The sequence below is a fragment of the Apteryx mantelli genome, chromosome 11 (genome assembly GCF_036417845.1).
Source record: "Apteryx mantelli isolate bAptMan1 chromosome 11, bAptMan1.hap1, whole genome shotgun sequence".
NCBI classification, from domain to species: Eukaryota; Metazoa; Chordata; class Aves; order Apterygiformes; family Apterygidae; genus Apteryx; species Apteryx mantelli.
The window spans coordinates 15065509-15130297 of record NC_089988.1 but is presented as its reverse complement, the minus strand read 5'-3'; positions in this window follow the sequence as shown (position 1 = coordinate 15130297).

The window sequence follows — 64789 nt, the reverse complement described above, 5'->3', positions numbered from 1 at the left end:
CTGCTAGGCCAGAGCTAGGTGCGTGGCTGCTCTTTGTGGTTGTGAGGTCAATGGTGGCTCAGTGCCTGCTAGGCCAGTGCTAGGTGCGTGGGTGCTGTTTGTGGTTGTGAGGTCAGTGGTGGCTCAGTGCCTGCTAGTCCAGGGCTAGGTGCGTGGCTGCTGTTTGTGGTTGTAAGGTCAGTGGTGGCTCAGTGCCTGCTAGGCCAGTGCTAGGTGCGTGGCTGCTGTTTGTGGTTGTGAGGTCAGTGGTGGCTCAGTGCCTGCTAGGCCAGTGCTAGGTGCGTGGCTGCTGTTTTCAATGGTGAGGTCAGTGGTGGCTCAGTGCCGCTAGGCCAGTGATGGGTGCGTGGGTGATTTTTCATTTGTGAGGTCACTTGTGGCTCAGTTCCTGCTAGGCCAGTGCTAGGTGCGTGGCTGCTGTTTGTGCTTGTGAGGTCAGTGGTGGCTCAGTGCCTGCTAGGCCAGTGCTAGGTGCGTGGGTGCTGTTTGTGGTTGTGAGGTCAGTGGTGGCTCAGTGCCTGCTAGGCCAGTGCTAGGTGCGTGGCTGCTGTTTTCAGTTGTGAGGTCAGTGGTGGCTCAGTGCCTGCTAGGCCAGTGCTAGGTGCGTGGCTGCTGTTTGTGGTTGTGAGGTCAGTGGTGGCTCAGTGCCTGCTAGGCCAGTAATGGGTATGTGGGTGCTGTTTGTGGTTGTGAGGTCAGTGGTGTCTCAGTGCCTGCTAGGCCAGTGCTAGGTACGTGGCTGCTGTTTTCAGTTGTGAGGTCAGTGGTGGCTCAGTGCCTGCTAGGCCAGTGCTAGGTGGGTGGGAGCTGTTTGTGGTTGTGAGGTCAGTGGTGGCTCAGTGCCTGCTAGGCCAGTGCTAGGTGCGTGGCTGCTGTTTGTGGTTGTGAGGTCAGTGGTGGCTCAGTGCCTGCTAGGCCAGTGCTAGGTGCGTGGCTGCTGTTTGTGGTTGTGAGGTCAGTGGTGGCTCAGTTCCTGCTAGGCCAGTGCTAGGTGCGTGGCTTCTGTTTGTGGTTGTGAGGTCAGTGGTGGCTCAGTGCCTGCTAGGCCAGTGCTAGGTGCGTGGCTGCTGTTTTCAGTTGTGAGGTCAGTGGTGGCTCAGTGCCTGCTAGGCCAGTGCTAGGTGCGTGGGTGCTGTTTGTGGTTGTGAGGTCAGTGGTGGCTCAGTGCCTGCTAGGCCAGTGCTAGGTGCGTGGCTGCTGTTTTCGATTGTGAGGTCAGCGGTGGCTCAGTGCCTGCTAGGCCAGTGATAGGTGCATGGGTGCTGTTTGTGGTTGTGAGGTCAGTGGTGGCTCAGTGCCTGCTAGGCCAGTGCTAGGTGCGTGGGTGCTGTTTGTGGTTGTGAGGTCATTGGTGGCTCAGTTCCTGCTAGGCCAGTGCTAGGTGCGTGGCTGCTGTTTGTGGTTGTGAGGTCACTTGTGGCTCAGTGCCTGCTAGGCCAGTGCTAGGTGCGTGGGTGCTGTTTTGAATTGTGAGGTCACTTGTGGCTCAGTGCCTGCTAGGCCAGTGCTAGGTGCGTGGCTGTTGTTGGTGGTTGTGAGGTCAGTGGTGGCTCAGTGCCTGCTAGGCCAGTGCTGGGTGTGTGGGTGCTGTTTGTGGTTTTGAGGTCAGTGGTGGCTCAGTGCCTGCTAGGCCAGTGCTAGGTGCGTGGCTGCTGTTTTCAATTGTGAGGTCAGTGGTGGCTCAGTGCCTGCTAGGCCAGTGCTAGGTGTGTGGCTGCTGTTTGTGGTTGTGAGGTCAGTGGTGGCTCAGTGCCTGCTAGGCCAGTGCTAGGTGCGTGGGAGCTGTTTGTGGTTTTGAGGTCAGTGGTGGCTCAATGCCTGCTAGGCCAGTGCTAGCTACGCGGCTGCTGTTTGTGGTTGTGAGGTCACTTGTGGCTCAGTGCCTGCTAGGCCAGTGCTAGGTGCGTGGCTGCTGTTTTCAATTGTGAGGTCAGTGGTGGCTCAGTGCCTGCTAGGCCAGTGCTAGGTGCGTGGCTGCTGTTTTCAATGGTGAGGTCAGTGGTGGCTCAGTGCCTGCTAGGCCAGTGCTAGGTGCGTGGGTGCTGTTTTCAATTGTGAGGTCAGTGGTGGCTCAGTGCCTGCTAGGCCAGTGCTAAGTGCGTGGGTGCTGTTTGTGGTTGTGAAGTCAGTGGTGGCTCAGTGCCTGCTAGGCCAGTGCTAGGTGCGTGGTTGCTGTTTGTGGTTGTGAGGTCAGTGGTGGCTCAGTTCCTGCTAGGCCAGTGCTAGGTGCGTGGCTGCTGTTTGTGGTTGTGAGGTCACTTGTGGCTCAGTGCCTGCTAGGCCAGTGCTAGGTGTGTGGCTGCTGTTTGTGGTTGTGAGGTCAGTGGTGGCTCAGTGCCTGCTAGGCCAGTGCTAGGTGCGTGGCTGCTGTTGGTGGTTGTGAGGTCAGTGGTGGCTCAGTGCCTGCTAGGCCAGTGCTAGGTGCATGGGTGCTGTTTGTGGTTGTGAGGTCAGTGGTGGCTCAGTGCCTGCTAGGCCAGTGCTAGGTGTGTGGCTGCTGTTTGTGGTTGTGAGGTCAGTGGTGGCTCAGTGCCTGCTAGGCCAGTGCTAGGTGCGTGGGAGCTGTTTTCAATTGTGAGTTCAGTGGTGGCTCAGTGCCTTCTAGGCCAGTGCTAGGTGCGTGGCTGCTGTTTGTGGTTTTGAGGTCAGTGGTGGCTCAGTGTCTTCCAGGCCAGTGCTAGGTGTGTGGATGCTGTTTGTGGTTGTGAGGTCAGTGGTGGCTCAGTGCCTGCTAGGCCAGTGCTAGCTACGTGGCTGCTGTTTGTGGTTGTGAGGTCACTTGTGGCTCAGTGCCTGCTAGGCCAGTGCTAGGTGCGTGGCTGCTGTTTGTGGTTGTGAGGTCAGTGGTGGCTCAGTGCCTGCTAGGCCAGTGCTAGGTGTGTGGCTGCTGTTTTCAATGGTGAGGTCAGTGGTGGCTCAGTGCCTGCTAGGCCAGTGCTAGGTGCGTGGGTGCTGTTTTCAATTGTGAGGTCACTTGTGGCTCAGTGCCTCCTAGGCCAGTGCTAGGTGCGTGGCTGCTGTTTGTGGTTGTGAAGTCAGTGGTGGCTCAGTGCCTGCTAGGCCAGTGCTAAGTGCGTGGCTGCTGTTTGTGGTTGTGAGGTCAGTGGTGGCTCAGTGCCTGCTAGGCCAGTGCTAGGTGCGTGGGTGCTGTTTTCAATTGTGAGGTCACTTGTGTCTCAGTGCCTGCTAGGCCAGTGCTAGTTGTGTGGCTGCTGTTTGTGGTTGTGAGGTCAGTGGTGGCTCAGTGCCTGCTAGGCCAGTGCTAGGTGCGTGGGTGCTGTTTTCAATTGTGAGGTCACTTGTGGCTCAGGTCCTGCTAGGCCAGTGCTAGGTGCGTGGCTGCTGTTTGTGGTTGTGAGGTCAGTGGTGGCTCAGTGCCTGCTAGGCCAGTAATGGGTATGTGGGTGCTGTTTGTGGTTGTGAGGTCAGTGGTGGCTCAGTGCCTGCTAGGCCAGTGCTAGGTGCGTGGCTGCTGTTTGTGGTTGTGAGGTCAGTGGTGGCTCAGTGCCTGCTAGGCCAGTGCTAGGTGTGTGGCTGCTGTTTGTGGTTGTGAGGTCAGTGGTGGCTCAGTGCCTGCTAGGCCAGTGCTAGGTGCGTGGGTGCTTTTTGTGGTTGTGAGGTCAGTGGTGGCTCAGTGCCTGCTAGGCCAGTAATGGGTATGTGGGTGCTGTTTGTGGTTGTGAGGTCAGTGGTGGCTCAGTGCCTGCTAGGCCAGTGCTAGGTGCGTGGCTGCTGTTTGTGGTTGTGAGGTCAGTGGTGGCTCAGTGCCTGCTAGGCCAGTGCTAGGTGCGTGGCTGCTGTTTGTGGTTGTGAGGTCAGTGGTGGCTCAGTGCCTGCTAGGCCAGTGCTAGGTGCATGGGTGCTGTTTGTGGTTGTGAGGTCAGTGGTGGCTCAGTGCCTGCTAGGCCAGTGCTAGGTGCGTGGCTGCTGTTTGTGGTTGTGAGGTCAGTGGTGGCTCAGTTCCTGCTAGGCCAGTGCTAGGTGCGTGGCTGCTGTTTGTGGTTGTGAGGTCACTTGTGGCTCAGTGCCTGCTAGGCCAGTGCTAGGTGTGTGGCTGCTGTTTGTGGTTGTGAGGTCAGTGGTGGCTCAGTGCCTGCTAGGCCAGTGCTAGGTGCGTGGCTGCTGTTGGTGGTTGTGAGGTCAGTGGTGGCTCAGTGCCTGCTAGGCCAGTGCTAGGTGCATGGGTGCTGTTTGTGGTTGTGAGGTCAGTGGTGGCTCAGTGCCTGCTAGGCCAGTGCTAGGTGTGTGGCTGCTGTTTGTGGTTGTGAGGTCAGTGGTGGCTCAGTGCCTGCTAGGCCAGTGCTAGGTGCGTGGGAGCTGTTTTCAATTGTGAGGTCAGTGGTGGCTCAGTGCCTTCTAGGCCAGTGCTAGGTGCGTGGCTGCTGTTTGTGGTTTTGAGGTCAGTGGTGGCTCAGTGTCTTCCAGGCCAGTGCTAGGTGCGTGGCTGCTGTTTGTGGTTTTGAGGTCAGTGGTGGCTCAGTGTCTTCCAGGCCAGTGCTAGGTGTGTGGATGCTGTTTGTGGTTGTGAGGTCAGTGGTGGCTCAGTGCCTGCTAGGCAAGTGCTAGCTACGTGGCTGCTGTTTGTGGTTGTGAGGTCACTTGTGGCTCAGTGCCTGCTAGGCCAGTGCTAGGTGCGTGGCTGCTGTTTGTGGTTGTGAGGTCAGTGGTGGCTCAGTGCCTGCTAGGCCAGCGCTAGGTGCGTGGGTGCTGTTTGTGGTTGTTGAGGTCACTTGTGGCTCAGTGCCTGCTAGGCCAGTGCTAGGTGTGTGGGTGCTGTTTTGAATTGTGAGGTCACTTGTGGCTCAGTGCCTGCTAGGCCAGTGCTAGGTGCGTGGCTGTTGTTGGTGGTTGTGAGGTCAGTGGTGGCTCAGTGCCTGCTAGGCCAGTGCTAGGTGCATGGGTGCTGTTTGTGGTTGTGAGGTCAGTGGTGGCTCAGTGCCTGCTAGGCCAGTGCTAGGCCCCTGGCTGCTGTTTGTGGTTGTGAGGTCAGTGGTGGCTCAGTGCCTGCTAGGCCAGTGCTGGGTGTGTGGGTGCTGTTTGTGGTTTTGAGGTCAGTGGTGGCTCAGTGCCTGCTAGGCCAGTGCTAGGTGCGTGGCTGCTGTTTTCAATTGTGAGGTCAGTGGTGGCTCAGTGCCTGCTAGGCCAGTGCTAGGTGTGTGGCTGCTGTTTGTGGTTGTGAGGTCAGTGGTGGCTCAGTGCCTGCTAGGCCAGTGCTAGGTGCGTGGGAGCTGTTTGTGGTTTTGAGGTCAGTGGTGGCTCAATGCCTGCTAGGCCAGTGCTAGCTACGCGGCTGCTGTTTGTGGTTGTGAGGTCACTTGTGGCTCAGTGCCTGCTAGGCCAGTGCTAGGTGCGTGGCTGCTGTTTTCAATTGTGAGGTCAGTGGTGGCTCAGTGCCTGCTAGGCCAGTGCTAGGTGCGTGGGTGCTGTTTTCAATGGTGAGGTCAGTGGTGGCTCAGTGCCTGCTAGGCCAGTGCTAGGTGCGTGGGTGCTGTTTTCAATTGTGAGGTCAGTGGTGGCTCAGTGCCTGCTAGGCCAGTGCTAAGTGCGTGGCTGCTGTTTGTGGTTGTGAGGTCAGTGGTGGCTCAGTGCCTGCTAGGCCAGTGCTAGGTGCGTGGGTGCTGTTTTCAATTGTGAGGTCACTTGTGTCTCAGTGCCTGCTAGGCCAGTGCTAGTTGTGTGGCTGCTGTTTGTGGTTGTGAGGTCAGTGGTGGCTCAGTGCCTGCTAGGCCAGTGCTAGGTGCGTGGGTGCTGTTTTCAATTGTGAGGTCAGTGGTGGCTCAGTTCCTGCTAGGCCAGTGCTAGGTGCGTGGCTGCTGTTTGTGGTTGTGAGGTCAGTGGTGGCTCAGTGCCTGCTAGGCCAGTAATGGGTATGTGGGTGCTGTTTGTGGTTGTGAGGTCAGTGGTGGCTCAGTGCCTGCTAGGCCAGTGCTAGGTGCGTGGCTGCTGTTTTCAATTGTGAGGTCAGTGGTGGCTCAGTGCCTGCTAGGCCAGTGCTAGGTGTGTGGCTGCTGTTTGTGGTTGTGAGGTCAGTGGTGGCTCAGTGCCTGCTAGGCCAGTGCTAGGTGCGTGGGTGCTTTTTGTGGTTGTGAGGTCAGTGGTGGCTCAGTGCCTGCTAGGCCAGTAATGGGTATGTGGGTGCTGTTTGTGGTTGTGAGGTCAGTGGTGGCTCAGTGCCTGCTAGGCCAGTGCTAGGTGCGTGGCTGCTGTTTGTGGTTGTGAGGTCAGTGGTGGCTCAGTGCCTGCTAGGCCAGTGCTAGGTGCATGGGTGCTGTTTGTGGTTGTGAGGTCAGTGGTGGCTCAGTGCCTGCTAGGCCAGTGCTAGGTGCGTGGCTGCTGTTTGTGGTTGTGAGGTCAGTGGTGGCTCAGTTCCTGCTAGGCCAGTGCTAGGTGCGTGGCTGCTGTTTGTGGTTGTGAGGTCACTTGTGGCTCAGTGCCTGCTAGGCCAGTGCTAGGTGTGTGGCTGCTGTTTGTGGTTGTGAGGTCAGTGGTGGCTCAGTGCCTGCTAGGCCAGTGCTAGGTGCGTGGCTGCTGTTGGTGGTTGTGAGGTCAGTGGTGGCTCAGTGCCTGCTAGGCCAGTGCTAGGTGCATGGGTGCTGTTTGTGGTTGTGAGGTCAGTGGTGGCTCAGTGCCTGCTAGGCCAGTGCTAGGTGTGTGGCTGCTGTTTGTGGTTGTGAGGTCAGTGGTGGCTCAGTGCCTGCTAGGCCAGTGCTAGGTGCGTGGGAGCTGTTTTCAATTGTGAGGTCAGTGGTGGCTCAGTGCCTTCTAGGCCAGTGCTAGGTGCGTGGCTGCTGTTTGTGGTTTTGAGGTCAGTGGTGGCTCAGTGTCTTCCAGGCCAGTGCTAGGTGTGTGGATGCTGTTTGTGGTTGTGAGGTCAGTGGTGGCTCAGTGCCTGCTAGGCAAGTGCTAGCTACGTGGCTGCTGTTTGTGGTTGTGAGGTCACTTGTGGCTCAGTGCCTGCTAGGCCAGTGCTAGGTGCGTGGGTGCTGTTTGTGGTTGTGAGGTCAGTGGTGGCTCAGTGCCTGCTAGGCCAGTGCTAGGTGTGTGGCTGCTGTTTTCAACGGTGAGGTCAGTGGTGGCTCAGTGCCTGCTAGGCCAGTGCTAGGTGCGTGGGTGCTGTTTTCAATTGTGAGGTCACTTGTGGCTCAGTGCCTCCTAGGCCAGTGCTAGGTGCGTGGCTGCTGTTTGTGGTTGTGAAGTCAGTGGTGGCTCAGTGCCTGCTAGGCCAGTGCTAAGTGCGTGGCTGCTGTTTGTGGTTGTGAGGTCAGTGGTGGCTCACGGCCTGCTAGGCCTGTGCTAGGTGCGTGGGTGCTGTTTTCAGTTGTGAGGTCACTTGTGTCTCAGTGCCTGCGACGCCAGTGCTAGTTGTGTGGCTGCTGTTTGTGGTTGTGAGGTCAGTGGTGGCTCAGTGCCTGCTAGGCCAGTGCTAGGTGCGTGGGTGCTGTTTTCAATTGTGAGGTCACTTGTGGCTCAGTTCCTGCTAGGCCAGTGCTAGGTGCGTGGCTGCTGTTTGTGGTTGTGAGGTCAGTGGTGGCTCAGTGCCTGCTAGGCCAGTAATGGGTATGTGGGTGCTGTTTGTGGTTTTGAGGTCAGTGGTGGCTCAGTGCCTGCTAGGCCAGTGCTAGGTGCGTGGCTGCTGTTTTCAGTTGTGAGGTCAGTGGTGGCTCAGTGCCTGCTAGGCCAGTGCTAGGTGCGTGGGAGCTGTTTGTGGTTGTGAGGTCAGTGGTGGCTCAGTGCCTGCTAGGCCAGTGCTAGGTGCGTGGCTGCTGTTTGTGGTTGTGAGGTCAGTGGTGGCTCAGTGCCTGCTAGGCCAGTGCTAGGTGCGTGGCTGCTGTTTGTGGTTGTGAGGTCAGTGGTGGCTCAGTTCCTGCTAGGCCAGTGCTAGGTGCGTGGCTTCTGTTTGTGGTTGTGAGGTCAGTGGTGGCTCAGTGCCTGCTAGGCCAGTGCTAGGTGCGTGGCTGCTGTTTTCAGTTGTGAGGTCAGTGGTGGCTCAGTGCCTGCTAGGCCAGTGCTAGGTGCGTGGGTGCTGTTTGTGGTTGTGAGGTCAGTGGTGGCTCAGTGCCTGCTAGGCCAGTGCTAGGTGCGTGGCTGCTGTTTTCGATTGTGAGGTCAGCGGTGGCTCAGTGCCTGCTAGGCCAGTGATAGGTGCATGGGTGCTGTTTGTGGTTGTGAGGTCAGTGGTGGCTCAGTGCCTGCTAGGCCAGTGCTAGGTGCGTGGGTGCTGTTTGTGGTTGTGAGGTCATTGGTGGCTCAGTTCCTGCTAGGCCAGTGCTAGGTGCGTGGCTGCTGTTTGTGGTTGTGAGGTCAGTGGTGGCTCATTGCCTGCTAGGCCAGTGCTAGGTGCGTGGGTGCTGTTTTGAATTGTGAGGTCACTTGTGGCTCAGTGCCTGCTAGGCCAGTGCTAGGTGCGTGGCTGTTGTTGGTGGTTGTGAGGTCAGTGGTGGCTCAGTGCCTGCTAGGCCAGTGCTAGGTGCATGGGTGCTGTTTGTGGTTGTGAGGTCAGTGGTGGCTCAGTGCCTGCTAGGCCAGTGCTAGGCCCCTGGCTGCTGTTTGTGGTTGTGAGGTCAGTGGTGGCTCAGTGCCTGCTAGGCCAGTGCTGGGTGTGTGGGTGCTGTTTGTGGTTTTGAGGTCAGTGGTGGCTCAGTGCCTGCTAGGCCAGTGCTAGGTGCGTGGCTGCTGTTTTCAATTGTGAGGTCAGTGGTGGCTCAGTGCCTGCTAGGCCAGTGCTAGGTGTGTGGCTGCTGTTTGTGGTTGTGAGGTCAGTGGTGGCTCAGTGCCTGCTAGGGCAGTGCTGGGTGTGTGGGTGCTGTTTGTGGTTTTGAGGTCAGTGGTGGCTCAGTGCCTGCTAGGCCAGTGCTAGGTGCGTGGCTGCTGTTTTCAATTGTGAGGTCAGTGGTGGCTCAGTGCCTGCTAGGCCAGTGCTAGGTGTGTGGCTGCTGTTTGTGGTTGTGAGGTCAGTGGTGGCTCAGTGCCTGCTAGGCCAGTGCTAGGTGCGTGGGAGCTGTTTGTGGTTTTGAGGTCAGTGGTGGCTCAGTGCCTTCTAGGCCAGTGCTAGGTGCGTGGCTGCTGTTTGTGGTTTTGAGGTCAGTGGTGGCTCAGTGTCTTCCAGGCCAGTGCTAGGTGTGTGGATGCTGTTTTTGGTTGTGAGGTCACTTGTGGCTCAGTGCCTGCTAGGCCAGTGCTAGGTGCGTGGGTGCTGTTTGTGGTTGTGAGGTCAGTGGTGGCTCAGTGCCTGCTAGGCCAGTGCTAGGTGCGTGGGTGCTGTTTGTGGTTGTGAGGTCAGTGGTGGCTCAGTGCCTGCTAGGCCAGTGCTAGGTGCGTGGCTGCTGTTTGTGGTTGTGAGGTCAGTGGTGGCTCAATGCCTGCTAGGCCAGTGCTAGCTACGTGGCTGCTGTTTGTGGTTGTGAGGTCACTTGTGGCTCAGTGCCTGCTAGGCCAGTGCTAGGTGCGTGGCTGCTGTTTGTGGTTGTGAGGTCAGTGGTGGCTCAGTGCCTGCTAGGCCAGTGCTAGGTGCGTGGCTGCTGTTTTCAATGGTGAGGTCAGTGGTGGCTCAGTGCCTGCTAGGCCAGTGCTAGGTGCGTGGGTGCTGTTTTCAATTGTGAGGTCAGTGGTAGCTCAGTGCCTGCTAGGCCAGTGCTAAGTGCGTGGGTGCTGTTTGTGGTTGTGAGGTCAGTGGTGGCTCAGTGCCTGCTAGGCCAGTGCTAGGTGCGTGGCTGCTGTTTGTGGTTGTGAGGTCAGTGGTGGCTCAGTGCCTGCTAGGCCAGTGCTAGGTGCGTGGCTGCTGTTTTCAGTTGTGAGGTCAGTGGTGGCTCAGCGCCTGCTAGGCCAGTGCTAGGTGCGTGGCTGCTGTTTGTGGTTGTGAGGTCAGTGGTGGCTCAGTGCCTGCTAGGCCAGTGCTAGGTGCGTGGCTGCTGTTTTCAATTGTGAGGTCCCTTGTGGCTCAGTGCCTGCTAGGCCAGTGCTAGTTGTGTGGCTGCTGTTTGTGGTTGTGAGGTCAGTGGTGGCTCAGTGCCTGCTAGGCCAGTGCTAGGTGCGTGGCTGCTGTTTGTGGTTGTGAGGTCAGTGGTGGCTCAGTGCCGCTAGGCCAGTGATGGGTGCGTGGGTGATTTTTCATTTGTGAGGTCACTTGTGGCTCAGTTCCTGCTAGGCCAGTGCTAGGTGCGTGGCTGCTGTTTGTGGTTGTGAGGTCAGTGGTGGCTCAGTGCCTGCTAGGCCAGTAATGGGTATGTGGGTGCTGTTTGTGGTTGTGAGGTCGGTGGTGGCTCAGTGCCTGCTAGGCCAGTGCTAGGTACGTGGCTGCTGTTTTCAGTTGTGAGGTCAGTGGTGGCTCAGTGCCTGCTAGGCCAGTGCTAGGTGCGTGGGAGCTGTTTGTGGTTGTGAGGTCAGTGGTGGCTCAGTGCCTGCTAGGCCAGTGCTAGGTGCGTGGCTGCTGTTTTCAATTGTGAGGTCAGTGGTGCTCAGTGCCTGCTAGGCCAGTGCTAGGTGCGTGGGTGCTGTTTGTGGTTGTGAGGTCAGTGGTGGCTCAGTGCCTGCTAGGCCAGTGCTAGGTGCGTGGCTGCTGTTTGTGGTTGTGAGGTCAGTGGTGGCTCAGTGCCTGCTAGGCCAGTGCTAGGTGCATGGGTGCTGTTTGTGGTTGTGAGGTCAGTGGTGGCTCAGTGCCTGCTAGGCCAGTGCTAGGTGCGTGGCTGCTGTTTTCAGTTGTGAGGTCAGTGGTGGCTCAGTTCCTGCTAGGCCAGTGCTAGGTGCGTGGCTGCTGTTTGTGGTTGTGAGGTCACTTGTGGCTCAGTGCCTGCTAGGCCAGTGCTAGGTGTGTGGCTGCTGTTTGTGGTTGTGAGGTCAGTGGTGGCTCAGTGCCTGATAGGCCAGTGCTAGGTGCGTGGCTGCTGTTTGTGGTTGTGAGGTCAGTGGTGGCTCAGTGCCTGCTAGGCCAGTGCTAGGTGTGTGGCTGCTGTTTGTGGTTGTGAGGTCAGTGGTGGCTCAGTGCCTGCTAGGCCAGTGCTAGGTGCGTGGGTGCTGTTTGTGGTTGTGAGGTCAGTGGTGGCTCAGTGCCTGCTAGGCCAGTGCTAGGTGCGTGGCTGCTGTTTTCAATTGTGAGGTCAGCGGTGGCTCAGTGCCTGCTAGGCCAGTGCTGGGTGCGTGGCTGCTGTTTGTGGTTGTGAGGTCAGTGGTGGCTCAGTGCCTGCTAGGCCAGTGCTAGGTGCGTGGGAGCTGTTTGTGGTTTTGAGGTCAGTGGTGGCTCAGTGCCTTCTAGGCCAGTGCTAGGTGCGTGGCTGCTGTTTGTGGTTTTGAGGTCAGTGGTGGCTCAGTGTCTTCTAGGCCAGTGCTAGGTGCGTGGCTGCTGTTTGTGGTTGTGAGGTCACTTGTGGCTCAGTGCCTGCCAGGCCAGTGCTAGGTGCGTGGCTGCTGTTTTCAATTGTAAGGTCCCTTGTGGCTCAGTGCCTGCTAGGCCAGTGCTAGGTGCGTGGGTGCTGTTTGTGGTTGTGAGGTCAGTGGTGGCTCAGTGCCTGCTAGGCCAGTGCTAGGTGCGTGGCTGCTGTTTTCGATTGTGAGGTCAGCGGTGGCTCAGTGCCTGCTAGGCCAGTGATAGGTGCATGGGTGCTGTTTGTGGTTGTGAGGTCAGTGGTGGCTCAGTGCCTGCTAGGCCAGTGCTAGGTGCGTGGGTGCTGTTTGTGGTTGTGAGGTCATTGGTGGCTCAGTTCCTGCTAGGCCAGTGCTAGGTGCGTGGCTGCTGTTTGTGGTTGTGAGGTCACTTGTGGCTCAGTGCCTGCTAGGCCAGTGCTAGGTGCGTGGGTGCTGTTTTGAATTGTGAGGTCACTTGTGGCTCAGTGCCTGCTAGGCCAGTGCTAGGTGCGTGGCTGTTGTTGGTGGTTGTGAGGTCAGTGGTGGCTCAGTGCCTGCTAGGCCAGTGCTAGGTGCATGGGTGCTGTTTGTGGTTGTGAGGTCAGTGGTGGCTCAGTGCCTGCTAGGCCAGTGCTAGGCCCCTGGCTGCTGTTTGTGGTTGTGAGGTCAGTGGTGGCTCAGTGCCTGCTAGGCCAGTGCTGGGTGTGTGGGTGCTGTTTGTGGTTTTGAGGTCAGTGGTGGCTCAGTGCCTGCTAGGCCAGTGCTAGGTGCGTGGCTGCTGTTTTCAATTGTGAGGTCAGTGGTGGCTCAGTGCCTGCTAGGCCAGTGCTAGGTGTGTGGCTGCTGTTTGTGGTTGTGAGGTCAGTGGTGGCTCAGTGCCTGCTAGGCCAGTGCTGGGTGTGTGGGTGCTGTTTGTGGTTTTGAGGTCAGTGGTGGCTCAGTGCCTGCTAGGCCAGTGCTAGGTGCGTGGCTGCTGTTTTCAATTGTGAGGTCAGTGGTGGCTCAGTGCCTGCTAGGCCAGTGCTAGGTGTGTGGCTGCTGTTTGTGGTTGTGAGGTCAGTGGTGGCTCAGTGCCTGCTAGGCCAGTGCTAGGTGCGTGGGAGCTGTTTGTGGTTTTGAGGTCAGTGGTGGCTCAGTGCCTTCTAGGCCAGTGCTAGGTGCGTGGCTGCTGTTTGTGGTTTTGAGGTCAGTGGTGGCTCAGTGTCTTCCAGGCCAGTGCTAGGTGTGTGGATGCTGTTTTTGGTTGTGAGGTCACTTGTGGCTCAGTGCCTGCTAGGCCAGTGCTAGGTGCGTGGGTGCTGTTTGTGGTTGTGAGGTCAGTGGTGGCTCAGTGCCTGCTAGGCCAGTGCTAGGTGCGTGGGTGCTGTTTGTGGTTGTGAGGTCAGTGGTGGCTCAGTGCCTGCTAGGCCAGTGCTAGGTGCGTGGCTGCTGTTTGTGGTTGTGAGGTCAGTGGTGGCTCAATGCCTGCTAGGCCAGTGCTAGCTACGTGGCTGCTGTTTGTGGTTGTGAGGTCACTTGTGGCTCAGTGCCTGCTAGGCCAGTGCTAGGTGCGTGGCTGCTGTTTGTGGTTGTGAGGTCAGTGGTGGCTCAGTGCCTGCTAGGCCAGTGCTAGGTGCGTGGCTGCTGTTTTCAATGGTGAGGTCAGTGGTGGCTCAGTGCCTGCTAGGCCAGTGCTAGGTGCGTGGGTGCTGTTTTCAATTGTGAGGTCAGTGGTAGCTCAGTGCCTGCTAGGCCAGTGCTAAGTGCGTGGGTGCTGTTTGTGGTTGTGAGGTCAGTGGTGGCTCAGTGCCTGCTAGGCCAGTGCTAAGTGCGTGGCTGCTGTTTGTGGTTGTGAGGTCAGTGGTGGCTCAGTGCCTGCTAGGCCAGTGCTAGGTGCGTGGCTGCTGTTTTCAATTGTGAGGTCCCTTGTGGCTCAGTGCCTGCTAGGCCAGTGCTAGTTGTGTGGCTGCTGTTTGTGGTTGTGAGGTCAGTGGTGGCTCAGTGCCTGCTAGGCCAGTGCTAGGTGCGTGGCTGCTGTTTGTGGTTGTGAGGTCAGTGGTGGCTCAGTGCCGCTAGGCCAGTGATGGGTGCGTGGGTGATTTTTCATTTGTGAGGTCACTTGTGGCTCAGTTCCTGCTAGGCCAGTGCTAGGTGCGTGGCTGCTGTTTGTGGTTGTGAGGTCAGTGGTGGCTCAGTGCCTGCTAGGCCAGTAATGGGTATGTGGGTGCTGTTTGTGGTTGTGAGGTCGGTGGTGGCTCAGTGCCTGCTAGGCCAGTGCTAGGTACGTGGCTGCTGTTTTCAGTTGTGAGGTCAGTGGTGGCTCAGTGCCTGCTAGGCCAGTGCTAGGTGCGTGGGAGCTGTTTGTGGTTGTGAGGTCAGTGGTGGCTCAGTGCCTGCTAGGCCAGTGCTAGGTGCGTGGCTGCTGTTTTCAATTGTGAGGTCAGTGGTGCTCAGTGCCTGCTAGGCCAGTGCTAGGTGCGTGGGTGCTGTTTGTGGTTGTGAGGTCAGTGGTGGCTCAGTGCCTGCTAGGCCAGTGCTAGGTGCGTGGGTGCTGTTTGTGGTTGTGAGGTCAGTGGTGGCTCAGTGCCTGCTAGGCCAGTGCTAGGTGCATGGGTGCTGTTTGTGGTTGTGAGGTCAGTGGTGGCTCAGTGCCTGCTAGGCCAGTGCTAGGTGCGTGGCTGCTGTTTTCAGTTGTGAGGTCAGTGGTGGCTCAGTTCCTGCTAGGCCAGTGCTAGGTGCGTGGCTGCTGTTTGTGGTTGTGAGGTCACTTGTGGCTCAGTGCCTGCTAGGCCAGTGCTAGGTGTGTGGCTGCTGTTTGTGGTTGTGAGGTCAGTGGTGGCTCAGTGCCTGATAGGCCAGTGCTAGGTGCGTGGCTGCTGTTTGTGGTTGTGAGGTCAGTGGTGGCTCAGTGCCTGCTAGGCCAGTGCTAGGTGTGTGGCTGCTGTTTGTGGTTGTGAGGTCAGTGGTGGCTCAGTGCCTGCTAGGCCAGTGCTAGGTGCGTGGGTGCTGTTTGTGGTTGTGAGGTCAGTGGTGGCTCAGTGCCTGCTAGGCCAGTGCTAGGTGCGTGGCTGCTGTTTTCAATTGTGAGGTCAGCGGTGGCTCAGTGCCTGCTAGGCCAGTGCTGGGTGCGTGGCTGCTGTTTGTGGTTGTGAGGTCAGTGGTGGCTCAGTGCCTGCTAGGCCAGTGCTAGGTGCGTGGGAGCTGTTTGTGGTTTTGAGGTCAGTGGTGGCTCAGTGCCTTCTAGGCCAGTGCTAGGTGCGTGGCTGCTGTTTGTGGTTTTGAGGTCAGTGGTGGCTCAGTGTCTTCTAGGCCAGTGCTAGGTGCGTGGCTGCTGTTTGTGGTTGTGAGGTCACTTGTGGCTCAGTGCCTGCCAGGCCAGTGCTAGGTGCGTGGCTGCTGTTTTCAATTGTAAGGTCCCTTGTGGCTCAGTGCCTGCTAGGCCAGTGCTAGGTGCGTGGCTGCTGTTTTCAATTGTGAGGTCACTTGTGGCTCAATGCCTGCTAGGCCAGTGCTAGTTGTGTGGCTGCTGTTTGTGGTTGTGAGGTCAGTGGTGGCTCAGTGCCTGCTAGGCCAGTGCTAGGTGCGTGGGTGCTGTTTTCAATTGTGAGGTCACTTGTGGCTCAGTTCCTGCTAGGCCAGTGCTAGGTGCGTGGCTGCTGTTTGTGGTTGTGAGGTCAGTGGTGGCTCAGTGCCTGCTAGGCCAGTAATGGGTATGTGGGTGCTGTTTGTGGTTTTGAGGTCAGTGGTGGCTCAGTGCCTGCTAGGCCAGTGCTAGGTGCGTGGCTGCTGTTTTCAGTTGTGAGGTCAGTGGTGGCTCAGTGCCTGCTAGGCCAGTGCTAGGTGCGTGGGAGCTGTTTGTGGTTGTGAGGTCAGTGGTGGCTCAGTGCCTGCTAGGCCAGTGCTAGGTGCGTGGCTGCTGTTTGTGGTTGTGAGGTCAGTGGTGGCTCAGTGCCTGCTAGGCCAGTGCTAGGTGCGTGGCTGCTGTTTGTGGTTGTGAGGTCAGTGGTGGCTCAGTTCCTGCTAGGCCAGTGCTAGGTGCGTGGCTTCTGTTTGTGGTTGTGAGGTCAGTGGTGGCTCAGTGCCTGCTAGGCCAGTGCTAGGTGCGTGGCTGCTGTTTTCAGTTGTGAGGTCAGTGGTGGCTCAGTGCCTGCTAGGCCAGTGCTAGGTGCGTGGGTGCTGTTTGTGGTTGTGAGGTCAGTGGTGGCTCAGTGCCTGCTAGGCCAGTGCTAGGTGCGTGGCTGCTGTTTTCGATTGTGAGGTCAGCGGTGGCTCAGTGCCTGCTAGGCCAGTGATAGGTGCATGGGTGCTGTTTGTGGTTGTGAGGTCAGTGGTGGCTCAGTGCCTGCTAGGCCAGTGCTAGGTGCGTGGGTGCTGTTTGTGGTTGTGAGGTCATTGGTGGCTCAGTTCCTGCTAGGCCAGTGCTAGGTGCGTGGCTGCTGTTTGTGGTTGTGAGGTCACTTGTGGCTCAGTGCCTGCTAGGCCAGTGCTAGGTGCGTGGGTGCTGTTTTGAATTGTGAGGTCACTTGTGGCTCAGTGCCTGCTAGGCCAGTGCTAGGTGCGTGGCTGTTGTTGGTGGTTGTGAGGTCAGTGGTGGCTCAGTGCCTGCTAGGCCAGTGCTAGGTGCATGGGTGCTGTTTGTGGTTGTGAGGTCAGTGGTGGCTCAGTGCCTGCTAGGCCAGTGCTAGGCCCCTGGCTGCTGTTTGTGGTTGTGAGGTCAGTGGTGGCTCAGTGCCTGCTAGGCCAGTGCTGGGTGTGTGGGTGCTGTTTGTGGTTTTGAGGTCAGTGGTGGCTCAGTGCCTGCTAGGCCAGTGCTAGGTGCGTGGCTGCTGTTTTCAATTGTGAGGTCAGTGGTGGCTCAGTGCCTGCTAGGCCAGTGCTAGGTGTGTGGCTGCTGTTTGTGGTTGTGAGGTCAGTGGTGGCTCAGTGCCTGCTAGGCCAGTGCTGGGTGTGTGGGTGCTGTTTGTGGTTTTGAGGTCAGTGGTGGCTCAGTGCCTGCTAGGCCAGTGCTAGGTGCGTGGCTGCTGTTTTCAATTGTGAGGTCAGTGGTGGCTCAGTGCCTGCTAGGCCAGTGCTAGGTGTGTGGCTGCTGTTTGTGGTTGTGAGGTCAGTGGTGGCTCAGTGCCTGCTAGGCCAGTGCTAGGTGCGTGGGAGCTGTTTGTGGTTTTGAGGTCAGTGGTGGCTCAGTGCCTTCTAGGCCAGTGCTAGGTGCGTGGCTGCTGTTTGTGGTTTTGAGGTCAGTGGTGGCTCAGTGTCTTCCAGGCCAGTGCTAGGTGTGTGGATGCTGTTTTTGGTTGTGAGGTCACTTGTGGCTCAGTGCCTGCTAGGCCAGTGCTAGGTGCGTGGGTGCTGTTTGTGGTTGTGAGGTCAGTGGTGGCTCAGTGCCTGCTAGGCCAGTGCTAGGTGCGTGGCTGCTGTTTGTGGTTGTGAGGTCAGTGGTGGCTCAATGCCTGCTAGGCCAGTGCTAGCTACGTGGCTGCTGTTTGTGGTTGTGAGGTCACTTGTGGCTCAGTGCCTGCTAGGCCAGTGCTAGGTGCGTGGCTGCTGTTTGTGGTTGTGAGGTCAGTGGTGGCTCAGTGCCTGCTAGGCCAGTGCTAGGTGCGTGGCTGCTGTTTTCAACTGTGAGGTCAGTGGTGGCTCAGTGCCTGCTAGGCCAGTGCTAGGTGCGTGGGTGCTGTTTTCAATTGTGAGGTCAGTGGTAGCTCAGTGCCTGCTAGGCCAGTGCTAAGTGCGTGGGTGCTGTTTGTGGTTGTGAGGTCAGTGGTGGCTCAGTGCCTGCTAGGCCAGTGCTAAGTGCGTGGCTGCTGTTTGTGGTTGTGAGGTCAGTGGTGGCTCAGTGCCTGCTAGGCCAGTGCTAGGTGCGTGGCTGCTGTTTTCAATTGTGAGGTCCCTTGTGGCTCAGTGCCTGCTAGGCCAGTGCTAGTTGTGTGGCTGCTGTTTGTGGTTGTGAGGTCAGTGGTGGCTCAGTGCCTGCTAGGCCAGTGCTAGGTGCGTGGCTGCTGTTTGTGGTTGTGAGGTCAGTGGTGGCTCAGTACCGCTAGGCCAGTGATGGGTGCGTGGGTGATTTTTCATTTGTGAGGTCACTTGTGGCTCAGTTCCTGCTAGGCCAGTGCTAGGTGCGTGGCTGCTGTTTGTGGTTGTGAGGTCAGTGGTGGCTCAGTGCCTGCTAGGCCAGTAATGGGTATGTGGGTGCTGTTTGTGGTTGTGAGGTCGGTGGTGGCTCAGTGCCTGCTAGGCCAGTGCTAGGTACGTGGCTGCTGTTTTCAGTTGTGAGGTCAGTGGTGGCTCAGTGCCTGCTAGGCCAGTGCTAGGTGCGTGGGAGCTGTTTGTGGTTGTGAGGTCAGTGGTGGCTCAGTGCCTGCTAGGCCAGTGCTAGGTGCGTGGCTGCTGTTTTCAATTGTGAGGTCAGTGGTGGCTCAGTGCCTGCTAGGCCAGTGCTAGGTGCGTGGGTGCTGTTTGTGGTTGTGAGGTCAGTGGTGGCTCAGTGCCTGCTAGGCCAGTGCTAGGTGCATGGGTGCTGTTTGTGGTTGTGAGGTCAGTGGTGGCTCAGTGCCTGCTAGGCCAGTGCTAGGTGCGTGGCTGCTGTTTTCAGTTGTGAGGTCAGTGGTGGCTCAGTTCCTGCTAGGCCAGTGCTAGGTGCGTGGCTGCTGTTTGTGGTTGTGAGGTCACTTGTGGCTCAGTGCCTGCTAGGCCAGTGCTAGGTGTGTGGCTGCTGTTTGTGGTTGTGAGGTCAGTGGTGGCTCAGTGCCTGATAGGCCAGTGCTAGGTGCGTGGCTGCTGTTTGTGGTTGTGAGGTCAGTGGTGGCTCAGTGCCTGCTAGGCCAGTGCTAGGTGTGTGGCTGCTGTTTGTGGTTGTGAGGTCAGTGGTGGCTCAGTGCCTGCTAGGCCAGTGCTAGGTGCGTGGGTGCTGTTTGTGGTTGTGAGGTCAGTGGTGGCTCAGTGCCTGCTAGGCCAGTGCTAGGTGCGTGGCTGCTGTTTTCAATTGTGAGGTCAGCGGTGGCTCAGTGCCTGCTAGGCCAGTGCTGGGTGCGTGGCTGCTGTTTGTGGTTGTGAGGTCAGTGGTGGCTCAGTGCCTGCTAGGCCAGTGCTAGGTGCGTGGGAGCTGTTTGTGGTTTTGAGGTCAGTGGTGGCTCAGTGCCTTCTAGGCCAGTGCTAGGTGCGTGGCTGCTGTTTGTGGTTTTGAGGTCAGTGGTGGCTCAGTGTCTTCTAGGCCAGTGCTAGGTGCGTGGCTGCTGTTTGTGGTTGTGAGGTCACTTGTGGCTCAGTGCCTGCCAGGCCAGTGCTAGGTGCGTGGCTGCTGTTTTCAATTGTAAGGTCCCTTGTGGCTCAATGCCTGCTAGGCCAGTGCTAGGTGCGTGGGTGCTGTTTGTGGTTGTGAGGTCAGTGGTGGCTCAGTGCCTGCTAAGCCAGTGCTAGGTGCATGGCTGCTGTTTTCAATTGTGAGGTCAGTGGTGGCTCAGTGTCTTCTAGGCCAGTGCTAGGTGCGTGGCTGCTGTTTGTGGTTGTGAAGTCACTTGTGGCTCAGTGCCTGCTAGGCCAGTGCTAGGTGCGTGGATGCTGTTTTCAATTGTGAGGTCACTTGTGTCTCAGTGCCTGCTAGGCCAGTGCTAGGTCCGTGGCTGCTGTTTTCAATTGTGAGGTCAGTGGTGGCGCAGTGCCTGCTAGGCCAGTGCTGGGTGTGTGGCTGCTGTTTGTGCCTGTGAGGTCAGTGGTGGCTCAGTGCCTGCTAGGCCAGTGCTAGGTGCGTGGCTGCTGTTTGTGGTTGTGAGGTCAGTGGTGGCTCAGTGCCTGCTAGGCCAGTGCTAGGTGCGTGGCTGCTGTTTTCAATTGTGAGGTCACTTGTGGCTCAGTGCCTGCTAGGCCAGTGCTAGGTGTGTGGCTGCTGTTTGTGGTTGTGAGGTCAGTGGTGGCTCAGTGCCTGCTAGGCCAGTGCTAGGTGCGTGGCTGCTGTTTGTGGTTGTGAGGTCAGTGGTGGCTCAGTGCCTGCTAGGCCAGTGCTCGGTGCGTGGCTGCTGTTTTCAATTGTGAGGTCAGTGGTGGCTCAGTGCCTGCTAGGCCAGTGCTGGGTGCGTGGCTGCTGTTTGTGGTTGTGAGGTCACTTGTGGCTCAGTGCCTGCTAGGCCAATGCTAGGTGCGTGGCTGCTGTTTTCAATTGTGAGGTCACTTGTGGCTCAGTGCCTGCTAGGCCAGTGCTAGGTGCGTGGCTGCTGTTTGTGGTTGTGAGGTCAGTGGTGGCTCAGTGCCTGCTAGGCCAGTGCTAGGTGCGTGGCTGCTGTTTTCAATTGTGAGGTCAGTGGTGGCTCAGTGCCTGCTAGGCCAGTGCTCGGTGTGTGGCTGCTGTTTTCAGTTGTGAGGTCAGTGGTGGCTCAGTGCCTGCTAGGCCAGTGCTAGGTGCGTGGCTGCTGTTTGTCATTGTGAGGTCAGTGGTGGCTCAGTGCCTGCTAGGCCAGTGCTAGGTGCGTGGCTGCTGTTTTCAATTGTGAGGTCACTTGTGGCTCAGTGCCTGCTAGGCAAGTGCTAGGTGCGTGGCTGCTGTTTTCAATTGTGAGGTCACTTGTGGCTCAGTGCCTCCTAGGCCAGTGCTAGGTGCGTGGCTGCTGTTTGTGGTTTTGAGGTCAGTGGTGGCTCAGTGTCTTCTAGGCCAGTGCTAGGTGCGTGGCTGCTGTTTGTGGTTGTGAGGTCAGTGGTGGCTCAGTGCCTGCTAGGCCAGTGCTAGGTGCGTGGCTGCTGTTTGTGGTTGTGAGGTCAGTGGTGGCTCAGTGCCTGCTAGGCCAGTGCTAGGTGCGTGGCTGCTGTTTGTGGTTGTGAGGTCAGTGGTGGCTCAGTGCCTGCTAGGCCAGTGCTAGGTGCGTGGCTGCTGTTTGTGGTTGTGAGGTCACTTGTGGCTCAGTGCCTGCTAGGCCAGTGCTAGGTGCGTGGCTGCTGTTTTCAATTGTGAGGTCACTTGTGGCTCAATGCCTGCTAGGCCAGTGCTAGCTACGTGGGTGCTGTTAGTGGTTGTGATGTCACTTGTGGCTCAGTGCCTGCCAGGCCAGTGCTAGGTGCGTGGCTGCTGTTTTCAATTGTGAGGTCACTTGTGGCTCAGTGCCTGGTAGGCCAGTGCTAGGTGCGTGGCTGCTGTTTTCAATTGTGAGGTCCCTTGTGGCTCAGTGCCTGCTAGGCCAGTGCTAGGTGCGTGGCTGCTGTTTTCAATTGTGAGGTCAGTGGTGGCTCAGTGCCTGCTAGGCCAGTGCTAGGTGTGTGGCTGCTGTTTGTGGTTGTGAGGTCAGTGGTGGCTCAGTGCCTGCTAGGCCAGTGCTAGGCCCCTGGCTGCTGTTTGTGGTTGTGAGGTCAGTGGTGGCTCAGTGCCTGCTAGGCCAGTGCTAGGTGCGTGGCTGCTGTTTGTGGTTGTGAGGTCAGTGGTGGCTCATTGCCTGCTAGGCCAGTGCTAGGTGCGTGGCTGCTGTTTTCAATTGTGAGGTCACTTGTGGCTCAGTGCCTGCTAGGCCAGTGCTAGGTGCGTGGCTGCTGTTTGTGGTTCTGAGGTCAGTGGTGGCTCAGTGCCTGCTAGGCCAGTGCTAGGTGCGTGGGTGTTGTTTGTGGTTGTGAGGTCAGTGGTGGCTCAGTGCCTGCTAGGCCAGTGCTAGGTGCGTGGCTGTTTTCAATGGTGAGGTCAGTGGTGGCTCAGTGCCTGCTAGGCCAGTGCTAGGTGCGTGGCTGCTGTTTTCAATGGTGAGGTCAGTGGTGGCTCAGTGCCTGCTAGGCCAGTGCTAGGTGCGTGGGTGCTGTTTTCAATTGTGAGGTCAGTGGTGGCTCAGTGCCTGCTAGGCCAGTGCTAAGTGCGTGGGTGCTGTTTGTGGTTGTGAGGTCAGTGGTGGCTCAGTGCCTGCTAGGCCAGTGCTAAGTGCGTGGCTGCTGTTTGTGGTTGTGAGGTCAGTGGTGGCTCAGTGCCTGCTAGGCCAGTGCTAGGTGCGTGGCTGCTGTTTTCAATTGTGAGGTCCCTTGTGGCTCAGTGCCTGCTAGGCCAGTGCTAGTTGTGTGGCTGCTGTTTGTGGTTGTGAGGTCAGTGGTGGCTCAGTGCCTGCTAGGCCAGTGCTAGGTGCGTGGCTGCTGTTTGTGGTTGTGAGGTCAGTGGTGGCTCAGTGCCGCTAGGCCAGTGATGGGTGCGTGGGTGATTTTTCATTTGTGAGGTCACTTGTGGCTCAGTTCCTGCTAGGCCAGTGCTAGGTGCGTGGCTGCTGTTTGTGGTTGTGAGGTCAGTGGTGGCTCAGTGCCTGCTATGCCAGTAATGGGTATGTGGGTGCTGTTTGTGGTTGTGAGGTCGGTGGTGGCTCAGTGCCTGCTAGGCCAGTGCTAGGTACGTGGCTGCTGTTTTCAGTTGTGAGGTCAGTGGTGGCTCAGTGCCTGCTAGGCCAGTGCTAGGTGCGTGGGAGCTGTTTGTGGTTGTGAGGTCAGTGGTGGCTCAGTGCCTGCTAGGCCAGTGCTAGGTGCGTGGCTGCTGTTTTCAATTGTGAGGTCAGTGGTGCTCAGTGCCTGCTAGGCCAGTGCTAGGTGCGTGGGTGCTGTTTGTGGTTGTGAGGTCAGTGGTGGCTCAGTGCCTGCTAGGCCAGTGCTAGGTGCGTGGGTGCTGTTTGTGGTTGTGAGGTCAGTGGTGGCTCAGTGCCTGCTAGGCCAGTGCTAGGTGCATGGGTGCTGTTTGTGGTTGTGAGGTCAGTGGTGGCTCAGTGCCTGCTAGGCCAGTGCTAGGTGCGTGGCTGCTGTTTTCAGTTGTGAGGTCAGTGGTGGCTCAGTGGCTGCTAGGCCAGTGCTAAGTGCGTGGGTGCTGTTTGTGGTTGTGAAGTCAGTGGTGGCTCAGTGCCTGCTAGGCCAGTGCTAAGTGCGTGGGTGCTGTTTGTGGTTGTGAGGTCAGTGGTGGCTCACGGCCTGCTAGGCCTGTGCTAGGTGCGTGGGTGCTGTTTTCAATTGTGAGGTCACTTGTGTCTCAGTGCCTGCTAGGCCAGTGCTAGTTGTGTGGCTGCTGTTTGTGGTTGTGAGGTCAGTGGTGGCTAAGTGCCTGCTAGGCCAGTGCTAGGTGCGTGGCTGCTGTTTTCAATGGTGAGGTCAGTGGTGGCTCAGTGCCGCTAGGCCAGTGATGGGTGCGTGGGTGATTTTTCATTTGTGAGGTCACTTGTGGCTCAGTGCCTGCTAGGCCAGTGCTAGGTGCGTAGGTGCTTTTTTCAATTGTGAGGTCACTTGTGGCTCAGTGCCTGCTAGGCCAGTGCTAGGTGCGTGGCTGCTGTTTTCAATTGTGAGGTCACTTGTGGCTCAGTGCCTGCTAGGCCAGTGCTAGGTGCCTGGCTGCTGTTTTCAATTGTGAGGTCACTTGTGGCTCAGTGCCTGCTATGCCAGTGCTAGGTGCGTGGCTGCTGTTTTCAATTGTGAGGTCACTTGTGGCTCAGTGCCTGCTAGGCCAGTGCTAGGTGTGTGGCTGCTGTTTTCAATTGTGAGGTCACTTGTGGCTCAGTGCCTGCTAGGCCAGTGCTAGGTGCGTGGCTGCTGTTTTCAATTGTGAGGTCAGTGGTGGCTCAGTGCCTGCTAGGCCAGTGCTAGGTGCGTGGGTGCTGTTTGTGGTTGTGAGGTCACTTGTGGCTCAGTGCCTGCTAGGCCAGTGCTGGGTGCGTGGCTGCTGTTTGTGCTTGTGAGGTCAGTGGTGGCTCAGTGCCTGCTAGGCCAGTGCTAGGTGCGTGGCTGCTGTTTGTGGTTGTGAGGCCAGTGGTGGCTCAGTGCCTGCTAGGCCAGTGCTAGGTGCGTGGGTGCTGTTTGTGGTTGTGAAGTCACTTGTGGCTCAGTGCCTGCTAGGCCAGTGCTAGGTGCGTGGCTGCTGTTTGTGGTTGTGAGTTCAGTGGTGGCTCAGTGCCTGCTAGGCCAGTGCTAGGTGTGTGGCTGCTGTTTGTGGTTGTGAGGTCAGTGGTGGCTCAGTGCCTGCTAGGCCAGTGCTAGGTGCGTGGCTGCTGTTTGTGGTTGTGAGGTCAGTGGTGGCTCAGTGCCTGCTAGGCCAGTGCTAGGCGCGTGGGTGCTGTTTTCAATGGTGAGGTCAGTGGTGGCTCAGTGCCGCTAGGCCAGTGATGGGTGCGTGGCTGCTGTTTTCAATTGTGAGGTCACTTGTGGCTCAGTGCCTGCTAGGCCAGTGCTAGTTGCGTAGGTGCTGTTTTCAATTGTGAGGTCACTTGTGGCTCAGTGCCTGCTAGGCCAGTGCTAGGTGCGTGGCTGCTGTTTTCAATTGTGAGGTCACTTGTGGCTCAGTGCCTGCTAGGCCAGTGCTAGGTGCCTGGCTGCTGTTTTCAATTGTGAGGTCACTTGTGGCTCAGTGCCTGCTATGCCAGTGCTAGGTGCGTGGCTGCTGTTTTCAATTGTGAGGTCAGTGGTGGCTCAGTGCCTGCTAGGCCAGTGCTAGGTGCGTGGCTGCTGTTTTCAATTGTGAGGTCAGTGGTGGCTCAGTGCCTGCTAGGCCAGTGCTAGGTGCGCGGGTGCTGTTTGTGGTTGTGAGGTCACTTGTGGCTCAGTGCCTGCTAGGCCAGTGCTGGGAGCGTGTCTGCTGTTTTCAATTGTGAGGTCACTTGTGGCTCAGTGCCTGCTAGGCCAGTGCTGCGTGTGTGGCTGCTGTTTGTGCTTGTGAGGTCAGTGGTGGCTCAGTGCCTGCTAGGGCAGTGCTAGGTGCGTGGCTGCTGTTTGTGGTTGTGAGGCCAGTGGTGGCTCAGTGCCTGCTAGGCCAGTGCTAGGTGCGTGGCTGCTGTTTGTGGTTGTGAGGTCACTTGTGGCTCAGTGCCTGCTAGGCCAGTGCTAGGTGCGTGGCTGCTGTTTTCAATTGTGAGGTCAGTGGTGGCTCAGTGCCTGCTAGGCCAGTGCTAGGTGCGTGGCTGCTGTTTGTGGTTGTGAGGTCACTTGTGGCTCAGTGCCTGCTAGGCCAGTGCTAGATGTTTGGCTGCTGTTTTCAATTGTGAGGTCAGTGGTGGCTCAGTGCCTGCTAGGCCAGTGCTAGGTGCGTGGCTGCTGTTTTCAATTGTGAGGTCACTTGTGGCTCAGTGCCTGCTAGGCCAGTGCTAGGTGCGTGGCTGCTGTTGGTGGTTGTGAGGTCAGTGGTGGCTCAGTGCCTGCTAGGCCAGTGCTAGGTGCGTGGCTGCTGTTTGTGCTTGTGAGGTCACTTGTGGCTCAGTGCCTGCTAGGCCAGTGCTAGGTGCGTGGCTGCTGTTTTCAATTGTGAGGTCAGTGGTGGCTCAGTGCCTGCTAGGCCAGTGCTAGGTGTGTGGCTGCTGTTTGTGGTTGTGAGGTCAGTGGTGGCTCAGTGCCTGCTAGGCCAGTGCTAGGTGCGTGGGTGCTGTTTTCAATTGTGAGGTCAGTGGTGGCTCAGTGCCTGCTAGGCCAGTGCTAGGTGCGTGGCTGCTGTTTTCAATTGTGAGGTCAGTGGTGGCTCAGTGCCTGCTAGGCCAGTGCTCGGTGTGTGGCTGCTGTTTGTGGTTGTGAGGTCAGTGGTGGCTCAGTGCCTGCTAGGCCAGTGCTAGATGCGTGGCTGCTATTTGTGCTTGTGAGGTCAGTGGTGGCTCAGTGCCTGCTAGGCCAGTGCTAGGTGCGTGGCTGCTGTTTTCGATTGTGAGGTCAGCGGTGGCTCAGTGCCTGCTAGGCCAGTGCTGGGTGCGTGGCTGCTGTTTGTGGTTGTGAGGTCAGTGGTGGCTCAGTGCCTGCTAGGCCAGTGCTAGGTGCGTGGGAGCTGTTTGTGGTTTTGCGGTCAGTGGTGGCTCAGTGCCTTCTAGGCCAGTGCTAGGTGCGTGGCTGCTGTTTGTGGTTTTGAGGTCAGTGGTGGCTCAGTGTCTTCTAGGCCAGTGCTAGGTGCGTGGCTGCTGTTTGTGGTTGTGAGGTCAGTGGTGGCTCAGTGCCTGCTAGGCCAGTGCTAGATGTTTGGCTGCTGTTTTCAATTGTGAGGTCACTGGTGGCTCAGTGCCTGCCAGGCCAGTGCTAGGTGCGTGGCTGCTGTTTTCAATTGTGAGGTCCCTTGTGGCTCAGTGCCTGCTAGGCCAGTGCTAGGTGCGTGGCTACTGTTTTCAATTGTGAGGTCACTTGTGGCTCAGTGCCTGCTAGGCCAGTGCTAGGTGTGTGGCTGCTGTTTTCAATGGTGAGGTCAGTGGTGGCTCAGTGCCTGCTAGGCCAGTGCTAGGTGCATGGCTGCTGTTTTCAATTGTGAGGTCAGTGGTGGCGCAGTGCCTGCTAGGCCAGTGCTGGGTGTGTGGCTGCTGTTTGTGCCTGTGAGGTCAGTGGTGGCTCAGTGCCTGCTAGGCCAGTGCTAGGTGCGTGGCTGCTGTTTGTGGTTGTGAGGTCAGTGGTGGCTCAGTGCCTGCTAGGCCAGTGCTAGGTGCGTGGCTGCTGTTTTCAGTTGTGAGGTCAGTGGTGGCTCAGTGCCTGCTAGGCCAGTGCTAGGTGCGTGGCTGCTGTTTGTGGTTGTGAGGTCACTTGTGGCTCAGTGCCTGCTAGGCCAGTGCTAGGTGCGTGGCTGCTGTTTTCAATTGTGAGGTCAGTGGTGGCTCAGTGCCTGCTAGGCCAGTGCTATGTGCGTGGCATCTGTTTTGATTTGTGAGGTCACTTGTGGCTCAGTGCCTGGTAGGCCAGTGCTAGGTGCGTGGCTGCTGTTTTCAATTGTGAGGTCAGTGGTGGCTCAGTGCCTGCTAGGCCAGTGCTAGGTGCGTGGCTGCTGTTTGTGGTTGTGAGGTCAGTGGTGGCTCAGTGCCTGCTAGGCCAGTGCTAGGTGCGTGGCTGCTGTTTTCAGTTGTGAGGTCAGTGGTGGCTCAGTGCCTGCTAGGCCAGTGCTGGGTGCGTGGCTGCTGTTTGTGGTTGTGAGGTCACTTGTGGCTCAGTGCCTGCTAGGCCAGTGCTAGGTGCGTGGCTGCTGTTTTCAATTGTGAGGTCACTTGTGGCTCAGTGCCTGCTAGGCCAGTGCTAGGTGCGTGGCTGCTGTTTGTGGTTGTGAGGTCAGTGGTGGCTCAGTGCCTGCTAGGCCAGTGCTAGGTGCGTGACTGCTGTTTTCAATTGTGAGGTCAGTGGTGGCTCAGTGCCTGCTAGGCCAGTGCTAGGTGCGTGGCTGCTGTTTGTGGTTGTGAGGTCACTTGTTGCTAAGTGCCTGCTAGGCCAGTGCTAGGTGCGTGGCTGCTGTTTTCAATTGTGAGGTCAGTGGTGGCTCAGTGCCTGCTAGGCCAGTGCTAGGTGCGTAGGTGCTGTTTGTGGTTGTGAGGTCACTTGTGGCTCAGTGCCTGCTAGGCCAGTGCTAGGTGCGTGGCTGCTGTTTTCAATTGTGAGGTCAGTGGTGGCTCAGTGCCTGCTATGCAAGTGCTAGGTGCGTGGCTGCTGTTTGTGGTTTTGAGGTCAGTGGTGGCTCAGTGTCTTCTAGGCCAGTGCTAGGTGCGTGGCTGCTGTTTGTGGTTGTGAGGTCAGTGGTGGCTCAGTGCCTGCTAGGCCAGTGCTAGGTGCGTGGCTGCTGTTTGTGGCTGTGAGGTCAGTGGTGGCTCAGTGCCTGCTAGGCCAGTGCTAGGTGCGTGGCTGCTGTTTGTGGTTGTGAGGTCACTTGTGGCTCAGTGCCTGCTAGGCCAGTGCTAGGTGCGTGGCTGCTGTTTTCAATTGTGAGGTCACTTGTGGCTCAATGCCTGCTAGGCCAGTGCTAGGTGCGTGGGTGCTGTTTGTGGTTGTGAGGTCAGTGGTGGCTCAGTGCCTGCTAGGCCAGTGCTAGGTGCATGGCTGCTGTTTTCAATTGTGAGGTCACTTGTGGCTCAGTGCCTGCTAGGCCAGTGCTAGGTGCGTGGCTGCTGTTTGTGGTTGTGAGGTCAGTGGTGGCTCAGTGCCTGCTAGGCCAGTGCTAGGTGCGTGGCTGCTGTTTTCAGTTGTGAGGTCAGTGGTGGCTCAGTGCCTGCTAGGCCAGTGCTAGGTGCGTGGCTGCTGTTTGTGGTTGTGAGGTCACTTGTTGCTCAGTGCCTGCTAGGCCAGTGCTAGGTGCGTGGCTGCTGTTTTCAGTTGTGAGGTCAGTGGTGGCTCAGTGCCTGCTAGGCCAGTGCTAGGTGCGTGGCTGCTGTTGGTGGTTGTGAGGTCACTTGTTGCTCAGTGCCTGCTAGGCCAGTGCTAGGTGCGTGGGTGCTGTTTTCAATTGTGAGGTCAGTGGTGGCTCAGTGCCTGCTAGGCCAGTGCTCGGTGTGTGGCTGCTGTTTTCAGTTGTGAGGTCAGTGGTGGCTCAGTGCCTGCTAGGCCAGTGCTAGGTGCGTAGGTGCTGTTTGTGGTTGTGAGGTCACTTGTGGCTCAGTGCCTGCTAGGCCAGTGCTAGGTGCGTGGCTGCTGTTTTCAATTGTGAGGTCACTTGTGGCTCAGTGCCTGCTAGGCAAGTGCTAGGTGCGTGGCTGCTGTTTTCAATTGTGAGGTCAGTGGTGGCTCAGTGCCTCCTAGGCCAGTGCTCGGTGCGTGGCTGCTGTTTGTGGTTTTGAGGTCAGTGGTGGCTCAGTGTCTTCTAGGCCAGTGCTAGGTGCGTGGCTGCTGTTTGTGGTTGTGAGGTCAGTGGTGGCTCAGTGCCTGCTAGGCCAGTGCTAGGTGCGTGGCTGCTGTTTTCAATTGTGAGGTCACTTGTGGCTCAGTGCCTGCTAGGCCAGTGCTGGGTGCGTGGCTGCTGTTTTCAATTGTGAGGTCAGTGGTGGCTCAGTGCCTGCTAGGCCAGTGCTAGGTGCGTGGCTGCTGTTTGTGGTTGTGAGGTCAGTGGTGGCTCAGTGCCTGCTAGGCCAGTGCTAGGCGCGTGGGTGCTGTTTTCAATGGTGAGGTCAGTGGTGGCTCAGTGCCGCTAGGCCAGTGATGGGTGCGTGGCTGCTGTTTTCAATTGTGAGGTCACTTGTGGCTCAGTGCCTGCTAGGCCAGTGCTAGATGTTTGGCTGCTGTTTTCAATTGTGAGGTCAGTGGTGGCTCAGTGCCTGCTAGGCCAGTGCTAGGTGCATGGCTGCTGTTTTCAACTGTGAGGTCACTTGTGGCTCAGTGCCTGCTAGGCCAGTGCTAGGTGCGTGGCTGCTGTTTTCAATTGTGAGGTCACTTGTGGCTCAGTGCCTGCTAGGCCAGTGCTAGGTGCGTGGCTGCTGTTGGTGGTTGTGAGGTCAGTGGTGGCTCAGTGCCTGCTAGGCCAGTGCTAGGTGCGTGGCTGCTGTTTGTGGTTGTGAGGTCACTTGTGGCTCAGTGCCTGCTAGGCCAGTGCTAGGTGCGTGGCTGCTGTTTTCAATTGTGAGGTCAGTGGTGGCTCAGTGCCTGCTAGGCCAGTGCTAGGTGTGTGGCTGCTGTTTGTGGTTGTGAGGTCAGTGGTGGCTCAGTGCCTGCTAGGCCAGTGCTAGGTGCGTGGGTGCTGTTTTCAATTGTGAGGTCAGTGGTGGCTCAGTGCCTGCTAGGCCAGTGCTAGGTGCGTGGCTGCTGTTTTCAATTGTGAGGTCAGTGGTGGCTCAGTGCCTGCTAGGCCAGTGCTCGGTGTGTGGCTGCTGTTTGTGGTTGTGAGGTCAGTGGTGGCTCAGTGCCTGCTAGGCCAGTGCTAGATGCGTGGCTGCTATTTGTGCTTGTGAGGTCAGTGGTGGCTCAGTGCCTGCTAGGCCAGTGCTGGGTGTGTGGCTGCTGTTTGTGGTTGTGAGGTCAGTGGTGGCTCAGTGCCTGCTAGGCCAGTGCTAGGTGCGTGGGAGCTGTTTGTGGTTTTGCGGTCAGTGGTGGCTCAGTGCCTTCTAGGCCAGTGCTAGGTGCGTGGCTGCTGTTTGTGGTTTTGAGGTCAGTGGTGGCTCAGTGTCTTCTAGGCCAGTGCTAGGTGCGTGGCTGCTGTTTGTGGTTGTGAGGTCAGTGGTGGCTCAGTGCCTGCTAGGCCAGTGCTAGATGTTTGGCTGCTGTTTTCAATTGTGAGGTCACTGGTGGCTCAGTGCCTGCCAGGCCAGTGCTAGGTGCGTGGCTGCTGTTTTCAATTGTGAGGTCCCTTGTGGCTCAGTGCCTGCTAGGCCAGTGCTAGGTGCGTGGCTACTGTTTTCAATTGTGAGGTCACTTGTGGCTCAGTGCCTGCTAGGCCAGTGCTAGGTGTGTGGCTGCTGTTTTCAATGGTGAGGTCAGTGGTGGCTCAGTGCCTGCTAGGCCAGTGCTAGGTGCATGGCTGCTGTTTTCAATTGTGAGGTCAGTGGTGGCGCAGTGCCTGCTAGGCCAGTGCTGGGTGTGTGGCTGCTGTTTGTGCCTGTGAGGTCAGTGGTGGCTCAGTGCCTGCTAGGCCAGTGCTAGGTGCGTGGCTGCTGTTTGTGGTTGTGAGGTCAGTGGTGGCTCAGTGCCTGCTAGGCCAGTGCTAGGTGCGTGGCTGCTGTTTTCAGTTGTGAGGTCAGTGGTGGCTCAGTGCCTGCTAGGCCAGTGCTAGGTGCGTGGCTGCTGTTTGTGGTTGTGAGGTCACTTGTGGCTCAGTGCCTGCTAGGCCAGTGCTAGGTGCGTGGCTGCTGTTTTCAATTGTGAGGTCAGTGGTGGCTCAGTGCCTGCTAGGCCAGTGCTATGTGCGTGGCATCTGTTTTGATTTGTGAGGTCACTTGTGGCTCAGTGCCTGGTAGGCCAGTGCTAGGTGCGTGGCTGCTGTTTTCAATTGTGAGGTCACTTGTGGCTCAGTGCCTGCTAGGCCAGTGCTAGGTGCGTGGCTGCTGTTTGTGGTTGTGAGGTCAGTGGTGGCTCAGTGCCTGCTAGGCCAGTGCTAGGTGCGTGGCTGCTGTTTTCAATTGTGAGGTCAGTGGTGGCTCAGTGCCTGCTAGGCCAGTGCTGGGTGCGTGGCTGCTGTTTGTGGTTGTGAGGTCACTTGTGGCTCAGTGCCTGCTAGGCCAGTGCTAGGTGCGTGGCTGCTGTTTTCAATTGTGAGGTCACTTGTGGCTCAGTGCCTGCTAGGCCAGTGCTAGGTGCGTGGCTGCTGTTTGTGGTTGTGAGGTCAGTGGTGGCTCAGTGCCTGCTAGGCCAGTGCTAGGTGCGTGACTGCTGTTTTCAATTGTGAGGTCAGTGGTGGCTCAGTGCCTGCTAGGCCAGTGCTAGGTGCGTGGCTGCTGTTTGTGCTTGTGAGGTCACTTGTTGCTAAGTGCCTGCTAGGCCAGTGCTAGGTGCGTGGCTGCTGTTTTCAATTGTGAGGTCAGTGGTGGCTCAGTGCCTGCTAGGCCAGTGCTCGGTGTGTGGCTGCTGTTTTCAGTTGTGAGGTCAGTGGTGGCTCAGTGCCTGCTAGGCCAGTGCTAGGTGCGTAGGTGCTGTTTGTGGTTGTGAGGTCACTTGTGGCTCAGTGCCTGCTAGGCCAGTGCTAGGTGCGTGGCTGCTGTTTTCAATTGTGAGGTCACTTGTGGCTCAGTGCCTGCTATGCAAGTGCTAGGTGCGTGGCTGCTGTTTGTGGTTTTGAGGTCAGTGGTGGCTCAGTGTCTTCTAGGCCAGTGCTAGGTGCGTGGCTGCTGTTTGTGGTTGTGAGGTCAGTGGTGGCTCAGTGCCTGCTAGGCCAGTGCTAGGTGCGTGGCTGCTGTTTGTGGCTGTGAGGTCAGTGGTGGCTCAGTGCCTGCTAGGCCAGTGCTAGGTGCGTGGCTGCTGTTTGTGGTTGTGAGGTCAGTGGTGGCTCAGTGCCTGCTAGGCCAGTGCTAGGTGCGTGGCTGCTGTTTTCAACTGTGAGGTCAGTGGTGTCTCAGTGCCTGCTAGGCCAGTGCTAGGTGCGTGGGTGCTGTTTGTGGTTGTGAGGTCAGTGGTGGCTCAGTGCCTGCTAGGCCAGTGCTAGGTGCATGGCTGCTGTTTTCAACTGTGAGGTCACTTGTGGCTCAGTGCCTGCTAGGCCAGTGCTAGGTGCGTGGCTGCTGTTTGTGGTTGTGAGGTCAGTGGTGGCTCAGTGCCTGCTAGGCCAGTGCTAGGTGCGTGGCTGCTGTTTTCAGTTGTGAGGTCAGTGGTGGCTCAGTGCCTGCTAGGCCAGTGCTAGGTGCGTGGCTGCTGTTTGTGGTTGTGAGGTCAGTGGTGGCTCAGTGCCTGCTAGGCCAGTGCTAGGTGCGTGGCTGCTGTTGGTGGTTGTGAGGTCACTTGTTGCTCAGTGCCTGCTAGGCCAGTGCTAGGTGCGTGGGTGCTGTTTTCAATTGTGAGGTCAGTGGTGGCTCAGTGCCTGCTAGGCCAGTGCTCGGTGTGTGGCTGCTGTTTTCAGTTGTGAGGTCAGTGGTGGCTCAGTGCCTGCTAGGCCAGTGCTAGGTGCGTAGGTGCTGTTTGTGGTTGTGAGGTCACTTGTGGCTCAGTGCCTGCTAGGCCAGTGCTAGGTGCGTGGCTGCTGTTTTCAATTGTGAGGTCACTTGTGGCTCAGTGCCTGCTAGGCAAGTGCTAGGTGCGTGGCTGCTGTTTTCAATTGTGAGGTCAGTGGTGGCTCAGTGCCTCCTAGGCCAGTGCTCGGTGCGTGGCTGCTGTTTGTGGTTTTGAGGTCAGTGGTGGCTCAGTGTCTTCTAGGCCAGTGCTAGGTGCGTGGCTGCTGTTTGTGGTTGTGAGGTCAGTGGTGGCTCAGTGCCTGCTAGGCCAGTGCTAGGTGCGTGGCTGCTGTTTGTGGCTGTGAGGTCACTTGTGGCTCAGTGCCTGCTAGGCCAGTGCTAGGTGCGTGGCTGCTGTTTTCAATTTTGAGGTCAGTGGTGGCTCAGTGCCTGCTAGGCCAGTGCTAGGTGCGTGGCTACTGTTTTCAATTGTGAGGTCAGTGGTGGCTCAGTGCCTGCTAGGCCAGTAATGGGTATGTGGGTGCTGTTTGTGGTTGTGAGGTCAGTGGTGGCTCAGTGCCTGCTAGGCCAGTGCTAGGTGCGTGGCTGCTGTTTTCAATTGTGAGGTCACTTGTGGCTCAATGCCTGCTAGGCCAGTGCTAGGTGCATGGGTGCTGTTTGTGGTTGTGAGGTCAGTGGTGGCTCAGTGCCTGCTAGGCCAGTGCTGGGTGTGTGGCTGCTGTTTTCAGTTGTGAGGTCAGTGGTGGCTCAGTGCCTGCTAGGCCAGTGCTAGGTGCGTAGGTGCTGTTTGTGGTTGTGAGGTCACTTGTGGCTCAGTGCCTGCTAGGCCAGTGCTAGGTGCGTGGCTGCTGTTTTCAATTGTGAGGTCACTTGGGGCTCAGTGCCTGCTAGGCAAGTGCTAGGTGCGTGGCTGCTGTTTGTGGTTTTGAGGTCACTTGTGGCTCAGTGCCTGCTAGGCCAGTGCTAGGTGCGTGGCTGCTGTTTTCAATTGTGAGGTCACTTGTGGCTCAATGCCTGCTAGGCCAGTGCTAGGTGCGTGGGTGCTGTTTGTGGTTGTGATGTCAGTGGTGGCTCAGTGCCTGCTAGGCCAGTGCTAGGTGCATGGCTGCTGTTTTCAATTGTGAGGTCACTTGTGGCTCAGTGCCTGCTAGGCCAGTGCTAGGTGCGTGGCTGCTGTTTGTGGTTGTGAGGTCAGTGGTGGCTCAGTGCCTGCTAGGCCAGTGCTAGGTGCGTGGCTGCTGTTTTCAGTTGTGAGGTCAGTGGTGGCTCAGTGCCTGCTAGGCCAGTGCTAGGTGCGTGGGAGCTGTTTGTGGTTGTGAGGTCAGTGGTGGCTCAGTGCCTGCTAGGCCAGTGCTAGGTGCGTGGCTGCTGTTGGTGGTTGTGAGGTCACTTGTTGCTCAGTGCCTGCTAGGCCAGTGCTAGGTGCGTGGCTGCTGTTTTCAATTGTGAGGTCAGTGGTGGCTCAGTGCCTGCTAGGCCAGTGCTCGGTGTGTGGCTGCTGTTTTCAGTTGTGAGGTCAGTGGTGGCTCAGTGCCTGCTAGGCCAGTGCTAGGTGCGTAGGTGCTGTTTGTGTTTGTGAGGTCAGTGGTGGCTCAGTGCCTGCTAGGCCAGTGCTAGGTGCGTGGCTGCTGTTTTCAGTTGTGAGGTCAGTGGTGGCTCAGTGCCTGCTAGGCCAGTGCTAGGTGCGTGGGTGCTGTTTTCAATTGTGAGGTCAGTGGTGGCTCAGTGCCTGCTAGGCCAGTGCTAGGTGCGTGGCTGCTGTTTGTGGTTTTGAGGTCAGTGGTGGCTCAGTGTCATCTAGGCCAGTGCTAGGTGCGTGGCTGCTGTTTGTGGCTGTGAGGTCAGTGGTGGCTCAGTGCCTGCTAGGCCAGTGCTAGGTGCGTGGCTGCTGTTTGTGGCTGTGAGGTCAGTGGTAGCTCAGTGCCTGCTAGGCCAGTGCTAGGTGCGTGGCTGCTGTTTGTGGTTGTGAGGTCACTTGTGGCTCAGTGCCTGCTAGGCCAGTGCTAGGTGCGTGGCTGCTGTTTTCAATTGTGAGGTCACTTGTGGCTCAATGCCTGCTAGGCCAGTGCTAGGTGCGTGGGTGCTGTTTGTGGTTGTGAGGTCAGTGGTGGCTCAGTGCCTGCTAGGCCAGTGCTAGGTGCATGGCTGCTGTTTTCAATTGTGAGGTCACTTGTGGCTCAGTGCCTGCTAGGCCAGTGCTGGGTGTGTGGCTGCTGTTTGTGCTTGTGAGGTCAGTGGTGGCTCAGTGCCTGCTAGGCCAGTGCTAGGTGCGTGGCTGCTGTTTGTGGTTGTGAGGTCAGTGGTGGCTCAGTGCCTGCTAGGCCAGTGCTAGGTGCGTGGCTGCTGTTTTCAATTGTGAGGTCAGTTTTGGCTCAGTGCCTGCTAGGCCAGTGCTAGGTGCGTGGCTGCTGTTTTCAATTGTGAGGTCACTTGTGGCTCAGTGCCTGCTAGGCCAGTGCTAGGTGCGTGGCGGCTGTTTTCAATTGTGAGGTCAGTGGTGGCTCAGTGCCTGCTAGGCCAGTGCTAAGTGCGTGGCTGCTGTTTTCAATTGTGAGGTCAGTGGTGGCTCAGTGCCTGCTAGGCCAGTGCTAGGTGCGTGGCTGCTGTTTGTGGTTGTGAGGTCAGTGGTGGCTCAGTGCCTGCTAGGCCAGTGCTAGATGTTTGGCTGCTGTTTTCAATTGTGAGGTCAGTGGTGGCTCAGTGCCTGCTAGGCCAGTGCTAGGTGCGTGGCTGCTGTTTTCAATTGTGAGGTCACTTGTGGCTCAGTGCCTGCTAGGCCAGTGCTAGGTGCGTGGCTGCTGTTTTCAATTGTGAGGTCAGTGGTGGCTCAGTGCCTGCTAGGCCAGTGCTAGGTGCATGGCTGCTGTTTTCAACTGTGAGGTCACTTGTGTCTCAGTGCCTGCTAGGCCAGTGCTAGGTGCGTGGCTGCTGTTTGTGCTTGTGAGGTCACTTGTGGCTCAGTGCCTCCTAGGCCAGTGCTAGGTGCGTGGCTGCTGTTGGTGGTTGTGAGGCCAGTGGTGGCTCAGTGCCTGCTAGGCCAGTGCTAGGTGCGTGGCTGCTGTTTGTGGTTGTGAGGTCACTTGTGGCTCAGTGCCTGCTAGGCCAGTGCTAGGTGCGTGGCTGCTGTTTTCAATTGTGAGGTCAGTGGTGGCTCAGTGCCTGCTAGGCCAGTGCTAGGTGCGTGGGTGCTGTTTGTGGTTGTGAAGTCACTTGTGGCTCAGTGCCTGCTAGGCCAGTGCTAGGTGCGTGGCTGCTGTTTTCAATTGTGAGGTCACTTGTGGCTCAGTGCCTGCTAGGCCAGTGCTGGGTGTGTGGCTGCTGTTTGTGCTTGTGAGGTCAGTGGTGGCTCAGTGCCTGCTAGGCCAGTGCTAGGTGCGTGGGTGTTGTTTGTGGTTGTGAGGTCAGTGGTGGCTCAGTGCCTGCTAGGCCAGTGCTAGATGCGTGGCTGCTGTTTGTGCTTGTGAGGTCAGTGGTGGCTCAGTGCCTGCTAGGCCAGTGCTAGGTGCATGGCTGCTGTTTTCAACTGTGAGGTCACTTGTGGCTCAGTGCCTGCTTGGCCAGTGCTAGGTGCGTTGCTGCTGTTTTCAATTGTGAGGTCAGTGGTGGCTCAGTGCCTGGTAGGCCAGTGCTTGGTGCGTGGCTGCTGTTTGTGGTTCTGAGGTCACTTGTGGCTCAGTGCCTGCTAGGCCAGTGCTAGGTGCGTGGCTGCTGTTTTCAATTGTGAGGTCAGTGGTGGCTCAGTGCCTGCTAGGCCAGTGCTAGGTGCGTGGCTGCTGTTTGTGGTTTTGAGGTCAGTGGTGGCTCAGTGTCATCTAGGCCAGTGCTAGGTGCGTGGCTGCTGTTTGTGGCTGTGAGGTCAGTGGTGGCTCAGTGCCTGCTAGGCCAGTGCTAGGTGCGTGGCTGCTGTTTGTGGCTGTGAGGTCAGTGGTAGCTCAGTGCCTGCTAGGCCAGTGCTAGGTGCGTGGCTGCTGTTTGTGGTTGTGAGGTCACTTGTGGCTCAGTGCCTGCTAGGCCAGTGCTAGGTGCGTGGCTGCTGTTTTCAATTGTGAGGTCACTTGTGGCTCAATGCCTGCTAGGCCAGTGCTAGGTGCGTGGGTGCTGTTTGTGGTTGTGAGGTCAGTGGTGGCTCAGTGCCTGCTAGGCCAGTGCTAGGTGCATGGCTGCTGTTTTCAATTGTGAGGTCACTTGTGGCTCAGTGCCTGCTAGGCCAGTGCTGGGTGTGTGGCTGCTGTTTGTGCTTGTGAGGTCAGTGGTGGCTCAGTGCCTGCTAGGCCAGTGCTAGGTGCGTGGCTGCTGTTTGTGGTTGTGAGGTCAGTGGTGGCTCAGTGCCTGCTAGGCCAGTGCTAGGTGCGTGGCTGCTGTTTTCAATTGTGAGGTCAGTTTTGGCTCAGTGCCTGCTAGGCCAGTGCTAGGTGCGTGGCTGCTGTTTTCAATTGTGAGGTCACTTGTGGCTCAGTGCCTGCTAGGCCAGTGCTAGGTGCGTGGCGGCTGTTTTCAATTGTGAGGTCAGTGGTGGCTCAGTGCCTGCTAGGCCAGTGCTAAGTGCGTGGCTGCTGTTTTCAATTGTGAGGTCAGTGGTGGCTCAGTGCCTGCTAGGCCAGTGCTAGGTGCGTGGCTGCTGTTTGTGGTTGTGAGGTCAGTGGTGGCTCAGTGCCTGCTAGGCCAGTGCTAGATGTTTGGCTGCTGTTTTCAATTGTGAGGTCAGTGGTGGCTCAGTGCCTGCTAGGCCAGTGCTAGGTGCGTGGCTGCTGTTTTCAATTGTGAGGTCACTTGTGGCTCAGTGCCTGCTAGGCCAGTGCTAGGTGCGTGGCTGCTGTTTTCAATTGTGAGGTCAGTGGTGGCTCAGTGCCTGCTAGGCCAGTGCTAGGTGCATGGCTGCTGTTTTCAACTGTGAGGTCACTTGTGTCTCAGTGCCTGCTAGGCCAGTGCTAGGTGCGTGGCTGCTGTTTGTGCTTGTGAGGTCACTTGTGGCTCAGTGCCTCCTAGGCCAGTGCTAGGTGCGTGGCTGCTGTTGGTGGTTGTGAGGCCAGTGGTGGCTCAGTGCCTGCTAGGCCAGTGCTAGGTGCGTGGCTGCTGTTTGTGGTTGTGAGGTCACTTGTGGCTCAGTGCCTGCTAGGCCAGTGCTAGGTGCGTGGCTGCTGTTTTCAATTGTGAGGTCAGTGGTGGCTCAGTGCCTGCTAGGCCAGTGCTAGGTGCGTGGGTGCTGTTTGTGGTTGTGAAGTCACTTGTGGCTCAGTGCCTGCTAGGCCAGTGCTAGGTGCGTGGCTGCTGTTTTCAATTGTGAGGTCACTTGTGGCTCAGTGCCTGCTAGGCCAGTGCTGGGTGTGTGGCTGCTGTTTGTGCTTGTGAGGTCAGTGGTGGCTCAGTGCCTGCTAGGCCAGTGCTAGGTGCGTGGGTGTTGTTTGTGGTTGTGAGGTCAGTGGTGGCTCAGTGCCTGCTAGGCCAGTGCTAGATGCGTGGCTGCTGTTTGTGCTTGTGAGGTCAGTGGTGGCTCAGTGCCTGCTAGGCCAGTGCTAGGTGCATGGCTGCTGTTTTCAACTGTGAGGTCACTTGTGGCTCAGTGCCTGCTTGGCCAGTGCTAGGTGCGTTGCTGCTGTTTTCAATTGTGAGGTCAGTGGTGGCTCAGTGCCTGGTAGGCCAGTGCTTGGTGCGTGGCTGCTGTTTGTGGTTCTGAGGTCACTTGTGGCTCAGTGCCTGCTAGGCCAGTGCTAGGTGCGTGGCTGCTGTTTTCAATTGTGAGGTCAGTGGTGGCTCAGTGCCTGCTAGGCCAGTGCTAGGTGCGTGGCTGCTGTTTGTGCTTGTGAGGTCAGTGGTGGCTCAGTGCCTGCTAGGCCAGTGCTAGGTGCGTGGCTGCTGTTTGTGGTTGCGAGGTCACTTGTTGCTCAGTGCCTGCTAGGCCAGTGCTAGGTGCGTGGCTGCTGTTTTCAATTGTGAGGTCAGTGGTGGCTCAGTGCCTGCTAGGCCAGTGCTAGGTGCGTGGCTGCTGTTTTCAATTGTGAGGTCACTTGTGGCTCAGTGCCTGCTAGGCCAGTGCTAGGTGCGTGGCTGCTGTTTTCAATTGTGAGGTCAGTGGTGGCTCAGTGCCTGCTAGGCCAGTGCTAGGTGCGTGGCTGCTGTTTGTGCTTGTGAGGTCAGTGGTGGCTCAGTGCCTGCTAGGCCAGTGCTAGGTGCATGGCTGCTGTTTTCAACTGTGAGGTCACTTGTGGCTCAGTGCCTGCTAGGCCAGTGCTAGGCGCGTGGCTGCTGTTTTCAATTGTGAGGTCAGTGGTGGCTCAGTGCCTGCTAGGCCAGTGCTAGGTGCGTGGCTGCTGTTTGTGCTTGTGAGGTCACTTGTGGCTCAGTGCCTGCTAGGCCAGTGCTAGGTGCGTGGCTGCTGTTTTCAATTGTGAGGTCAGTGGTGGCTCAGTGCCTGCTAGGCCAGTGCTAGGTGCGTGGCTGCTGTTTTCAATTGTGAGGTCAGTGGTGGCTCAGTGCCTGCTAGGCCAGTGCTAGATGTTTGGCTGCTGTTTTCAATTGTGAGGTCAGTGGTGGCTCAGTGCCTGCTAGGCCAGTGCTAGGTGCGTGGCTGCTGTTTTCAATTGTGAGGTCACTTGTGTCTCAGTGCCTGCTAGGCCAGTGCTAAGTGCGTGGCTGCTGTTTTCAATTGTGAGGTCAGTGGTGGCTCAGTGCCTGCTAGGCCAGTGCTAGGTGCATGGCTGCTGTTTTCAACTGTGAGGTCACTTGTGGCTCAGTGCCTGCTAGGCCAGTGCTAGGTGCGTGGCTGCTGTTGGTGGTTGTGAGGTCAGTGGTGGCTCAGTGCCTGCTAGGCCAGTGCTAGGTGCGTGGCTGCTGTTTGTGGTTGTGAGGTCACTTGTGGCTCAGTGCCTGCTAGGCCAGTGCTAGGTGCGTGGCTGCTGTTTTCAATTGTGAGGTCAGTGGTGGCTCAGTGCCTGCTAGGCCAGTGCTAGGTGCGTGGGTGCTGTTTGTGGTTGTGAAGTCACTTGTGGCTCAGTGCCTGCTAGGCCAGTGCTAGGTGCGTGGCTGCTGTTTTCAATTGTGAGGTCACTTGTGGCTCAGTGCCTGCTAGGCCAGTGCTGGGTGTGTGGCTGCTGTTTGTGCTTGTGAGGTCAGTGGTGGCTCAGTGCCTGCTAGGCCAGTGCTAGGTGCGTGGGTGTTGTTTGTGGTTGTGAGGTCAGTGGTGGCTCAGTGCCTGCTAGGCCAGTGCTAGGTGCGTGGCTGCTGTTTGTGGTTGTGAGGTCAGTGGTGGCTCAGTGCCTGCTAGGCCAGTGCTAGGTGCATGGCTGCTGTTTTCAACTGTGAGGTCACTTGTGGCTCAGTGCCTGCTAGGCCAGTGCTAGGTGCGTGGCTGCTGTTTGTGGTTGTGAGGTCAGTGGTGGCTCAGTGCCTGGTAGGCCAGTGCTTGGTGCGTGGCTGCTGTTTGTGGTTCTGAGGTCACTTGTGGCTCAGTGCCTGCTAGGCCAGTGCTAGGTGCGTGGCTGCTGTTTTCAATTGTGAGGTCAGTGGTGGCTCAGTGCCTGCTAGGCCAGTGCTAGGTGCGTGGGAGCTGTTTGTGGTTTTGAGGTCAGTGGTGGCTCAGTGCCTGCTAGGCCAGTGCTAGGTGCGTGGCTGCTGTTTGTGGTTGCGAGGTCACTTGTTGCTCAGTGCCTGCTAGGCCAGTGCTAGGTGCGTGGCTGCTGTTTTCAATTGTGAGGTCAGTTTTGGCTCAGTGCCTGCTAGGCCAGTGCTAGGTGCGTGGCTGCTGTTTTCAATTGTGAGGTCACTTGTGGCTCAGTGCCTGCTAGGCCAGTGCTAGGTGCGTGGCTGCTGTTTGTGCTTGTGAGGTCAGTGGTGGCTCAGTGCCTGCTAGGCCAGTGCTAGGTGCGTGGCTGCTGTTTGTGCTTGTGAGGTCACTTGTGGCTCAGTGCCTGCTAGGCCAGTGCTAGGTGCGTGGCTGCTGTTTTCAATTGTGAGGTCACTTGTGGCTCAGTGCCTGCTAGGCCAGTGCTAGGTGCGTGGCTGCTGTTTTCAATTGTGAGGTCAGTGGTGGCTCAGTGCCTGCTAGGCCAGTGCTAGATGTTTGGCTGCTGTTTTCAATTGTGAGGTCAGTGGTGGCTCAGTGCCTGCTAGGCCAGTGCTAGGTGCGTGGCTGCTGTTTTCAATTGTGAGGTCACTTGTGTCTCAGTGCCTGCTAGGCCAGTGCTAAGTGCGTGGCTGCTGTTTTCAATTGTGAGGTCAGTGGTGGCTCAGTGCCTGCTAGGCCAGTGCTAGGTGCATGGCTGCTGTTTTCAACTGTGAGGTCACTTGTGGCTCAGTGCCTGCTAGGCCAGTGCTAGGTGCGTGGCTGCTGTTGGTGGTTGTGAGGTCAGTGGTGGCTCAGTGCCTGCTAGGCCAGTGCTAGGTGCGTGGCTGCTGTTTGTGGTTGTGAGGTCAGTGGTGGCTCAGTGCCTGCTAGGCCAGTGCTAGGTGCGTGGCTGCTGTTTTCAATTGTGAGGTCAGTGGTGGCTCAGTGCCTGCTAGGCCAGTGCTAGGTGCGTGGGTGCTGTTTGTGGTTGTGAAGTCACTTGTGGCTCAGTGCCTGCTAGGCCAGTGCTAGGTGCGTGGCTGCTGTTTTCAATTGTGAGGTCACTTGTGGCTCAGTGCCTGCTAGGCCAGTGCTGGGTGTGTGGCTGCTGTTTGTGCTTGTGAGGTCAGTGGTGGCTCAGTGCCTGCTAGGCCAGTGCTAGGTGCGTGGGTGTTGTTTGTGGTTGTGAGGTCAGTGGTGGCTCAGTGCCTGCTAGGCCAGTGCTAGGTGCATGGCTGCTGTTTTCAACTGTGAGGTCACTTGTGGCTCAGTGCCTGCTAGGCCAGTGCTAGGTGCGTGGCTGCTGTTTGTGGTTGTGAGGTCAGTGGTGGCTCAGTGCCTGGTAGGCCAGTGCTTGGTGCGTGGCTGCTGTTTCTGGTTCTGAGGTCACTTGTGGCTCAGTGCCTGCTAGGCCAGTGCTAGGTGCGTGGCTGCTGTTTTCAATTGTGAGGTCAGTGGTGGCTCAGTGCCTGCTAGGCCAGTGCTAGGTGCGTGGATGCTGTTTGTGCTTGTGAGGTCAGTGGTGGCTCAGTGCCTGCTAGGCCAGTGCTAGGTGCGTGGCTGCTGTTTGTGGTTGCGAGGTCACTTGTTGCTCAGTGCCTGCTAGGCCAGTGCTAGGTGCGTGGCTGCTGTTTTCAATTGTGAGGTCAGTTTTGGCTCAGTGCCTGCTAGGCCAGTGCTAGGTGCGTGGCTGCTGTTTTCAATTGTGAGGTCACTTGTGGCTCAGTGCCTGCTAGGCCAGTGCTAGGTGCGTGGCTGCTGTTTGTGCTTGTGAGGTCAGTGGTGGCTCAGTGCCTGCTAGGCCAGTGCTAGGTGCGTGGCTGCTGTTTGTGCTTGTGAGGTCAGTGGTGGCTCAGTGCCTGCTAGGCCGGTGCTAGGTGCATGGCTGCTGTTTTCAACTGTGAGGTCACTTGTGGCTCAGTGCCTGCTAGGCCAGTGCTAGGCGCGTGGCTGCTGTTTTCAATTGTGAGGTCAGTGGTGGCTCAGTGCCTGCTAGGCCAGTGCTAGGTGCGTGGCTGCTGTTTGTGGTTGTGAGGTCAGTGGTGTCTCAGTGCCTGCTAGGCCAGTGCTAGGTGCGTGGCTGCTGTTTTCAATTGTGAGGTCAGTGGTGGCTCAGTGCCTGCTAGGCCAGTGCTAGGTGCGTGGCTGCTGTTTGTGCTTGTGATGTCAGTGGTGGCTCAGTGCCTGCTAGGCCAGTGCTAGGTGCATGGCTGCTGTTTTCAATTGTGAGGTCAGTGGTGGCTCAGTGCCTGCTAGGCCAGTGCTAGGTGCGTGGCTGCTGTTTGTGGTTGTGAGGTCACTTGTGGCTCAGTGCCTGCTAGGCCAGTGCTAGGTGCGTGGCTGCTGTTTTCAATTGTGAGGTCAGTGGTGGCTCAGTGCCTGCTAGGCCCGTGCTAGGTGCGTGGCTGCTGTTTGTGCTTTTGAGGTCAGTGGTGGCTCAGTGCCTGCTAGGCCAGTGCTAGGTGCGTGGCTGCTGTTTGTGGTTGTGAGGTCAGTGGTGGCTCAGTGCCTGCTAGGCCAGTGCTAGGTGCGTGGCTGCTGTTTTCAGTTGTGAGGTCAGTGGTGGCTCAGTGCCTGCTAGGCCAGTGCTAGGTGCGTGGCTGCTGTTTTCAATTGTGAGGTCACTTGTGTCTCAGTGCCTGCTAGGCCAGTGCTAGGTGCGTGGCTGCTGTTTTCAATTGTGAGGTCAGTGGTGGCTCAGTGCCTCCTAGGCCAGTGCTAGGTGCATGGCTGCTGCTTTCAACTGTGAGGTCACTTGTGGCTCAGTGCCTGCTAGGCCAGTGCTAGGTGCGTGGCTGCTGTTTTCAATTGTGAGGTCACTTGTGGCTCAGTGCCTGCTAGGCCAGTGCTAGGTGCGTGGCTGCTGTTGGTGGTTGTGAGGCCAGTGGTGGCTCAGTGCCTGCTAGGCCAGTGCTAGGTGCGTGGCTGCTGTTTGTGGTTGTGAGGTGACTTGTGGCTCAGTGCCTGCTAGGCCAGTGCTAGGTGCGTGGCTGCTGTTTTCAATTGTGAGGTCAGTGGTGGCTGAGTGCCTGCTAGGCCAGTGCTAGGTGCGTGGGTGCTGTTTGTGGTTGTGAAGTCACTTGTGGCTCAGTGCCTGCTAGGCCAGTGCTAGGTGCGTGGCTGCTGTTTTCAATTGTGAGGTCAGTGGTGGCTCAGTGCCTGCTAGGCCAGTGCTGGGTGTGTGGCTGCTGTTTGTGCTTGTGAGGTCAGTGGTGGCTCAGTGCCTGCTAGGCCAGTGCTAGGTGCGTGGCTGCTGTTTGTGGTTGTGAGGTCAGTGGTGGCTCAGTGCCTGGTAGGCCAGTGCTTGGTGCGTGGCTGCTGTTGGTGGTTCTGAGGTCACTTGTGGCTCAGTGCCTGCTAGGCCAGTGCTAGGTGCGTGGCTGCTGTTTTCAATTGTGAGGTCAGTGGTGGCTCAGTGCCTGCTAGGCCAGTGCTAGGTGCGTGGATGCTGTTTGTGCTTGTGAGGTCAGTGGTGGCTCAGTGCCTGCTAGGCCAGTGCTAGGTGCGTGGCTGCTGTTTGTGGTTGCGAGGTCACTTGTTGCTCAGTGCCTGCTAGGCCAGTGCTAGGTGCGTGGCTGCTGTTTTCAATTGTGAGGTCAGTTTTGGCTCAGTGCCTGCTAGGCCAGTGCTAGGTGCGTGGCTGCTGTTTTCAATTGTGAGGTCAGTGGTGGCTCAGTGCCTGCTAGGCCAGTGCTAGGTGCGTGGCTGCTGTTTGTGCTTGTGAGGTCAGTGGTGGCTCAGTGCCTGCTAGGCCAGTGCTAGGTGCATGGCTGCTGTTTTCAACTGTGAGGTCACTTGTGGCTCAGTGCCTGCTAGGCCAGTGCTAGGCGCGTGGCTGCTGTTTTCAATTGTGAGGTCAGTGGTGGCTCAGTGCCTGCTAGGCCAGTGCTAGGTGCGTGGGAGCTGTTTGTGGTTTTGAGGTCAGTGGTGGCTCAGTGCCTGCTAGGCCAGTGCTAGGTGCGTGGCTGCTGTTTTCAATTGTGAGGTCAGTGGTGGCTCAGTGCCTGCTAGGCCAGTGCTAGGTGCGTGGCTGCTGTTTGTGGTTGTGAGGTCAGTGGTGGCTCAGTGCCTGGTAGGCCAGTGCTTGGTGCGTGGCTGCTGTTTGTGGTTCTGAGGTCACTTGTGGCTCAGTGCCTGCTAGGCCAGTGCTAGGTGCGTGGCTGCTGTTTTCAATTGTGAGGTCAGTGGTGGCTCAGTGCCTGCTAGGCCAGTGCTAGGTGCGTGGCTGCTGTTTGTGCTTGTGAGGTCTCTTGTGGCTCAGTGCCTGCTAGGCCAGTGCTAGGTGCGTGGCTGCTGTTTTCAATTGTGAGGTCAGTGGTGGCTCAGTGCCTGCTAGGCCTGTGCTAGGTGCGTGGCTGCTCTTTGTGCTTTTGAGGTCAGTGGTGGCTCAGTGCCTGCTAGGCCAGTGCTAGGTGCGTGGCTGCTGTTTGTGGTTGTGAGGTCAGTGGTGGCTCAGTGCCTGCTAGGCCAGTGCTAGGTGCGTGGCTGCTGTTTTCAATTGTGAGGTCAGTGGTGGCTCAGTGCCTGCTAGGCCAGTGCTAGGTGCATGGCTGCTGTTTTCAACTGTGAGGTCACTTGTGGCTCAGTGCCTGCTTGGCCAGTGCTAGGTGCGTTGCTGCTGTTTTCAATTGTGAGGTCAGTGGTGGCTCAGTGCCTGCTAGGCCAGTGCTAGGTGCGTGGATGCTGTTTGTGCTTGTGAGGTCAGTGGTGGCTCAGTGCCTGCTAGGCCAGTGCTAGGTGCGTGGCTGCTGTTTTCAATTGTGAGGTCACTTGTGGCTCAGTGCCTGCTAGGCCAGTGCTAGGTGCGTGGCTGCTGTTTGTGGTTGTGAGGTCACTTGTGGCTCAGTGCCTGCTAGGCCAGTGCTAGGTGCGTGGCTGCTGTTTTCAATTGTGAGGTCAGTGGTGGCTCAGTGCCTGCTAGGCCAGTGCTAGGTGTGTGGGTGCTGTTGGTGGTTGTGAGGTCAGTGGTGGCTCAGTGCCTGCTAGGCCAGTGCTAGATGCGTGGCTGCTGTTTGTGCTTGTGAGGTCAGTGGTGGCTCAGTGCCTGCTAGGCCAGTGCTAGGTGCATGGCTGCTGTTTTCAACTGTGAGGTCACTTGTGGCTCAGTGCCTGCTAGGCCAGTGCTAGGTGCGTGGCTGCTGTTTGTGGTTGTGAGGTCAGTGGTGGCTCAGTGCCTGCTAGGCCAGTGCTTGGTGCGTGGCTGCTCTTTGTGGTTGTGAGGTCAGTGGTGGCTCAGTGCCTGCTAGGCCAGTGCTAGGTGCATGGCTGCTGTTTTCAACTGTGAGGTCACTTGTGGCTCAGTGCCTGCTTGGCCAGTGCTAGGTGCGTGGCTGCTGTTTTCAATTGTGAGGTCAGTGGTGGCTCAGTGCCTGCTAGGCCAGTGCTAGGTGCGTGGCTGCTGTTTTCAATTGTGAGGTCAGTGGTGGCTCAGTGCCTGCTAGGCCAGTGCTAGGTGCGTGGATGCTGTTTGTGCTTGTGAGGTCAGTGGTGGCTCAGTGCCTGCTAGGCCAGTGCTAGGTGCGTGGCTGCTGTTTTCAATTGTGAGGTCAGTTTTGGCTCAGTGCCTGCTAGGCCAGTGCTAGGTGCGTGGCTGCTGTTTTCAATTGTGAGGTCACTTGTGGCTCAGTGCCTGCTAGGCCAGTGCTAGGTGCGTGGCTGCTGTTTTCAATTGTGAGGTCAGTGGTGGCTCAGTGCCTGCTAGGCCAGTGCTAGGTGCGTGGCTGCTGTTTGTGCTTGTGAGGTCAGTGGTGGCGCAGTGCCTGCTAGGCCAGTGCTAGGTGTGTGGCTGCTGTTTTCAATTGTGAGGTCAGTGGTGGCTCAGTGCCTGCTAGGCCAGTGCTAGGTGCGTGGCTGCTGTTTTCAATTTTGAGGTCAGTGGTGGCTCAGTGCCTGCTAGGCCAGTGCTAGGTGCGTGGCTGCTGTTTTCAATTGTGAGGTCAGTGGTGGCTCAGTGCCTGCTAGGCCAGTGCTAGGTGCGTGGCTGCTGTTTTCAACTGTGAGGTCAGTGGTGGCTCAGTGCCTGCTAGGCCAGTGCTAGGTGCGTGGGTGCTGTTTTCAATTGTGAGGTCACTTGTGGCTCAGTGCCTGCTAGGCCAGTGCTAGGTGCGTGGCTGCTGTTTGTGGTTGTGAGGTCAGTGGTGGCTCAGTGCCTGCTAGGCCAGTGCTAGGTGCGTGGCTGCTGTTTTCAATTGTGAGGTCAGTGGTGGCTCAGTGCCTGCTAGGCCAGTGCTAGGTGCGTGGCTGCTGTTTGTGCTTGTGAGGTCAGTGGTGGCTCAGTGCCTGCTAGGCCAGTGCTAGGTGCGTGGCTGCTGTTTTCAATTGTGAGGTCAGTGGTGGCTCAGTGCCTGCTAGGGCAGTGCTAGGTGCATGGCTGCTGTTTTCAATTGTGAGGTCACTTGTGGCTCAGTGCCTGCTAGGCCAGTGCTAGGTGCGTGGCTGCTGTTTTCAATTGTGAGGTCAGTGGTGGCTCAGTGCCTGCTAGGCCAGTGCTAGGTGCGTGGCTACTGTTTTCAATTGTGAGGTCAGTGGTGGCTCAGTGCCTGCTAGGCCAGTGCTAGGTGCGTGGGTGCTGTTTGTGGTTGTGAGGTCAGTGGTGGCTCAGTGCCTGCTAGGCCAGTGCTAGGTGCGTAGCTGCTGTTTGTGCTTGTGAGGTCAGTGGTGGCTCAGTGCCTGCTAGGCCAGTGCTAGGTGCATGGCTGCTGTTTTCAACTGTGAGGTCAGTGGTGGCTCAGTGCCTGCTAGGCCAGTGCTAGGTGCGTGGCTGCTGTTTGTGGTTGTGAGGTCAGTGGTGGCTCAGTGCCTGCTAGGCCAGTGCTAGGTGCATGGCTGCTGTTTTCAACTGTGAGGTCAGTGGTGGCTCAGTGCCTGCTAGGCCAGTGCTTGGTGCGTGGCTGCTGTTTGTGGTTCTGAGGTCACTTGTGGCTCAGTGCCTGCTAGGCCAGTGCTAGGTGCGTGGCTGCTGTTTGTGGTTGTGAGGTCAGTGGTGGCTCAGTGCCTGCTAGGCCAGTGCTAGGTGCGCGGGTGCTGTTTGTGGTTGTGAGGTCAGGGGTGGCTCAGTGCCTGCTAGGCCAGTGCTAGGTGCGTGGATGCTGTTTGTGCTTGTGAGGTCAGTGGTGGCTCAGTGCCTGCTAGGCCAGTGCTAGGTGCGTGGCTGCTGTTTTCAATTGTGAGGTCAGTGGTGGCTCAGTGCCTGCTAGGCCAGTGCTCGGTGTGTGGCTGCTGTTTGTGGTTGTGAGGTCAGTGGTGGCTAAGTGCCTGCTAGGCCAGTGCTAGGTGCGTGGGTGCTGTTTGTTGTTGTGAGGTCAGTGGTGGCTCAGTGCCTGCTAGGCCAGTGCTAGGTGCGTGGCTGCTGTTTTCAATTGTGAGGTCACTTGTGGCTCAGTGCCTGATAGGCCAGTGCTAGGTGCGTGGCTGCTGTTTTCAATTGTGAGGTCAGTGGTGGCTCAGTGCCTGCTAGGCCAGTGCTAGGTGCATGGCTGCTGTTTGTGGTTATGAGGTCACTTGTGGCTCAGTGCCTGCTAGGCCAGTGCTAGGTGTGTGGCTGCTGTTTTCAATTGTGAGGTCAGTGGTGGCTCAGTGCCTGCTAGGCCAGTGCTAGGTGCGTGGCTGCTGTTTTCAATTTTGAGGTCAGTGGTGGCTCAGTGCCTGCTAGGCCAGTGCTAGGTGCGTGGCTGCTGTTTTCAATTGTGAGGTCACTTGTGGCTCAGTGCCTGCTAGGCCAGTGCTAGGTGCGTGGCTGCTGTTTTCAATTGTGAGGTCAGTGGTGGCTCAGTGCCTGCTAGGCCAGTGCTAGGTGCGTGGGTGCTGTTTGTGGTTGTGAAGTCACTTGTGGCTCAGTGCCTGCTAGGCCAGTGCTAGGTGCGTGGCTGCTGTTTTCAATTGTGAGGTCACTTGTGGCTCAGTGCCTGCTAGGCCAGTGCTAGGTGCGTGGCTGCTGTTTGTGGTTGTGAGGTCAGTGGTGGCTCAGTGCCTGCTAGGCCAGTGCTAGGTGCGTGGCTGCTGTTTGTGGTTCTGAGGTCACTTGTGGCTCAGTGCCTGCTAGGCCAGTGCTAGGTGCGTGGCTGCTGTTTGTGCTTGTGAGGTCAGTGGTGGCTCAGTGCCTGCTAGGCCAGTGCTAGGTGCGTGGCTGCTGTTTTCAATTGTGAGGTCACTTGTGGCTCAGTGCCTGCTAGGCCAGTGCTAGGTGTGTGGCTGCTGTTTGTGGTTGTGAGGTCAGTGGTGGCTCAGTGCCTGCTAGGCCAGTGCTAGGTGCGTGGGAGCTGTTTGTGGTTGTGAGGTCAGTGGTGGCTCAGTGCCTGCTAGGCCAGTGCTAGGTGCGTGGCTGCTGTTTGTGCTTGTGAGGTCAGTGGTGGCTCAGTGCCTGCTAGGCCAGAGCTAGGTGCGTGGCTGCTTTTTGTGCTTGTGAGGTCAGTGGTGGCTCAGTGCCTGCTAGGCCAGTGCTAGGTGCATGGCTGCTGTTTTCAACTGTGAGGTCACTTGTGGCTCAGTGCCTGCTAGGCCAGTGCTAGGTGCGTGGCTGCTGTTTGTGGCTGCGAAGTCACTTGTGGCTCAGTGCCTGGTAGGCCAGTGCTAGGTGCGTGGCTGCTGTTTGTGGTTGTGAGGTCACTTGTGGCTCAGTGCCTGCTAGGCCAGTGCTAGGTGCGTGGCTGCTGTTTTCAATTGTGAGGTCACTTGTGGCTCAGTGCCTGCTAGGCCAGTGCTAGGTGCGTGGCTGCTGTTTGTGGTTGCGAGGTCACTTGTTGCTCAGTGCCTGCTAGGCCAGTGCTAGGTGCGTGGCTGCTGTTTGTGGTTGTGAGGTCCGTGGTGGCTCAGTGCCTGCTAGGCCAGTGCTAGGTGCATGGCTGCTGTTTTCAACTGTGAGGTCACTTGTGGCTCAGTGCCTGCTAGGCCAGTGCTAGGTGCGTGGCTGCTGTTTTCAATTGTGAGGTCACTTGTGGCTCAGTGCCTGCTAGGCCAGTGCTAGGTGCGTGGCTGCTGTTTGTGGTTGTGAGGTCACTTGTGGCTCAGTGCCTGCTAGGCCAGTGCTAGGTGCGTGGCTGCTGTTTTCAATTGTGAGGTCAGTGGTGGCTCAGTGCCTGCTAGGCCAGTGCTAGGTGCGTGGGTGCTGTTTGTGGTTGTGAAGTCACTTGTGGCTCAGTGCCTGCTAGGCCAGTGCTAGGTGCGTGGCTGCTGTTTTCAATTGTGAGGTCACTTGTGGCTCAGTGCCTGCTAGGCCAGTGCTAGGTGCGTGGCTGCAGTTTTCAATTGTGAGTTCAGTGGTAGCTCAGTGCCTGCTAGGCCAGTGCTAGGTGCGTGGCTGCTGTTTTCAATTGTGAGGTCAGTGGTGGCTCAGTGCCTGCTAGGCCAGTGCTAGGTGCGTGGCTGCTGTTTGTGGTTGTGAGGTCAGTGGTGGCTCAGTGCCTGCTAGGCCAGTGCTAGATGTTTGGCTGCTGTTTTCAATTGTGAGGTCAGTGGTGGCTCAGTGCCTGCTAGGCCAGTGCTAGGTGCGTGGCTGCTGTTGGTGGTTGTGAGGTCACTTGTGTCTCAGTGCCTGCTAGGCCAGTGCTAGGTGCGTGGCTGCTGTTTGTGGTTGTGAGGTCAGTGGTGGCTCAGTGCCTGCTAGGCCAGTGCTAGGTGCATGGCTGCTGTTTGTGCTTGTGAGGTCAGTGGTGGCTCAGTGCCTGCTAGGCCAGTGCTAGATGCATGGCTGCTGTTTTCAACTGTGAGGTCAGTGGTGGCTCAGTGCCTGCTAGGCCAGTGCTAGGTGCGTGGCTGCTGTTTGTGGTTGTGAGGTCAGTGGTGGCTCAGTGCCTGCTAGGCCAGTGCTAGGTGCATGGCTGCTGTTTTCAACTGTGAGGTCAGTGGTGGCTCAGTGCCTGCTAGGCCAGTGCTTGGTGCGTGGCTGCTGTTTGTGGTTCTGAGGTCACTTGTGGCTCAGTGCCTGCTAGGCCAGTGCTAGGTGCGTGGCTGCTGTTTGTGGTTGTGAGGTCAGTGGTGGCTCAGTGCCTGCTAGGCCAGTGCTAGGTGCGCGGGTGCTGTTTGTGGTTGTGAGGTCAGGGGTGGCTCAGTGCCTGCTAGGCCAGTGCTAGGTGCGTGGCTGCTGTTTGTGCTTGTGAGGTCAGTGGTGGCTCAGTGCCTGCTAGGCCAGTGCTAGGTGCGTGGCTGCTGTTTTCAATTGTGAGGTCAGTGGTGGCTCAGTGCCTGCTAGGCCAGTGCTCGGTGTGTGGCTGCTGTTTGTGGTTGTGAGGTCAGTGGTGGCTCAGTGCCTGCTAGGCCAGTGCTAGGTGCGTGGGTGCTGTTTGTTGTTGTGAGGTCAGTGGTGGCTCAGTGCCTGCTAGGCCAGTGCTAGGTGCGTGGCTGCTGTTTTCAATTGTGAGGTCACTTGTGGCTCAGTGCCTGATAGGCCAGTGCTAGGTCCATGGCTGCTGTTTGTGTTTGTGAGGTCTCTTGTGGCTCAGTGCCTGATAGGCCAGTGCTAGGTGCATGGCTGCTGTTTGTGGTTATGAGGTCACTTGTGGCTCAGTGCCTGCTAGGCCAGTGCTAGGTGTGTGGCTGCTGTTTTCAATTGTGAGGTCAGTGGTGGCTCAGTGCCTGCTAGGCCAGTGCTAGGTGCGTGGCTGCTGTTTTCAATTTTGAGGTCAGTGGTGGCTCAGTGCCTGCTAGGCCAGTGCTAGGTGCGTGGCTGCTGTTTTCAATTGTGAGGTCACTTGTGGCTCAGTGCCTGCTAGGCCAGTGCTAGGTGCGTGGCTGCTGTTTGTGGTTGTGAGGTCAGTGGTGGCTCAGTGCCTGCTAGGCCAGTGCTAGGTGCGTGGGAGCTGTTTGTGGTTGTGAGGTCAGTGGTGGCTCAGTGCCTGCTAGGCCAGTGCTAGGTGCGTGGCTGCTGTTTGTGCTTGTGAGGTCAGTGGTGGCTCAGTGCCTGCTAGGCCAGAGCTAGGTGCGTGGCTGCTGTTTGTGCTTGTGAGGTCAGTGGTGGCTCAGTGCCTGCTAGGCCAGTGCTAGGTGCATGGCTGCTGTTTTCAACTGTGAGGTCACTTGTGGCTCAGTGCCTGCTAGGCCAGTGCTAGGTGCGTGGCTGCTGTTTGTGGCTGCGAAGTCACTTGTGGCTCAGTGCCTGCTAGGCCAGTGCTAGGTGCGTGGCTGCTGTTTTCAATTGTGAGGTCACTTGTGGCTCAGTGCCTGCTAGGCCAGTGCTAGGTGCGTGGCTGCTGTTTGTGGCTGCGAAGTCACTTGTGGCTCAGTGCCTGGTAGGCCAGTGCTAGGTGCGTGGCTGCTGTTTGTGGTTGTGAGGTCACTTGTGGCTCAGTGCCTGCTAGGCCAGTGCTAGGTGCGTGGCTGCTGTTTTCAATTGTGAGGTCACTTGTGGCTCAGTGCCTGCTAGGCCAGTGCTAGGTGCGTGGCTGCTGTTTGTGGTTGCGAGGTCACTTGTTGCTCAGTGCCTGCTAGGCCAGTGCTAGGTGCGTGGCTGCTGTTTGTGGTTGTGAGGTCCGTGGTGGCTCAGTGCCTGCTAGGCCAGTGCTAGGTGCATGGCTGCTGTTTTCAACTGTGAGGTCACTTGTGGCTCAGTGCCTGCTAGGCCAGTGCTAGGTGCGTGGCTGCTGTTTTCAATTGTGAGGTCACTTGTGGCTCAGTGCCTGCTAGGCCAGTGCTAGGTGCGTGGCTGCTGTTTGTGGTTGTGAGGTCACTTGTGGCTCAGTGCCTGCTAGGCCAGTGCTAGGTGCGTGGCTGCTGTTTTCAATTGTGAGGTCAGTGGTGGCTCAGTGCCTGCTAGGCCAGTGCTAGGTGCGTGGGTGCTGTTTGTGGTTGTGAAGTCACTTGTGGCTCAGTGCCTGCTAGGCCAGTGCTAGGTGCGTGGCTGCTGTTTTCAATTGTGAGGTCACTTGTGGCTCAGTGCCTGCTAGGCCAGTGCTAGGTGCGTGGCTGCAGTTTTCAATTGTGAGTTCAGTGGTAGCTCAGTGCCTGCTAGGCCAGTGCTAGGTGCGTGGCTGCTGTTTTCAATTGTGAGGTCAGTGGTGGCTCAGTGCCTGCTAGGCCAGTGCTAGGTGCGTGGCTGCTGTTTGTGGTTGTGAGGTCAGTGGTGGCTCAGTGCCTGCTAGGCCAGTGCTAGATGTTTGGCTGCTGTTTTCAATTGTGAGGTCAGTGGTGGCTCAGTGCCTGCTAGGCCAGTGCTAGGTGCGTGGCTGCTGTTTTCAATTGTGAGGTCACTTGTGTCTCAGTGCCTGCTAGGCCAGTGCTAGGTGCGTGGCTGCTGTTTGTGGTTGTGAGGTCAGTGGTGGCTCAGTGCCTGCTAGGCCAGTGCTAGGTGCATGGCTGCTGTTTGTGCTTGTGAGGTCAGTGGTGGCTCAGTGCCTGCTAGGCCAGTGCTAGATGCATGGCTGCTGTTTTCAACTGTGAGGTCAGTGGTGGCTCAGTGCCTGCTAGGCCAGTGCTAGGTGCGTGGCTGCTGTTTGTGGTTGTGAGGTCAGTGGTGGCTCAGTGCCTGCTAGGCCAGTGCTAGGTGCATGGCTGCTGTTTTCAACTGTGAGGTCAGTGGTGGCTCAGTGCCTGCTAGGCCAGTGCTTGGTGCGTGGCTGCTGTTTGTGGTTCTGAGGTCACTTGTGGCTCAGTGCCTGCTAGGCCAGTGCTAGGTGCGTGGCTGCTGTTTGTGGTTGTGAGGTCAGTGGTGGCTCAGTGCCTGCTAGGCCAGTGCTAGGTGCGCGGGTGCTGTTTGTGGTTGTGAGGTCAGGGGTGGCTCAGTGCCTGCTAGGCCAGTGCTAGGTGCGTGGCTGCTGTTTGTGCTTGTGAGGTCAGTGGTGGCTCAGTGCCTGCTAGGCCAGTGCTAGGTGCGTGGCTGCTGTTTTCAATTGTGAGGTCAGTGGTGGCTCAGTGCCTGCTAGGCCAGTGCTCGGTGTGTGGCTGCTGTTTGTGGTTGTGAGGTCAGTGGTGGCTCAGTGCCTGCTAGGCCAGTGCTAGGTGCGTGGGTGCTGTTTGTTGTTGTGAGGTCAGTGGTGGCTCAGTGCCTGCTAGGCCAGTGCTAGGTGCGTGGCTGCTGTTTTCAATTGTGAGGTCACTTGTGGCTCAGTGCCTGATAGGCCAGTGCTAGGTGCATGGCTGCTGTTTGTGGTTATGAGGTCACTTGTGGCTCAGTGCCTGCTAGGCCAGTGCTAGGTGTGTGGCTGCTGTTTTCAATTGTGAGGTCAGTGGTGGCTCAGTGCCTGCTAGGCCAGTGCTAGGTGCGTGGCTGCTGTTTTCAATTTTGAGGTCAGTGGTGGCTCAGTGCCTGCTAGGCCAGTGCTAGGTGCGTGGCTGCTGTTTTCAATTGTGAGGTCACTTGTGGCTCAGTGCCTGCTAGGCCAGTGCTAGGTGCGTGGCTGCTGTTTGTGGTTGTGAGGTCAGTGGTGGCTCAGTGCCTGCTAGGCCAGTGCTAGGTGCGTGGGAGCTGTTTGTGGTTGTGAGGTCAGTGGTGGCTCAGTGCCTGCTAGGCCAGTGCTAGGTGCGTGGCTGCTGTTTGTGCTTGTGAGGTCAGTGGTGGCTCAGTGCCTGCTAGGCCAGAGCTAGGTGCGTGGCTGCTGTTTGTGCTTGTGAGGTCAGTGGTGGCTCAGTGCCTGCTAGGCCAGTGCTAGGTGCATGGCTGCTGTTTTCAACTGTGAGGTCACTTGTGGCTCAGTGCCTGCTAGGCCAGTGCTAGGTGCGTGGCTGCTGTTTGTGGCTGCGAAGTCACTTGTGGCTCAGTGCCTGGTAGGCCAGTGCTAGGTGCGTGGCTGCTGTTTGTGGTTGTGAGGTCACTTGTGGCTCAGTGCCTGCTAGGCCAGTGCTAGGTGCGTGGCTGCTGTTTTCAATTGTGAGGTCACTTGTGGCTCAGTGCCTGCTAGGCCAGTGCTAGGTGCGTGGCTGCTGTTTGTGGTTGCGAGGTCACTTGTTGCTCAGTGCCTGCTAGGCCAGTGCTAGGTGCGTGGCTGCTGTTTGTGGTTGTGAGGTCCGTGGTGGCTCAGTGCCTGCTAGGCCAGTGCTAGGTGCATGGCTGCTGTTTTCAACTGTGAGGTCACTTGTGGCTCAGTGCCTGCTAGGCCAGTGCTAGGTGCGTGGCTGCTGTTTTCAATTGTGAGGTCACTTGTGGCTCAGTGCCTGCTAGGCCAGTGCTAGGTGCGTGGCTGCTGTTTGTGGTTGTGAGGTCACTTGTGGCTCAGTGCCTGCTAGGCCAGTGCTAGGTGCGTGGCTGCTGTTTTCAATTGTGAGGTCTGTGGTGGCTCAGTGCCTGCTAGGCCAGTGCTAGGTGCATGGCTGCTGTTTTCAACTGTGAGGTCAGTGGTGGCTCAGTGCCTGCTAGGCCAGTGCTAGGTGCGTGGCTGCTGTTTGTGGTTGTGAGGTCAGTGGTGGCTCAGTGCCTGCTAGGCCAGTGCTAGGTGCATGGCTGCTGTTTTCAACTGTGAGGTCAGTGGTGGCTCAGTGCCTGCTAGGCCAGTGCTTGGTGCGTGGCTGCTGTTTGTGGTTCTGAGGTCACTTGTGGCTCAGTGCCTGCTAGGCCAGTGCTAGGTGCGTGGCTGCTGTTTGTGGTTGTGAGGTCAGTGGTGGCTCAGTGCCTGCTAGGCCAGTGCTAGGTGCGCGGGTGCTGTTTGTGGTTGTGAGGTCAGGGGTGGCTCAGTGCCTGCTAGGCCAGTGCTAGGTGCGTGGCTGCTGTTTGTGCTTGTGAGGTCAGTGGTGGCTCAGTGCCTGCTAGGCCAGTGCTAGGTGCGTGGCTGCTGTTTTCAATTGTGAGGTCAGTGGTGGCTCAGTGCCTGCTAGGCCAGTGCTCGGTGTGTGGCTGCTGTTTGTGGTTGTGAGGTCAGTGGTGGCTCAGTGCCTGCTAGGCCAGTGCTAGGTGCGTGGGTGCTGTTTGTTGTTGTGAGGTCAGTGGTGGCTCAGTGCCTGCTAGGCCAGTGCTAGGTGCGTGGCTGCTGTTTTCAATTGTGAGGTCACTTGTGGCTCAGTGCCTGATAGGCCAGTGCTAGGTCCATGGCTGCTGTTTGTGTTTGTGAGGTCTCTTGTGGCTCAGTGCCTGATAGGCCAGTGCTAGGTGCATGGCTGCTGTTTGTGGTTATGAGGTCACTTGTGGCTCAGTGCCTGCTAGGCCAGTGCTAGGTGTGTGGCTGCTGTTTTCAATTGTGAGGTCAGTGGTGGCTCAGTGCCTGCTAGGCCAGTGCTAGGTGCGTGGCTGCTGTTTTCAATTTTGAGGTCAGTGGTGGCTCAGTGCCTGCTAGGCCAGTGCTAGGTGCGTGGCTGCTGTTTTCAATTGTGAGGTCACTTGTGGCTCAGTGCCTGCTAGGCCAGTGCTAGGTGCGTGGCTGCTGTTTGTGGTTGTGAGGTCAGTGGTGGCTCAGTGCCTGCTAGGCCAGTGCTAGGTGCGTGGGAGCTGTTTGTGGTTGTGAGGTCAGTGGTGGCTCAGTGCCTGCTAGGCCAGTGCTAGGTGCGTGGCTGCTGTTTGTGCTTGTGAGGTCAGTGGTGGCTCAGTGCCTGCTAGGCCAGAGCTAGGTGCGTGGCTGCTGTTTGTGCTTGTGAGGTCAGTGGTGGCTCAGGGCCTGCTAGGCCAGTGCTAGGTGCATGGCTGCTGTTTTCAACTGTGAGGTCACTTGTGGCTCAGTGCCTGCTAGGCCAGTGCTAGGTGCGTGGCTGCTGTTTTCAATTGTGAGGTCACTTGTGGCTCAGTGCCTGCTAGGCCAGTGCTAGGTGCGTGGCTGCTGTTTGTGGTTGTGAGGTCACTTGTGGCTCAGTGCCTGCTAGGCCAGTGCTAGGTGCGTGGCTGCTGTTTTCAATTGTGAGGTCACTTGTGGCTCAGTGCCTGCTAGGCCAGTGCTAGGTGCGTGGCTGCTGTTTGTGGTTGCGAGGTCACTTGTTGCTCAGTGCCTGCTAGGCCAGTGCTAGGTGCGTGGCTGCTGTTTGTGGTTGTGAGGTCCGTGGTGGCTCAGTGCCTGCTAGGCCAGTGCTAGGTGCATGGCTGCTGTTTTCAACTGTGAGGTCACTTGTGGCTCAGTGCCTGCTAGGCCAGTGCTAGGTGCGTGGCTGCTGTTTTCAATTGTGAGGTCACTTGTGGCTCAGTGCCTGCTAGGCCAGTGCTAGGTGCGTGGCTGCTGTTTGTGGTTGTGAGGTCACTTGTGGCTCAGTGCCTGCTAGGCCAGTGCTAGGTGCGTGGCTGCTGTTTTCAATTGTGAGGTCAGTGGTGGCTCAGTGCCTGCTAGGCCAGTGCTAGGTGCGTGGGTGCTGTTTGTGGTTGTGAAGTCACTTGTGGCTCAGTGCCTGCTAGGCCAGTGCTAGGTGCGTGGCTGCTGTTTTCAATTGTGAGGTCACTTGTGGCTCAGTGCCTGCTAGGCCAGTGCTAGGTGCGTGGCTGCAGTTTTCAATTGTGAGGTCAGTGGTAGCTCAGTGCCTGCTAGGCCAGTGCTAGGTGCGTGGCTGCTGTTTTCAATTGTGAGGTCAGTGGTGGCTCAGTGCCTGCTAGGCCAGTGCTAGGTGCGTGGCTGCTGTTTGTGCTTTTGAGGTCAGTGGTGGCTCAGTGCCTGCTAGGCCAGTGCTAGATGTTTGGCTGCTGTTTTCAATTGTGAGGTCAGTGGTGGCTCAGTGCCTGCTAGGCCAGTGCTAGGTGCGTGGCTGCTGTTTTCAATTGTGAGGTCACTTGTGTCTCAGTGCCTGCTAGGCCAGTGCTAGTTGCGTGGCTGCTGTTTTCAATTGTGAGGTCAGTGGTGGCTCAGTGCCTGCTAGGCCAGTGCTAGGTGCATGGCTGCTGTTTTCAACTGTGAGGTCACTTGTGGCTCAGTGCCTGCTAGGCCAGTGCTAGGTGCGTGGCTGCTGTTTTCAATTGTGAGGTCACTTGTGTCTCAGTGCCTGCTAGGCCAGTGCTAGGTGCGTGGCTGCTGTTGGTGGTTGTGTGGCCAGTGGTGGCTCAGTGCCTGCTAGGCCAGTGCTAGGTGCGTGGCTGCTGTTTGTGGCTGTGAGGTCACTTGTGGCTCAGTGCCTGCTAGGCCAGTGCTAGGTGCGTGGCTGCTGTTTTCAATTGTGAGGTCTGTGGTGGCTCAGTGCCTGCTAGGCCAGTGCTAGGTGCGTGGCTGCTGTTTGTGGTTGTGAAGTCACTTGTGGCTCAGTGCCTGCTAGGCCAGTGCTAGGTGCGTGGCTGCTGTTTTCAATTGTGAGGTCACTTGTGGCTCAGTGCCTGCTAGGCCAGTGCTGGGTGCGTGGCTGCTGTTTGTGCTTGTGAGGTCAGTGGTGGCTCAGTGCCTGCTAGGCCAGTGCTAGGTGCGTGGCTGCTGTTTGTGGTTGTGAGGTCAGTGGTGGCTCAGTGCCTGCTAGGCCAGTGCTAGATGCGTGGCTGCTGTTTGTGCTTGTGAGGTCAGTGGTGGCTCAGTGCCTGCTAGGCCAGTGCTAGGTGCGTGGGAGCTGTTTGTGGTTGCGAGGTCACTTGTTGCTCAGTGCCTGCTAGGCCAGTGCTAGGTGCGTGGCTGCTGTTTTCAATTGTGAGGTCAGTTTTGGCTCAGTGCCTGCTAGACCAGTGCTAGGTGCGTGGCTGCTGTTTTCAATTGTGAGGTCACTTGTGGCTCAGTGCCTGCTAGGCCAGTGCTAGGTGCGTGGCTGCTGTTTTCAATTGTGAGGTCAGTGGTGGCTCAGTGCCTGCTAGGCCAGTGCTAGGTGCGTGGCTGCTGTTTGTGCTTGTGATGTCAGTGGTGGCTCAGTGCCTGCTAGGCCAGTGCTAGGTGCATGGCTGCTGTTTCCAATTGTGAGGTCACTTGTGGCTCAGTGCCTGCTAGGCCAGTGCTAGGTGCGTGGCTGCTGTTTGTGGTTGTGAGGTCAGTGGTGGCTCAGTGCCTGCTAGGCCAGTGCTAGGTGCGTGGCTGCTGTTTGTGCTTGTGAGGTCACTTGTGGCTCAGTGCCTGCTAGGCCAGTGCTAGGTGCGTGGCTGCTGTTTTCAATTGTGAGGTCATTGGTGGCTCAGTGCCTGCTAGGCCAGTGCTAGGTGCGTGGCTGCTGTTTGTGCTTTTGAGGTCAGTGGTGGCTCAGTGCCTGCTAGGCCAGTGCTAGATGTTTGGCTGCTGTTTTCAATTGTGAGGTCAGTAGTGGCTCAGTGCCTGCTAGGCCAGTGCTAGGTGCGTGGCTGCTGTTTTCAATTGTGAGGTCACTTGTGTCTCAGTGCCTGCTAGGCCAGTGCTAGGTGTGTGGCTGCTGTTTTCAATTGTGAGGTCAGTGGTGGCTCAGTGCCTGCTAGGCCAGTGCTAGGTGCATGGCTGCTGTTTTCAACTGTGAGGTCACTTGTGGCTCAGTGCCTGCTAGGCCAGTGCTAGGTGCGTGGCTGCTGTTTGCGGTTGTGAGGTCAGTGGTGGCTCAGTGCCTGCTAGGCCAGTGCTAGGTGCGTGGCTGCTGTTTTCAATTGTGAGGTCACTTGTGGCTCAGTGCCTGCTAGGCCAGTGCTAGGTGCGTGGCTGCTGTTTTCAATTGTGAGGTCAGTGGTGGCTCAGTGCCTGCTAGGCCAGTGCTAGGTGCGTGGCTGCTGTTTGTGCTTGTGATGTCAGTGGTGGCTCAGTGCCTGCTAGGCCAGTGCTAGGTGCATGGCTGCTGTTTCCAATTGTGAGGTCACTTGTGGCTCAGTGCCTGCTAGGCCAGTGCTAGGTGCGTGGCTGCTGTTTGTGGTTGTGAGGTCAGTGGTGGCTCAGTGCCTGCTAGGCCAGTGCTAGGTGCGTGGCTGCTGTTTGTGCTTGTGAGGTCACTTGTGGCTCAGTGCCTGCTAGGCCAGTGCTAGGTGCGTGGCTGCTGTTTTCAATTGTGAGGTCATTGGTGGCTCAGTGCCTGCTAGGCCAGTGCTAGGTGCGTGGCTGCTGTTGGTGGTTGTGAGGCCAGTGGTGGCTCAGTGCCTGCTAGGCCAGTGCTAGGTGCGTGGCTGCTGTTTGTGGTTGTGAGGTCACTTGTGGCTCAGTGCCTGCTAGGCCAGTGCTAGGTGCGTGGCTGCTGTTTGTGCTTTTGAGGTCAGTGGTGGCTCAGTGCCTGCTAGGCCAGTGCTAGATGTTTGGCTGCTTTTTTCAATTGTGAGGTCAGTAGTGGCTCAGTGCCTGCTAGGCCAGTGCTAGGTGCGTGGCTGCTGTTTTCAATTGTGAGGTCACTTGTGTCTCAGTGCCTGCTAGGCCAGTGCTAGGTGTGTGGCTGCTGTTTTCAATTGTGAGGTCAGTGGTGGCTCAGTGCCTGCTAGGCCAGTGCTAGGTGCCTGGCTGCTGTTTTCAAATGTGAGGTCACTTGTGGCTCAGTGCCTGCTAGGCCAGTGCTAGGTGCGTGGCTGCTGTTTTCAATTGTGAGGTCATTGGTGGCTCAGTGCCTGCTAGGCCAGTGCTAGGTGCGTGGCTGCTGTTTGTGCTTGTGAGGTCAGTGGTGGCTCAGTGCCTGCTAGGCCAGTGCTAGGTGCATGGCTGCTGTTTTCAACTGTGAGGTCACTTGTGGCTCAGTGCCTGCTAGGCCAGTGCTAGGCGCGTGGCTGCTGTTTTCAATTGTGAGGTCAGTGGTGGCTCAGTGCCTGCTAGGCCAGTGCTAGGTGCGTGGCTGCTGTTTTCAATTGTGAGGTCAGTGGTGGCTCAGTGCCTGCTAGGCCAGTGCTAGGTGCGTGGCTGCTGTTTGTGCTTGTGAGGTCAGTGGTGGCTCAGTGCCTGCTAGGCCAGTGCTAGGTGCGTGGCTGCTGTTTGTGCTTGTGAGGTCAGTGGTGGCTCAGTGCCTGCTAGGCCAGTGCTAGGTGTGTGGGTGTTGTTTGTGGTTGTGAGGTCAGTGGTGGCTCAGTGCCTGCTAGGCCAGTGCTAGGTGCGTGGGTGCTGTTTCTGGTTGTGAGGTCAGTGGTGGCTCAGTGCCTGCTAGGCCAGTGCTAGGTGCGTGGGTGCTGTTTCTGGTTGTGAGGTCACTTGTGTCTCAGAGCCTGCTAGGCCAGTGCTAAGTGCGTGTGTGCTGTTTGTGGTTGTGAGGTCAGTGGTGGCTCATTGCCTGCTAGGCCAGTGCTAGGTGCATGGCTGCTGTTTTCAACTGTGAGGTCACTTGTGGCTCAGTGCCTGCTAGGCCAGTGCTAGGTGCGTGGCTGCTGTTTGTGGCTGCGAAGTCACTTGTGGCTCAGTGCCTGGTAGGCCAGTGCTTTGTGCGTGGCTGCTGTTTGTGGTTGTGAGGTCACTTGTGGCTCAGTGCCTGCTAGGCCAGTGCTAGGTGCGTGGCTGCTGTTTTCAATTGTGAGGTCACTTGTGGCTCAGTGCCTGCTAGGCCAGTGCTAGGTGCATGGCTGCTGTTTTCAATTGTGAGGTCACTTGTGGCTCAGTGCCTGCTAGGCCAGTGCTAGGTGCGTGGCTGCTGTTTTCAATTGTGAGGTCAGTGGTGGCTCAGTGCCTGCTAGGCCAGTGCTAGGTGCGTGGCTACTGTTTTCAATTGTGAGGTCAGTGGTGGCTCAGTGCCTGCTAGGCCAGTGCTAGGTGCGTGGCTGCTGTTTGTGGTTGTGAGGTCAGTGGTGGCTCAGTGCCTGCTAGGCCAGTGCTAGGTGCGTGGCTGCTGTTTGTGGTTGTGAGGTCAGTGGTGGCTCAGTGCCTGCTAGGCCAGTGCTAGGTGCGTGGCTGCTCTTTTCAATTGTGAGGTCAGTGGTGGCTCAGTGCCTGCTAGGCCAGTGCTAGGTGCGTGGCTGCTGTTTTCAACTGTGAGGTCACTTGTGGCTCAGTGCCTGCTAGGCCAGTGCTAGGTGCGTGGCTGCTGTTTTCAATTGTGAGGTCAGTGGTGGCTCAGTGCCTGCTAGGCCAGTGCTAGGTGCGTGGCTGCTGTTTGTGGTTGTGAGGTCAGTGGTGGCTCAGTGCCTGCTAGGCCAGTGCTAGGTGCGTGGCTGCTGTTTTCAATTGTGAGGTCAGTGGTGGCTCAGTGCCTGCTAGGCCAGTGCTAGGTGCGTGGGTGCTGTTTGTGGTTGTGAAGTCACTTGTGGCTCAGTGCCTGCTAGGCCAGTGCTAGGTGCGTGGCTGCTGTTTTCAATTGTGAGGTCACTTGTGGCTCAGTGCCTGCTAGGCCAGTGCTAGGTGCGTGGCTGCTGTTTTCAATTGTGAGGTCACTTGTGGCTCAGTGCCTGCTAGGCCAGTGCTAGATGTTTGGCTGCTGTTTTCAATTGTGAGGTCAGTGGTGGCTCAGTGCCTGCTAGGCCAGTGCTAGGTGCGTGGCTGCTGTTTTCAATTGTGAGGTCACTTGTGTCTCAGTGCCTGCTAGGCCAGTGCTAGTTGCGTGGCTGCTGTTTTCAATTGTGAGGTCAGTGGTGGCTCAGTGCCTGCTAGGCCAGTGCTAGGTGCGTGGATGCTGTTTTCAGTTGTGAGGTCACTTGTGTCTCAGTGCCTGCTAGGCCAGTGCTAGGTGCGTGGCTGCTGTTGGTGGTTGTGTGGCCAGTGGTGGCTCAGTGCCTGCTAGGCCAGTGCTAGGTGCGTGGCTGCTGTTTTCAATTGTGAGGTCTGTGGTGGCTCAGTGCCTGCTAGGCCAGTGCTAGGTGCGTGGCTGCTGTTTGTGGTTGTGAAGTCACTTGTGGCTCAGTGCCTGCTAGGCCAGTGCTAGGTGCGTGGCTGCTGTTTTCAATTGTGAGGTCACTTGTGGCTCAGTGCCTGCTAGGCCAGTGCTGGGTGCGTGGCTGCTGTTTGTGCTTGTGAGGTCAGTGGTGGCTCAGTGCCTGCTAGGCCAGTGCTAGGTGCGTGACTGCTGTTTGTGGTTGCGAGGTCACTTGTTGCTCAGTGCCTGCTAGGCCAGTGCTAGGTGCGTGGCTGCTGTTTTCAATTGTGAGGTCAGTGGTGGCTCAGTGCCTGCTAGGCCAGTGCTAGGTGCATGGCTGCTGTTTTCAATTGTGAGGTCAGTGGTGGCTCAGTGCCTGCTAGGCCAGTGCTAGGTGCGTGGCTGCTGTTTTCAATTGTGAGGTCAGTGGTGGCTCAGTGCCTGCTAGGCCAGTGCTAGGTGCGTGGCTGCTGTTTGTGCTTGTGAGGTCAGTGGTGGCTCAGTGCCTGCTAGGCCAGTGCTAGGTGCATGGCTGCTGTTTTCAACTGTGAGGTCACTTGTGGCTCAGTGCCTGCTAGGCCAGTGCTAGGCGCGTGGCTGCTGTTTTCAATTGTGAGGTCAGTGGTGGCTCAGTGCCTGCTAGGCCAGTGCTAGGTGCGTGGCTGCTGTTTGTGGTTGTGAGGTCAGTGGTGGCTCAGTGCCTGCTAGGCCAGTGCTAGGTGCGTGGCTGCTGTTTTCAATTGTGAGGTCAGTGGTGGCTCAGTGCCTGCTAGGCCAGTGCTAGGTGCGTGGCTGCTGTTTGTGCTTGTGAGGTCAGTGGTGGCTCAGTGCCTGCTAGGCCAGTGCTAAGTGCGTGGGTGCTGTTTGTGGTTGTGAAGTCAGTGGTGGCTCAGTGCCTGCTAGGCCAGTGCTGGGTGCGTGGCTGCTGTTTGTGGTTGTGAGGTCAGTGGTGGCTCAGTGCCTGCTAGGCCAGTGCTAGGTGCGTGGCTGCTGTTTTCGATTGTGAGGTCAGTGGTGGCTCAGTGCCTGCTAGGCCAGTGCTAGGTGCGTGGCTGCTGTTTTCAATTGTGAGGTCACTTGTGGCTCAGTGCCTGCTAGGCCAGTGCTAGGTGCATGGCTGCTGTTTTCAATTGTGAGGTCACTTGTGGCTCAGTGCCTGCTAGGCCAGTGCTAGGTGCGTGGCTGCTGTTTTCAATTGTGAGGTCAGTGGTGGCTCAGTGCCTGCTAGGCCAGTGCTAGGTGCGTGGCTACTGTTTTCAATTGTGAGGTCAGTGGTGGCTCAGTGCCTGCTAGGCCAGTGCTAGGTGCGTGGGTGCTGTTTGTGGTTGTGAGGTCAGTGGTGGCTCAGTGCCTGCTAGGCCAGTGCTAGGTGCGTGGCTGCTGTTTGTGGTTGTGAGGTCAGTGGTGGCTCAGTGCCTGCTAGGCCAGTGCTAGGTGCGTGGCTGCTCTTTTCAATTGTGAGGTCAGTGGTGGCTCAGTGCCTGCTAGGCCAGTGCTAGGTGCGTGGCTGCTGTTTGTGCTTGTGAGGTCAGTGGTGGCTCAGTGCCTGCTAGGCCAGTGCTAGGTGCGTGGCTGCTGTTTGTGCTTGTGAGGTCAGTGGTGGCTCATTGCCTGCTAGGCCAGTGCTAGGTGCATGGCTGCTGTTTTCAACTGTGAGGTCACTTGTGGCTCAGTGCCTGCTAGGCCAGTGCTAGGTGCGTGGCTGCTGTTTGTGGCTGCGAAGTCACTTGTGGCTCAGTGCCTGGTAGGCCAGTGCTTGGTGCGTGGCTGCTGTTTGTGGTTGTGAGGTCACTTGTGGCTCAGTGCCTGCTAGGCCAGTGCTAGGTGCGTGGCTGCTGTTTTCAATTGTGAGGTCACTTGTGGCTCAGTGCCTGCTAGGCCAGTGCTAGGTGCATGGCTGCTGTTTTCAATTGTGAGGTCAGTAGTGGCTCAGTGCCTGCTAGGCCAGTGCTAGGTGCGTGGCTGCTGTTTTCAATTGTGAGGTCAGTGGTGGCTCAGTGCCTGCTAGGCCAGTGCTAGGTGCGTGGCTACTGTTTTCAATTGTGAGGTCAGTGGTGGCTCAGTGCCTGCTAGGCCAGTGCTAGGTGCGTGGGTGCTGTTTGTGGTTGTGAGGTCAGTGGTGGCTCAGTGCCTGCTAGGCCAGTGCTAGGTGCGTGGCTGCTGTTTGTGGTTGTGAGGTCAGTGGTGGCTCAGTGCCTGCTAGGCCAGTGCTAGGTGCATGGCTGCTGTTTTCAACTGTGAGGTCACTTGTGGCTCAGTGCCTGCTAGGCCAGTGCTAGGTGCGTGGCTGCTGTTTTCAATTGTGAGGTCACTTGTGGCTCAGTGCCTGCTAGGCCAGTGCTAGGTGCGTGGCTGCTGTTTGTGGTTGTGAGGTCACTTGTGGCTCAGTGCCTGCTAGGCCAGTGCTAGGTGCGTGGCTGCTGTTTTCAATTGTGAGGTCAGTGGTGGCTCAGTGCCTGCTAGGCCAGTGCTAGGTGCGTGGGTGCTGTTTGTGGTTGTGAAGTCACTTGTGGCTCAGTGCCTGCTAGGCCAGTGCTAGGTGCGTGGCTGCAGTTTTCAATTGTGAGGTCAGTGGTAGCTCAGTGCCTGCTAGGCCAGTGCTAGGTGCGTGGCTGCTGTTTTCAATTGTGAGGTCACTTGTGGCTCAGTGCCTGCTAGGCCAGTGCTAGGTGCGTGGCTGCTGTTTGTGCTTTTGAGGTCAGTGGTGGCTCAGTGCCTGCTAGGCCAGTGCTAGATGTTTGGCTGCTGTTTTCAATTGTGAGGTCAGTGGTGGCTCAGTGCCTGCTAGGCCAGTGCTAGGTGCGTGGCTGCTGTTTTCAATTGTGAGGTCACTTGTGTCTCAGTGCCTGCTAGGCCAGTGCTAGTTGCGTGGCTGCTGTTTTCAATTGTGAGGTCAGTGGTGGCTCAGTGCCTGCTAGGCCAGTGCTAGGTGCATGGCTGCTGTTTTCAACTGTGAGGTCACTTGTGGCTCAGTGCCTGCTAGGCCAGTGCTAGGTGCGTGGCTGCTGTTTTCAATTGTGAGGTCACTTGTGTCTCAGTGCCTGCTAGGCCAGTGCTAGGTGCGTGGCTGCTGTTGGTGGTTGTGTGGCCAGTGGTGGCTCAGTGCCTGCTAGGCCAGTGCTAGGTGCGTGGCTGCTGTTTGTGGTTGTGAGGTCACTTGTGGCTCAGTGCCTGCTAGGCCAGTGCTAGGTGCGTGGCTGCTGTTTTCAATTGTGAGGTCTGTGGTGGCTCAGTGCCTGCTAGGCCAGTGCTAGGTGCGTGGCTGCTGTTTGTGGTTGTGAAGTCACTTGTGGCTCAGTGCCTGCTAGGCCAGTGCTAGGTGCGTGGCTGCTGTTTTCAATTGTGAGGTCACTTGTGGCTCAGTGCCTGCTAGGCCAGTGCTGGGTGCGTGGCTGCTGTTTTTGCTTGTGAGGTCAGTGGTGGCTCAGTGCCTGCTAGGCCAGTGCTAGGTGCGTGGCTGCTGTTTGTGGTTGTGAGGTCAGTGGTGGCTCAGTGCCTGCTAGGCCAGTGCTAGATGCGTGGCTGCTGTTTGTGCTTGTGAGGTCAGTGGTGGCTCAGTGCCTGCTAGGCCAGTGCTAGGTGCGTGGGAGCTGTTTGTGGTTGCGAGGTCACTTGTTGCTCAGTGCCTGCTAGGCCAGTGCTAGGTGCGTGGCTGCTGTTTTCAATTGTGAGGTCAGTTTTGGCTCAGTGCCTGCTAGGCCAGTGCTAGGTGCGTGGCTGCTGTTTTCAATTGTGAGGTCACTTGTGGCTCAGTGCCTGCTAGGCCAGTGCTAGGTGCGTGGCTGCTGTTTTCAATTGTGAGGTCAGTGGTGGCTCAGTGCCTGCTAGGCCAGTGCTAGGTGCGTGGCTGCTGTTTGTGCTTGTGATGTCAGTGGTGGCTCAGTGCCTGCTAGGCCAGTGCTAGGTGCATGGCTGCTGTTTCCAATTGTGAGGTCACTTGTGGCTCAGTGCCTGCTAGGCCAGTGCTAGGTGCGTGGCTGCTGTTTGTGGTTGTGAGGTCAGTGGTGGCTCAGTGCCTGCTAGGCCAGTGCTAGGTGCGTGGCTGCTGTTTGTGCTTGTGAGGTCACTTGTGGCTCAGTGCCTGCTAGGCCAGTGCTAGGTGCGTGGCTGCTGTTTTCAATTGTGAGGTCATTGGTGGCTCAGTGCCTGCTAGGCCAGTGCTAGGTGCGTGGCTGCTGTTTGTGCTTTTGAGGTCAGTGGTGGCTCAGTGCCTGCTAGGCCAGTGCTAGATGTTTGGCTGCTGTTTTCAATTGTGAGGTCAGTAGTGGCTCAGTGCCTG